The sequence below is a fragment of the Pinus tabuliformis genome, chromosome 1_2, assembly GCF_031772625.1.
Source record: "Pinus tabuliformis cultivar Carrire ecotype Pingquan chromosome 1_2, CPIR1, whole genome shotgun sequence".
Taxonomy (NCBI): Eukaryota; Viridiplantae; Streptophyta; class Pinopsida; order Pinales; family Pinaceae; genus Pinus; species Pinus tabuliformis.
The window spans coordinates 761777746-761849834 of NC_142298.1; the positions used below are offsets into that span (position 1 = coordinate 761777746).

Genomic DNA, 72089 nt, shown 5'->3' on the forward strand with positions numbered 1-72089 from the left:
CCTTTGGAAGATCTCTTTGATTTCAACGATATTCCAAATAAACCTCAGATGGAACCTCCAAAAGCAAACATTGAAGACTACAACGTAGGAACTAAACAGAATCCAAAAATGATAAAACTTTCCAAATCTCTGCCCCTTGATCAAAAGCTGAAGTATGTTGAACTGATCAAAGAATTCCAAGATGTTTTTGCCTGGAGCTATGAAGACCTGAAATCTTATGACACCTCTGTGATTCAGCATACAATACCCCTCAAGGAAAATCAAAAACCATTCAAACAAAATCTCAGAAGAATCAACCCTGTGTTGCTTCTTTTAATTGAAAAAGAAATCAGATGAATGCATGATGCAGGGATAATAGCTCCAATCAGATTTTCAGAATGGGTATCTAATTTAGTGCCTACCAGGAAGAAAATAGGAGAAATCAGATTATGTGTCGACTTAAGAAATTTAAACAAGGTTTCTTTGAAGGACAACTACCCTTTACCTAAGATGGATCATATTTTACAAAGGGTAGTAGGTGCTTCTAGAATTTCACTTTTGGATGGGTTTTCGGGTTTCAATCAGATTCTAGTTCATCCTAATGACCAAGAAAAGACTGCATTCACAACACCATGGGGTACATTCAAATATGTCAAAATGCCATTTAGACTTAAGAATGCAGGGGCAACCTTTGAGCGAGCAGTGGACATAGCTTTTTCGAAAGAAATTCACGATTTTCTGGTTGTATATTTAGATGACCTCACTATGTTTTTCAAAACAGATCAGCAACACTTAGATCATTTGAGACAAGTGTTTTTAAAATGCAGAAAATATGGTATTTCACTGAATCCTAAAAAATCTTTGTTTGGTCTAGAAGAAGACAAACTCTTAGGCCATATCATCTTCAAAGATGGCATCAGAATTGACCTTGCTAGAATAGAAGCTATTTTTCAAATACCCCACCCCAGAAATGTCAAAGAACTTCAAGCTTTCCTAGGGAAGATTAACTTTTTTAGAAGATTCGTATCCAATTTGACTGAATTAATCAGATCACTGAACAACATGTTAAAAAAGGATTCAAAGGTCAAATGGACAATAGAAGCCAAACAAGCATTTGAAGAAATCAAAATGGCTTTGACCAAAACACCAGTCCTCACAAGTCCAAAGTTCGACAGAGACTTTATAATTTTCTCATTTGCATCAGAACACACCATAGCAGCTGTTTTACTTCAAAAGAATGATCAAGGATGTGAAAAACCCATAGCCTTTTTTACTAAAGCACTTAGAGATGCACCTATGAATTACAAAATCATGGAAAAACATGCCTTTGCATTTGTGAAAGCCATTCAAGACTTCAGAGTTTATATACTGTACTCACATGTAATAGCTTATGTACCAAATGCTGTTGTCAAAGATATCCTGACTCGGGATGGAATTGAAGGCAAACGAAGTAAATGGATAGCTAAGATATTGGAGTACGATATTGAAATAAAACGTACAAAGCTAATAAAAGGACAGGGATTAGCCAAACTCATGACTGAAACAAACTTTCAAGCCCTAAACATTAATGAATTGGATAACGAACAGGAGATTGCGACTCCACAAATTAGCCAGGCCTTCTTAGAATCACCTTGGCATGCTGATATAATTCATGTATTATTAAACCTACAGGCTCCTACAGGGTTATCCAGAACAAAGAAAAGGTTTTTAAAAATGAAAGCTTCAAAATTCTGTATTTTAGATAATGCTCTTTTTTGGAAAAATCACGAATGTATTTTATTGAATTGTCTATTAAAAGAAGAAGCTGACAAAGTTCTCACAGAATTTCATGCAAGGGACTGCGGAGGACACCTTTACTGGAAATCAACTGCAGAAAAAATTCTAAGGGTTGGATTTTACTGGCCAACATTGTTCGTTGATGTAAAGAAGTTTGTCACTACTTGCCACAAATGCCAAATTTTTGAAGGCAAAAGAACACTGTTACCCTTTCTCTTGAGACCAATTTCCACTGAAATACCATTTCAACAATGGGGTTTGGACTTCATTGGAGAAATCCATCCTCCCTCTTATGGCCAAGATAAATGGATACTTACTGCCACAGACTATTTCACCAAGTGGATAGAAGCCATTCCTGCTAGACAAGCCAATGATACAGTGATTATAGGATTCTTATAGACCAACATCTTGTCTAGATTTGGCTGTCCTAAAAAGATCATAACCGACAATGCTGCTGCCTTCAAGTCCAAGAAATTGATAAATTTTTGCAGTAAATACCATATCACTTTAGGCCATTCCACAGCCTATTACCCTCAAGGTAATGGTCTAGTTGAGTCCTCCAATAAAATCCTGATCAATATTATTAAGAAACTGTTGGAGGAGAACAAGAAAAAGTGGCACAAGAAACTCACAAATGCACTATGGACAGAAAGACTTATTACAAAAATATCAAATGGAGCTAGCCCTTATGAGCTAGTTTATGGCATGGAGGTTGTATTTCCTTCATCTTTAGGAGTTCTTGTAATAAAATTGCTACAAGAAGCTCAAGTGGAACCCAATGCTATTCAAAGAAGAATAAATCAGACCATCCATTTGCAGCAAACTAGAGAAGAAGTGCACCAAAGATCCCAAGTGTTACAAGAAAAGCTCAAGAAAATATTTGATAAAAGGACCAAAGCAGAAGACTTCTACAGTGGAGACAAAGTTCTAAGGTGGGATTCCAGGAGAGAAGACAAAGGAAAACATGGGAAGTTTTACTTCCTGTGGAAATGACCATATATCATCCAGACATTGCAAAGGAACAATACTTACTTTCTGAAGAGCCTGGATGGTACAGAAACAGAAGAAGGAACAGTGAATGGTCGAATGTTGAAACACTACTTTGATTCAGTTTTTTGATATATTCTGACCCTAACATGTACATAAGGAAATTCAGGATCAACAACTTGAAAGAAGTAATTAGCTTGTTTATTGCAGCAATGATAATGAGGAGGAAAGTGCAGAAAATTTTGAAATCAGTGAAGGAACTCTACCATTTTTGTTTTGCCTCATTTTAGTTTATCAGAGATTGCAGAAGAAGATTTGGAAGCAGGAAACATAAGATCAAGTAATCCAAGTGAAAGCTATCCAAAACAGATGTATAGTTGTTTGAATCAGCTCTAGAATAGTGTATATATTTTACAGCATCCTTTTGTACAGTTTCTACATTCAGCAAAGGAAGATTTCATAGCACAGTAAAAGGTATTCATAAGGCTATCTGACCTGTTGTTCTTGACTTTCCACTAGGGAAAGCCATCCCCAAGTGGAGCCAGTGTTATACTCTTATAGCAATAGGTGTCATATTTTATGATTGACTTGTTGAGCTCTGTAATATGTTCATACATTTCCTTGCTGTAAAGGTTTCCATATTATCAAAAAATAAAATAAAAATAAAAAAATGTAAAGAGGGTATACCCTAAAAGAAAAATCAAAGGGTGAAAAAAATAAATGGTCAAAAGAAAAAATGAAAAGAAATGAACCCCAAATAAAAAAAGACTAGGAAAATGTGCAAGTCCAAATGCCACTACTATTTCATTTTCTATAAATAAAGCATTGTGTGCAGCTTGTTAACTTCATGCCACAATTGGTGAATGGCCAAATAACTTAATCTTGGCCAGTTCATGTTTGAATTTCATGTTTTAGAGATAGAGAATAAAAATCTATCCAAACTGTTTAATCTTGGCAGATAAGTAGATAGGTAGAGAAGCAAAGGAGCTCAACTGTTTAATCTGAGCCCTTGGAAGTAATAAGTGCAGACTTAGGTAGACTTACAATGAAAAGAAAAGAAGATTGCAAAGGGTTTGCTAGTCTAAGTGCACCCAAAGCAAGGAAGAAAAAATGTTAGGCAAAGTAGGCTGGGTAAGTAGATCGTTGTTGCAGAATAAGACTTGTGATAAGTTTTGTCTCTCAAAGTGTTAATATTACCTCTATCACAGGTACCATGGTAGTTTTATATTTTGATGCAGCTCAAGCGAGGCAGATTTCATAACTAACTTCCTTCATCCTTTTCCCCAGTCATTCACTAACTTCCCCAATAGTATCAAAATCTGCTTAATATCACCAAACAACTCCTTCCATCAATCTCATTTTATAAAAGGCCTAAGTAAAACCCCTTTTACTTAGGAAATTTGTACAAATATCACATAAATCCCTTTGTTTACCCTAAGCCTAAGTCTAGCACTTAGCGCTTTCATTTACATTTCAAGCTTCATATTAAGGATTACTATATAACTCCCTTTACATTTGTTACCCTCCCGTAATATGTATATAAAATAAAACCCCACATCACTACATATCCCGCCCCGGTTAACTATAACCGTATGTCACTGTACAAATGGGGATTAATGGTTTATTTGGAACCGATTAATAACACACTGTGCACAAAACCATGGGATAATTAACCACCCGGGTTAATTATAATCACCCCGCAAACCAATGAAAACTCGCCTGATACATTTAAAAAAATTTAATTAATTGTGTCGGTCCCACACATTAAACCCCCGCCATCTCCGTTGAGCATCCGCCGTCAGATCTCCATCACCACATCCGACAGCTGATAACCATTTCGCAACCCATCTTTCCGTCGAACATTACCTCTGGGGGAACCGGCGGTATTTCCCCTGTACCATGGACACATGTCGATCGCTCGCTATGTTCTCTGCCCCTCCACCCCAAACCGCCCAAGCCCAAAAGCGATGTGGGCAAAACCATTTACTGCCCTCCCCCTGATGATGTCATCTGCTGATGTCAGTTATCCTTTGCTAAAGTCACCGCCACGTCACCTGCCACGTCATTCGTCTTTCGATTCAAAGTTTTCCTGCTAAAAGTTTATTTTGTCAAACAAAGGGTAAAAAAGTCATTTTTTGCTATATTTTGCTGCAAACAGGGCTCGAGACACAAAATCGACCGATGTTCACAGTTTATTCCAGACCGGTCCTCGACCAAAAAAACTCCATCAGTGAATTCCACAGCCTACTATTCAGACTACATGGAGCATTCTTCCTCTCTAAACACGGTTGATCCAACAAACATAGGGACTTCCAAGCTCACAGAAGAAAGAAACAGAGATATACAGGGATATTTGTTAACCTAGCTAGTGGAAGCCTGCAGAAACATGGATTGCCAAAGAAAGGCGGTGAGAAGACACATCAGCAGTTCTATTTTTCCAGATAGCGGTGAGCGGGGTCAGTTCAGCATTAAAGAAGATGTAAACAAGTCAAAAAGTATCAAATCAGCGATAAAGAGTATCATTGCAGAATTAAAAGCGAAGCAGATCAGAATTAAAGAGCCAGCCTCTAGCACAACATAAGTTAGCCGCTTCTATGTTGCTTGTAAATTACGTTAGGTTAAAAACTAGATATTATTTCACAGCCTTTATGAGATATTTGCTATACATATTTTGTTGTATAAATACCCCCTTCATCAGAGTTTTGAAGAGGTTAGGTGTGTGTGGACTTCTTAGACTCTGTTGTAAATACTGAACTTTGGAATAAAAAAGTTGTTGGAAACAAACTGTTGTCTAGCCTACTGGATGAAGAATTTATGCAGAGGACTTGTCACAGAATTCTTGAATCAAACTCCGGATCAATAAGTCCCCTATATCGTATGTTTTACAGTTTTCTAAGTTTTTATATCATCTGTGTTTCATGATCTGAATGATAAAGAGAAAGATTAAATCAGAATTTGCTTAATTGCACTCTGTTTTCAGTCTTTATTATTCTCTGTGTTTTCTTCAGAATTAGTATAAACAGTGAATTCTTAATTGCTCATGTTTCCTGATTCTCTCATATTGATTATTTGATAAAGAATTCTTAATTGATCTTTGTCAGTAAGCATCCACTTTCCCTCTTTCAATATGTTGAAGGATTCTTAACTGCCTTTCACCCATTTGAGCCCATTCCATCTATTTTCAACTCTTTAATTTGTTCCCTGTTTGACTACCTTGCTCTGTGATGCCATTTTATGTTAGAAACCAAATCCAGAAATCCATCTTCTTTGACTCTATCATGCCCAATGGACTGAACTCTTCAAGTTTACCTCTCTATTCTATTGAATTTCACCACCCAAATTCAAAACAAAACCCTTGAACTTCATAACTAGCCTAATATCTTCTAAAAAACAAAGCTAAATCATAAAAAGAGAGCCCTCTAGATGCAGATTGACTAGAATCTGTATCTAAAAGATTGGTTTGTGGTTACCTCGGCCGTATTCCCTTTCTTATAACTTTTGGGAACAACATGAGTGATAACACCCCCCACTGAAAGAATTTTGGACCCCAAAATGACCACTTTCAATTGACCAGCAAGTGAGGGTACAATTCCCTCACCTTTCCAATCTCGATCCATTTGGATTTTGAAGGAATTGTACCTTCGAGCCCCACTCAAAGATAATCAATACTTCCCCTTTTTGTTGTCCTTGTTCCCCTGTCAAGTATAGTGTCTTGTTGAAGCACATCAAGGAATTCTGGAGAAAAGCCTTCAATAGATGGAATTTGATTATTCTCTCCTTGATCTTCAATAAAAGGAGGCTCATACAACCTTAAATTCTCAACTTTAACAACAGAATAAATTTTCATATATGAAGGCAAATCCAACCTGAAAGCATTATTACCATTCTTTTCCAAAATTCTAAATGGACCATATCTAATTGGTTTGAGCTTTTTGCCTTCTCCTTGGAGCCTCTCTTTGTTAATGTGAAGCCAAAAATCTCCAACTTGGAACCTGTGATCTTGGCGTTGCTTGTCATGCCTTGCTTTGTATTTGCCTTGGATTTTCTCAAGCTATTCTTGAACCTTTTGGTGCACTAATTGTATTTGTTCAATGAACTTTCTTTCTTTGTCTATGTCGCTATGACCTTCAATAGCAACATCTTTTCCAAAAATAAAATCCAAAGGAGATTTAGGCAGGTATCCCATGCATGCCTCAAATGGTGAAGTTTGAGTGGAAGGGTGCTTTTATTGGTTGTAAGCATGTTGAATATAGTGAAAATGTTAATCCCACAACTTAGGATGCTTGATGCAATATCCACGAAGAAGATGTATCATTGTTCCGTTCACTACCTCTGTTTGACCATCTGTTTGTGGATGAAAGGTTGTACTCTTTTTCAATTTGGTGTCCATGAATCCCCACAAGTTTGACCAAAATATCCACATAAAGCGAGAATCTCGGTCACTAACAATGGATTTAGGCAATCCAAAATGTAACCAAACATTATGAAAGAATAACTGAACAATTTGTTCAGCTGTAACTTTCTTTTTAAATGGCATCAAAATACACATATCGCTGAACCTATCCACAACTACATACAAATAATCATGACCTATTTTTGACAATGGAAGACCTCCTAAAAAACCCATAGAAACGCTCTCCCACGGTCGTGAAGGAATCGGAAGTGGTGTGTACAATCCTAACTTACTATTACTAGGCTTACTGATTGCACATAATGAACATTCTTTAATAAAACGAGATACACTTTCAAGCATACGAGGCCAATAACAATACCTCTGTAGATGTGCCATCGTCTTACTTACACCGAAATGACCAGCAATAAGAGAAGTTTGTGCCTCTCTTATGATGTTAACTCTTTCTCCCTGCGGAATACAAAGCTTACCAAAATGGTACAACAAGTTGTCATGAAAATGATAATCCAATTCCTCTATTTGGTTACCTTGACTCAAGCTTGCATAAACATCTTGAAAGTCATTATCTAATGCATATTGCTCAATAGAACTTTCATGTAAAACAAAATTATGCTTGAGTAAAATAGTTGCACTAACAATCGGCCTAGAAAGCATATCAACAACTTTATTGTAGATACCTTTCTTGTACCTGATTACCAAGTGGAATTGTTGAAGAAAACCCATCCATCAGAAGTGCCTTGATTGTTGCAACTTTGATTGTGATTGCAGGAATTGAAATGGTTGATGATCAATGTGAATGATTGTTTCCTTACCCATCAGGTAGTGTTTCTATTTGTTCAAACTTTGCACCAATGCATACAACTCCTTGTCATATGTAGGATAGTTAATCATTGCAACATTAAAAGTTTCCGAATGAAAACATATATGCTTACCATGCTGCATGAGGACTACACCCATAGCATACTCACTACCATAATTCCGAATCTCAAATGACTGTCTTAAGTCTGGAAGTGCGAGTACGGGAGTTGTATTGATATTTTCCTTCAACGCATCAAAGGCCTTTTGTTGTTTTCCTCCCCACTGGAAAACCTTTTTCACGCTGGTCAACACATGCAAAGGAGCTGCTATAAGAAAAAAAATAGCAATGAATTTCCTCCAATATTGGGCTACTCCCAAAAAATTTCTTACCTATGTAACTGTCTTGGGCCTTGTCTAATTCACAATGACATCAACCTTGGAGAGATCTATTTTCAACTCACCTCCTTCAACAATATGACCCAAGTAAACTAAAGAAGTATTTCCAAACTCACACTTTGACATCTTAAGATACAATAGTTCTTTTTTAAAGACGTCAAGTACTTTTCTTACGTGCATGACATGTTCAACATGGGATTTACTAAAAATTAAGATGTCATCTAAGTAGACTATGACAAATTCATCAAGCAATGGCCTCAACACATCAATCATCACATACATGAATGTAGCAGGAGCATTACATAAACCAAATGGCATAACTAGCCATTCAAACAAACCTTGTTTTATGTTGAACGTTGTTTTCCAAAAATCTCCTTCAGCTATTCTAATTTGATGGTAGCCACTTCTTAAGTCCAACTTAGTAAAATACTTTGCATCTTTCATTTGATCCATTAGATCATCATCTATTCGAAGCAGTGGGCAACGGTTCTTTACCATAATTTTGTTCAATGCACGGAAGTCCACACACATGCGCCATGTTCCATCTTTCTTTGGCACCAAAACTGTTGAGAATGCAACAAGATGATGGAGCTTAGTGAAAAGGAGTCGCCTTCACTAAGTGGGCTCGCAGGCTATTTTTGGTGCAAAGTCTATTTTTAGACATATGGATCATGGTCTATGAGTTGCAGGATGTTGTTTATGGATGATTGGTCATGTTGGGAAAAATAGATGGACTTCTATTTTTGGTTCATAGCAGAGTGATCAAAGTCTATTTTTAGACTGCCAAGCTAAAAATAGAAACATTCAAATATTATTAGCCCTTAGTAATGTTTGGACTCTAAACATTATCTTATTCTCTTGGAGCACTTCAGTTCGAGCTACGGATGTGGCACATGCAGCTGACAAAAGGAATCACGTGGTTTCTTATGTGTTATTTGAGCTATTGCATGGAGGACTTCAGTTAGAACTCATGCATATGAGTTCTTTGGAGTTGGATGTGGAGTTGATGGAGTTGTGTTCAGTTTGACTTAGTTGAACTAGTTGTATTTAGTCTAACTAAAGAATACACTAGTGATGAGTTGTGTGAATTGATTGTTAATTAATTCACTAATTATTAACTCATAAAGCAACTAAAGAATACCTCAGTTAACTCAGTGCATGGACAGTTCAACGGAGACAGGTGTTAGAGGTAAGTGAAAGGGTGAGTTGTGACTATCAGTTGTGCATGAGATTTGCACATGCATGGATTGAGTAATGCCAATGAGGATTGCGCAGTGTGGGCCAATACCAACAAATTATAGCCTGTGCTCACGTGATTTTCACTTGGTATTGTGCAGTAGAGGCATGCAAAGCAGCGGAGGAGATTTGAACCTGTGACTTGTTCGAATCTGAGCTAGTTTTGTGTGTAACATGTGGAGATAGTACTGAGTACTTGTGAGGAGTATTGTACTATGTATTGTTACATGTTCTCAATCATTAATATACAGATAGTGTGGGGTTTTCAGCTGTAAGCTTTCCCCGGGTTACATACTGTGTTAATGTGTGCATGCGATTGATGTTTCATTGATTTTAATGCTGCTAAATTGATGATCAACGTAGAGGAGATTATGTATTGTGCATGTATTCTGCAATAGTGTATAATCAGGATAATCTCTGTGAATAAGTGTTCTATTATTTAAAATTTCTACATGGTATTAGAGCTGGTTGATTTGTAGAAAAAGTTCTACAGGATATCAAAGAGGGATTGATCATCAGATCTATTATTCAGAAAGTGTTTACATTTTATTTCTTCAGGGAAAGTTTGTAATCGGGCCAGGTAGCTTCTGGATTCATCCTTCTTTTGGAAGGTGAGATATCCGGTAAAAGCCCATACAGTCAATCTCTGTACGAGAAATACTTTGTTCTCACGAATCTTAGATCAGAGGTGGTTGAGTTGTTGAGCTGGTGGAATTCGAATTTGCAGCAGTGTTTTCTTGGTGTCAACGTTGCAATGTATTTTAACGGATTGTGATTAGAGTATGCTCTTGAAGGCAGCTCGAACTACATTGCATGGAAGGACAGGATGGAGGCGGTGTTAGATGATAATGGGTTGAAGGATTTCATAGAGGCTGAAGTCCCAAAACCTACTGATGCTGCTGAAGCTGTGGTTTGGCAAAAGAAGACAGCAAAGTGTCGAAGGATTCTGTTGGAGGGCGTGAAGGATCACATTGTGTCCAGCCTGCATGGAAAGGATTCTCCATACTTGATGTGGAAAGCATTGACGGATCTATTCCAAAGCAAGAGCGATCAGAGGAAACTGGCGCTCAAGGATAAACTCAGAAACATTAAGTGTGAGAATGGAGACAGTATGCCCAGGTATCTCACGAAGTTCACCCAGTGCCGGGATGAGCTGAGAAGTGTGGGGGTGACTGTCGATGATGAGGACTTGGTGAGCTTGGCTCTCCAAGAGTTGGCATTCCTATCAGGACTTTGTCAATGGTTGGGAGAAATTGCCAGGATGGGAGAGACTTTGGTCAGATCTTGTGCAGGAGGAGATCAGGCGGAATACCAGGGACGAATCTTCATCAAAGGCATCTGATGAAGAAGATTGCGCTTTTGCTGCCAAAGCAAAGAAGGGGAAGGAGAAGGGTTCTCTTTCCGAATCCATTTCTTCCAATGATGGGAAGAAGGTTGACAAGTCGAAGGTGAGATGCTTTCGTTGTCATGAGTTGGGCCATTATGCTACTAATTGCCCAAAGAAGAAATCCAAGAAGGGATTCGAGGAAGGATCTGAAGGTGAGGCACTTGCTTCACAGTTCGATTTGGATTTCACACTCTTCGCATGCATGGTTTCATCCATGGTGGGAAGTGGTTAGTTTCTTGACAGTGGAGCTTCTTTCCACATGACCAGTGACAAAAGTTTGTTCAGTACCTTGGAGGAGAAAGATCTCTAAATACTCACAGCGATGGGTAATGATGAGAAGTATAGTTTCTCAGGTGTAGGCACGGTTATTTTTCAGAGGGAGCATGGAGCTCGCCTTACCTTGACCGATGTCAAGTATGTACCAGGACTAAAGAGAAACTTGGTGTCGATCGCGATGCTGGAAGACAGAGGCTATGATGTAGTCTTCAGTAAGGGAAAGGTTTTCCTTAAACACATCATCACTAGACAGGTGAAGCAGACTGGTTCACGGGTCAAGAACCTGTATGCTCTTGAGGTTCAAGATGCATGCAAAGCCTTGAGCAGTGAGGCAACTGATGGAGACTTGGTGGTTGAGAGGGAGCGTATATTACCTCTCAACATGCAGAGCCAGAAGAAGTCTCAGACAATTGTGGAGGAGCCACGATTGGTGCAGCAGCTTGAGGAGGTTGTGGAGCAGCCACAACAAGGGAAGCTGAGAGGAGATCGAGTAGAGACATCTACTCATGCAGAGACCTCCAGTAGAGGGAAACTTCAAGCCAGGTGGGCAGAGGGATCGCATGCAGCCATACCTCTAGGTAGGAGGTGGGGTGATGTGGATTGATCGTCCCAAGGAGGAGGGGCAGTATCCTTGAGGTACCTAACCTCTTGGATGAGACCTTGCTACGGGAGCCCTGATGTGGAGTAGAAGGAACTGACTGATTGGGTAGAGACAGATGCGGATGGAGCGGCAGAGACAGCGACAGTGTAGGGAATCCCAGGACAGCGCATAGCTAGCAGGCTGCAGCAATGTGAGAGGCACAAGTGTTTTGCACAATGCTAGGTGGCACAGAGAGGTGTGCAATGGTGCGAGATGCATGGAGATGTTTCAGTAGCGCAGATGTCAAATAGGGAGCATTTGTCAGCAGTAGGTAGAGCTTCAGCATCAAAGTATGTTCCTAGCCCCATAGAATGGTCAGTTGGGAGTGATTTTGTTCCAAGTGTTATTGGAGCAAGTGGACTGGGCAAATGTGTTGCATGCAAAACATTCCAGAGTTGCAGGATATGGGTTGCTGATAATCCATATCTTGTTGAGAATGCAACAAGATGATGGAGCTTAGTGGAAAGGAGTCACTTTCACTAAGTGGGCCCGCAGGCTATTTTTGGTGCAAAGTCTATTTTTAAACATATGGATCATGGTCTATAGTTTCAGGATTTTGTTTATGGATGATTGGTCATGTTGGGAAAAATAGATGGACTTCTATTTTTGGTTCACAGCGGAGTGATCAGAGTCTATTTTTAGACTGCCAAGCTAAAAATAGAAACAGTAAAATATTATTAGCCCTTAGTAATATTTGGACTCTAAACATTATCTTATTATCTTGGAACACTTCAGTTCGAGCTACGGATGTGGCACATGCAGCTGAAAAAAGGAATCATGTTGTTTCTTATGTGTTAGTTGAGTTATTGCATGGAGGACTTCAGTTAGAACTCATGCATGTGAGTTCTTTGGAGTTGGATGTGGAGTTGATGGAGTTGTGTTCAGTTTGACTTAGTTGAAATAGTTGCATTTAGTCTAACTAAAGAATATACTAGTGATGAGTTGTGTGAATTGATTGTTAATTAATTCACTAATTATTAACTCATAAAGCAATTAAATAATACCTTAGTTAACTCAGTGCATGGACAATTCAACAGAGATAGGTGTTAGAGGTAAGTGAAAGGGTGAGTTCTGACTATCAGTTGTGCATGAGATTTGCACATGCATGGATTGAGTAATGCCAATGAGGATTGCACAGTGTGGGCCAATACCAACAAATTATAGCTTGTGCTCACGTGATTTTCACTTGGTATTGTGCAGTAGAGGCAGGAAAAGTAGCGAAGGAGATTTGAACCTGTGACTTGTTCGGATCTGAGCTAGTTTTGTGTGTAACAGGTGGAGATAGTACTGAGTACTTGTGAGGAGTATTGTACTATGTATTGTTACATGTTCTCAATCATTAATACACAGATAGTGTGGGGTTTTCAGCTGTAAACTTTCCTCGGGTTACATACTGTGTTAATGTGTGCATGCGATTGATGTTTCATTGATTTTAATGCTGCTAAATTGATGATCAACGTAGAGAAGATTATGTATTGTGCATGTATTCCGCAATAGTGTATAATCAAGATAATCTTTGTGAATAAGTGTTTTATTATTCAAAATTTTTACAAAGACAATAGGTGAACCACAAGGCAAGGAAGATGGTTTGATGATCCCTTTATTCAACAACTCTTGGATTTGTGTCTTAATTTCTGCACTTTCCATCACTGACATCCTGTACATGCCAATGTTAGGAAGAGGACAATCTTGCTGCAACTGTATCTCGTGTTGGATTCCTCTCTTGGGAGGTAATCCCTTTGGTTCCTGAAACATTTCATCATATTGGTTAACTACATCAACCAATTCAGATTTCAAATTCGAATCACAACCTTTAAAAGCTTCATTATCAACATCATTTTTGGGTTTGATCATGAGAAGCACAAAATTCTTGCTCGAATTCACAGTCTTTTCATCTAGCCTGCATTGAGAAGTGAAAGGTTTGTTTTCTTACTGTGAGCTCTCACAATATATTCTACTCCATTTTTGAATAAATGATATTTATTTTCATGTCGATGGAAGATATATTTTCTATCATAAAGATATGGGTTGCCCAAAACCATGCCACAAATATCTAACGACACAACGTCAAGCTCCACTTCATCTATGAAATTTGCAGTAATAGTGAATCTCAGTTTACACTTTCTAGTAACCTGCAATTGCACATTGTCACATACCCATCCAAGTGGATATGGTTTATGATGTGGAACAGTTTCTAGATTTAAACTCTTGACAATGTTTTCAGAGATAAGATTGGCTTGAGAGCCGCTATCAAACAACGTATCAATCTTGTTATGTTTTGAGATCACCCTTATGTGAAACAATTATATTCTCCTCTTTTCATTTGGAGTTTCATTTTGTGAGTCTGAAGAACTAGTGTTGGCAATGGATTCTTTTCCTTTTAACCCCATGGCTGTAATTTTAGTTTCATCACCCGAATCGGATCCCAAATCCTGTTGAGTGGTTGCAGTTGTCTTCTGTTTTCCCTTGTTGTTGTTTCTTTTTGGTTTCATTTCAGGATGAAGCTTCCAACAATGAGCTTCACCATGACCCTCTCTAGAACAATTTTTTCATGTGATTTTCTCTCCTTTTTTGATAAATGCACTTTTCTTTGCCTTCCATTTGAAAGCCTTTTCTTTTACCTTACCCTTAAATGGATTTTTACTACCTTCTTCTGGGGTGTTTTTCCCTCTTGCCTCGAGATGAGTGGCTTGCACAAATACACCATCTAAATTATTGGGATTAAACGTTAAGCTAGTATGCATAATGTAACTGTGTAAACCCCCTATGTACTTTAGAAAAGTGTCTTGTGACTGCAAATCTACACCAAACATCAGAGACCTTTTTTTGAATTCTTGGGTGTAATCTTGCACATTTTGACCTTTAAGTTGTCTAAATTTCTTCCTATTCATGATGGATTTCTACATATAAGCTAGAGGGTAAAATTGTATTTTAATTGCAGCAATGAAATCATTCCAAGAAATAGATATATTTTCGTGTTTTTTAATCTCCTCTTGGGTCTTTGATTCCCACCATACTAGTGTTGCACCCTCCATTCTCAAGGAAGCTAACTGAATCTTTATGTCATCATCTTGAAGGTTTTGAATCCTACAATAGAAATCCAACTAACGAATCAAATTATCAAGCTTCTCTGCATTCACTTCACCATTATACATGGGCAACTCGAATTTAACATCAAGTTTTAAAAAAGGTGATTTACCAGTTCCTTTTGAAGAATGATGATGAATATGAGTAAGGGTTGTATTAGTGGAAGAGTGTGAAGATGCTTGTGAAGAAAAAGATGAAGAAGATAGCGGAGAGGGTGGAGTTTTGTCTCCATTCCCATTACCTCCTTTTCTATTACCTCCTCTTGAAGAGCCTTCTCCGTTGGGAGGTTTGAAACTTCCTACTTGCAACTTGCTATTCCTCTCTTCATAAAGGACCTTCACCATTTATGTCATATCAAAGAAAGACTTTTTTAAGGTCTTCTCATCTTCTGTGATGTTTGTAGGTTCTCCTTCATGAGACATGATCTCTGGAGTCTCAACTAAACTTGAGGCTGAACTGGTATTGGAGATTGTGACAACCTTGCTCTTCTTCCCCTTGACCCAACTTCAGGGCTTCCAACCAGCTTTCCTTCACCTCTATTGAGTTTTAACCTTATAAGCATGACATAAACTTGCAAACAATTAAATCTTTTTTTCAAAAAGCAAAACCTAGTGCTCTGATACCAAATTGATCTAATTTAGAATATTAGTTTGTAGTACTAATATCTTCCTCAGATTATAAACAAAATGCTTTCATTGTGCTTAAGGATTCATCAATTTTTGCAAGTGAAATGAAGAGTTTTTATGTTAATTTTATGAGCAATTTAAAATAAACAAGAAACTAAACAGCAGCATATCCATGTATAGAACATCATCAAAAACACATTACAGCAAGCACATGATAAAGGAGTTCACGCTCCTGGGCTACGTCTCCTTGGTCCAGTTCCAATGGCTTGGGCCTCTCTATTAAGCTCAAAAGTGTAAAAAATTTTGTTTACAATGCTCAAATGCTTTTAAAACCTGTTTCAATGAGTTCATAATACTCAAAAATGGCTATCTAGCCTCTTTTTGCAACCAATTTGGTGAAAAATTGCCTTAGTTATGACTTCTGTCAATCTTTCCACAATTTCCTCCTCCAAATCTGTCTAATTGCCAGTTAAATTCACTATTTGGAGCTAATTATGGTAGTTCCACATAAATTGGCAGTCCTGCCAACTTCCCCGCCTATCTCGTGGTCAAGGCTGAGTGGTCAAACGGTGGTTAGCTTTGGCAGTTAAGGCCACAGTTCCCGTAGCTCCATTGCAAATTGCAATCGACGAAAAAACCAATGGGCTTTATAGTCTGTGAATGCCACGGGAGATTGTGTGATTGCGATCTGGCGGACCCGACGAAATAATTAACTAGAATTCATAATGTATCGCATCTGTGAACCTATCCCAAATCGCAATCAACGACGAATCAGCGAGTAACATAATGTGGGAGTTCTGACCTATTGCGATATGTGATTGCAATATCGCATTGCAACCTTAACCTGCCGGGGCCGATTCTGTAACACCTCACCTTTGCCGATTTGCGATTGCAATCCATTGCATTGCACCTCCGAGGTCGATCCTTTAACACCTTTCGGCCTGTCTTTTGCGAAGTGCGATTGTGATTTATCGCATCATAACCCTGGCTGTTATGGGGCCGATTTTTAACATGATCTGACTGCGACATGCGATTTGCAACATGCAGGGGCCAATGGAGGCTTACCACTTGGCTTCCCTCCTCATTCGCTGAAAGACCTTGCCACATCATCTAACACTGCCATGTAAGCACGTCAAATATGAACTTTTGACTTGCTCTAACTTCTGCATATGAGCTCAAATTTGAGTGTTGTTCGCATGTTGGAATCAGAATGACGAGCTCTTCGATCTGAAGCTAAGTTTAACAAAATTCTTACATTTTGATTTTTTGAGAATAATTTTGAGCACCTGATCATCTAACAAGTGGAGTCATGGAAGTATGCAATTATGAATGGAAGAGTCTAAATCACTCAATGTTTCTCTTTATCCTTTCACCTACTCAAATGGAAATTCATGTATCAATGGACGATCAATTACCCTCAACTTAGTCAACTAGGCCAATAGTCCAAGAGAAGGCAACAAACATTTCAATTCCTTACATTTATGAAGTTGCAATTCCTTCAAGTTCTTTAAGTCACCTAGCGAAGTCGACAAACATTTCAATTCCTTAGATACATAGAGCTGCAATTTCTTCAAGTTCTTTAAGTTATGTATGGCAACGTGTCCAACAAAGGGCCTACATCCAAAACTTCCAAATCACTTAACTCTCCAATTACACTTGGAAATTATTTTAAATTTGTATCTCTCATATATAACATTTTAAGCGACCTCTGATGCACCACCTGCAGAGGGAACACTACAATTTTCCTAGAGTTAGAGAGATTTATGTACTCAAGTGTGCTTATATTTCCTAGTGTTTCACTTGACATGGTTAAATTAGTGCAAGACTCCAAATCAGGATGTTGGAGTTCAATTAATTTACAAAAGGAATATGACAACCTTTCCAAAGTAGGACACGAGGACAACTTGATTTGTAGGAAGTTGGTTAAGTTACAAAAGGTTCTGGTGGCCTCTTTAAAATTGGGAAATTAGATAGCTAAACTTGTTGGGGTTTGGTAAAATTACCAAAGGAATATAGTAGGTTCTCGAAAGCTTGGCACATAATCAAGTTGAATCTATTGTAGGTTGCTTAACTTGCTAAAGGAATCTGCCAATCCTTCAAAGCTTGGTAGTCAAACAACTCAATTTGTTGGAGATTGTTTAATTTACCAAAAGAATCTAGCAACATATCAAATTTATTGCACTTTTTCAAGATTATGTGTTGGAGATTGGTTAAGTTACCAAAGCACTCAAGAAATGCCTTCATTTTTTAGCATCTTCTTAAGTCCAATGCTCTTAATGACTACAAAAGACAAGATTCTTATGGTAATTTTGTCACATTTACCTTGTCCTCCTTGAATGAATATTCAGTAGAAAAACCAATCATGATATCTTGTAAGTGCTTCAGCTTCCCTATAGACTTTAGAATGCTCGAGGGGGGAGCATGAATCTCCAACTCCCACAACTTTGAAGGTTCCTTCAAAATGTTCACATGTTTTAACTGCAAGAAAATTACAAATGGATTATAGTTCTTATCAAAAGAAATTATTGAGAATAGATTGGAGACCTGTGCTACAATATCAATATGTCAATAGCTGAAATACATGAACTTTAATCCAACAAATCATAATTTACCTGTGATTCCTTTTCCCATAATGTTTTTAATTTGCTCCCTTGCACTTGTAGAACCTTAGATTCTTCATTGAAATCAAGAAACTCAGGGAAGAGTATGTAATTCAATTTCCATTGGGTCACGATTTTGATAAATAGATTCACCTATATGTAGTTCCCATTGCCATGGTTGATATAGGTTAAATAAAGAGTATTCATTCACTTAGAGAAAACCATGGAGAGAAGTCTATTGTACTCAACTCCTAGAGAGTCAGTTTTCTAAAAGGAGAATATTCACGATGTTTGCATTATGTGTGGCACTAGCCTACTTAAGTTTTATGTGTTTAGAAGAAATAGTCATTAATGAACTACTATTGGCTTGATTTTTTCTTCATGTTTATAGTGGACCTTGTGAACCTCCCTTAGAACAAAGTTATCCATGTCTACATTGGATAAATATTTCACACATAATGGTTCAATAAAAACATTGGAAATGTGTCATAAATTTGTGTATCATTCAAACCCCAAATAGAAATAATTTTTCTCAACTTGATGTATGATATGAATGGCCAAAAAGGATTTGATTCAGCCACACGAGGGGACTAGCGTGATCTTGTGTTTCCTTTTGCAAAAGCCCTTGCATAGGTCAACCAAAGGCTCAATACTCTTGCTCCCAAGTGTCGAAGTTACCCCTATCTCTTCGCTAAACTCATTCATAGATGACCATTTCCATAAATTCCATAACAATTCTACTAGTAAGCAACACTAAGTGAGTTGAAGAGTTGACATTATCATGTATTTCATGAGGGGATTCAATCCTCTATATTCATTAAGCAGGAATGAGGCTTGCAATTTTGTATATGGGAGCTAGGAAGCGCACAACCCATCATCCTTCCCATATCACCTCCAACTGTTGAATATGAATTTTTGCATCTTGAAATGAGGGACAATTAATAGTCAACTAACTAATTAGTCAAAGGATTAGGTTATAGCCTTGGGTCCCAATTTTTATTAAGTCACCAAGGCCCAGGGAGGATGACACTTTTGGCCAATGCTTTGCTTCATTATTCAATTCTCTTTTGTTGTGGTAAAATATGACTCAATCAAATTCGGGAAGAGAGCACCTGATTTAAAAAATGAGGGAATTCAATTTGTTCCCCCCAAGGTTAACTTGATTGGTCATTGCTTTGATTACCAATATAAAATCCCCTAGAACTATCATTGATTCGATACCTCCTTCCTTTGCAATGGAGAGGCCTTGACACAATGAATAAGCCTCGATAAGATTATTAGAGACATTTGCAAGCCGCAAGCATAATAAACTATTGTATTACCTTCGGGATCATGGAGTTTCCCTTGTGCACTTACGACCTTTGAATCAATATGAAAAATTAATGATAAAACCAAATTCATTTATTTTAAAATTTTATAAAACACTTATTCTTTATTTTTTTAAAATTATAAAAATAATATAGTATAACTTAATTTTCCCTAACAATTAAGAACATGTGCTTTCATATAAAAGTTCACACGTTTAAATTCAAAAAGAAATAGAATATGTACACTTATATATACTATAGACTTTAGTAGTCAAATATAAATATATATAGCGAGGTAGTAGACTTATTTTATAATTTATCATTAATTTACCTGGGATCGAGCCTCGAATGCCGACAACAGAGAGTCTTGTTGCCTTGGCACTGGCATGGAATTCTCCAGCACCAATTCTTCTTCTTCCTTTTACACAGACGTCGGCAGGGTAACGGACCATGCCGTTTACCAAGAGGGAACAATTAGACTTTGATGTGGATTGGCAACCAGGAAGCTGCCGTAAGTAGTGATGCAACTCTTAAGCCACGTCCTCGCATCAAAATTTCCCACTGGGCAATGCCCATCCATTGAATTCGGCATTTACTGTCCATTGTCCACTTGTTGGACATATGAGCTTGTGTAGCTCCCAAATCCGCATGGTGCAACTGCTTTACGAAGAAGAAATTTCCCGGCGAACTTCTGCAAGACACATGGCTCGTTGTGAGTGGCCTTTAACAAAGGACAAGGGTCGGCGGGGATCCGTCGCCTTAAAGAACGCCTTCGGACACTGGGTTTTCCTTCCTGTGTTGTGTGCCGAGTCAAAAAAGTTACTTTTCACTGGAATTTTGTATTTTTTTTTTCCAAAAATAAATTTTTGAAGAGTGTTTTAATTGTTTTTAATGGTTAAACATTATCAAAAATTTATGAGCATTTAAAATCTTGAAATTTGATAGTTGTAATTCAGATTTCCCAAATTTATAAAACTATTATTTTCTAGACAAATTTCCCAAATTTTCTATCAGATTTTAGCAAAAATAAAACCATTATTTTCTAGACAAATTTATGGAATTGATAAACTACTATTTTCCTTAATTGTCTACCATTTATAAGGCATAAACCTCAAGAATGGCATCTAAACCACAAACTCTTTTCCTTATTTGTCTACCATTTGCAAGGCATAACCCACAGACTCTTTTCGTTATTTGTCTACCATTTGTAAGGCACAAACCTCAAGAATGGCATCTAAACCACAAACCTCAGCATTCGACAGCTACAAAATATAACTTGTCTGTGGTCTGAATGCCCAGAGAATAGAGCTAGAGCTCACCCAAGCCCATCCAACAACTACACTTCTTAATCATCGTAACTATCACATTTAGTCCAGGGGGTTCCGTTAGGTTTTGGAGAAGATAGTTGTGGTCGTTGTGTGATGCTTTTATGAAAATAGCAATAGGGAATCGGTCAGCATGGGATTCAATTAGCTTACCTTTGTTTAGCACGTGTGCCTTACGATTTCCATCATGTTGTTACTTAATTCTTTTGTACGTTTAGTCTAAATTTTGTGATTATGCTGAATGTTCCTATTTTGACATGGAGAAGAGTAAAACGGCCGAATTTTCCTTATTCAAATAGTATGTTAGATGCTTCTACATGGCAATTGATCACAACAGGACTTGAATCTTCCCAGAAAGTAGAAATCGTTTTCTTGAGATTGATTTTGGACTTGATCATGAGGAAGGCTAGAGTGCAGAGGAATTCGATGGTGATTTGTTTCCAGAGTGGGAGGGAAAAAGATTGCTTCTTACTAGTGATCTACTCATCACTTCGAAAATTGGTGTTTGGAACCCTGGGAGAATTAATATTTACTAATAATTCTAGATAGATTAGGCGTTGTAAATTTAAGCCTCGGGCCAGAGTTGCAAGGGGATTTTATGGTGGAATCGGGATAAAGAGAAGAAAAAACATAAGTGATGAACGCAAGTTTCTCATCCCTGATTTCGTGATTTTCTATTTTCAATTTTGTTTAAACAATTGCTCAGCTCACAATATCTTGAATTTGTTTTGCCTAACCCACTTCTCCAGCTATGGGGGATACGAATGGTAGAATTGAAATTCACCTGAATGCAATTGTGGTTATCAAGGAAAAAATAAAAAATTATTGAAAGGTACTTGAACCTTGGTAGGTCATGTAGGCCACCTAAACAACTGGAAATGTGTTGGAGAACATTGCTGTTGAACTTGAACATATGCTACAACAAACGTCCCCTTGATACTGCCAGCGTTGATTGTGAATCTCATAATGTTTCATAGCGGTTTGAAGATAATGCATGGGCTTATCAACATTTTTTCTTTAAGTAACAATTTGATAAGGCCTCTGCTTCACGATACTGATTAGTTATTGCAGCTGCAGCATTTGGATTTGCAGAATTGATGCTCAGTAATGAACACACTATCGAATTCTAGTTTTACACTACGTCGTGGTTAGCGGGGAAGGATTTTCACCTTAAACATGCAATTCTCAAAAATGAATGGTTCATCTGATAAGCAGGCACACTTACTATCATAAGGAACATACTCTTTCTAAAGAGTACTTTAACTCAGAATAGGTTGAGTTCAAGCCTTAAGGAACGATGGTTCTTTGAGTAATATAAGGATCTGAATGCAGTCAAATGAAGATACCTCTTTGATACATAATTTGGAGATGAAATTACTTTTTCTCTTAATACATTTGTTTTATAATATGTATCATTAACCTGGCTTTAGACTGAACAACCAATGTACTTAGTTTGTGGAATATACCTGGCAGAATTGCATTATAGTTTATATGGTGCATTCAAATTTTCTCCTGGGTTTCCAAATTTTCTTCCAGACTATGTGTCAGGATATTAAAGACACTTCAATCCTCGGGGATTATATGTTGACTAATACGCTAATTAGTATTCAGAAAAAGCTCCTAAAAGTGCTTTGCATTAATAAAACCTACAGGCATTTCCCCCAAGAAAACGGTTAGAATGCAACTGAACTAAGCTTGTAATCCTTGCAAGGATATCCACCATCGCTCAGTAGCAAGATATCCCTGGCTGTATTAATAATGTATCCCTTTAGTATCCGTTCAAGCATCAGGACATTCATTTTCCCACACGTAAGCAATGCAAGAAAGGCCCAAGGATGTGGTCCAGGGAGGATTGGTCCCTACAGGTCGTGTAGTCCAATACCAGGGAGGACTATATATGCTCTGAGAACTACTACACACGTTACAAACTTAAGAAGAAACTTCGCCAAAAAAGAAATTTGGAGTTTCATTATAATATAGTTCACAAGAAAAAAACCATGTGTACAGCATACTGTGACTGGCATTGATCTTAATAGTTGATATTCTGGGTGGTCAGGGATCACCGGACCTCAAACGCCTTGTTCTTGGAGAACTTGTCTTGGCAAGTTTTTGCTCTGAATCTGGTAGCTCCAATGTCAACAACGCAGATCTGCAATCTCCTCATCTTCAAATTTGGGAAAGTTTGGGACAGCAGAGCCGGCACGCAACTCCTTTTTCAACAACCTCAAATCTTCGAACAAATTCTTTTCTGTACAATCGCATTCACTAGGATCATCAGAACTTGGTATTCGAAGATTTGGGCACCGTGCCAAACCCCGTATGCCTTTCAGCCTGGAACAACCTGATACCCGCAACTCCTCCAAAGATATCAACGTTTGAAGACCTGGTAACTCCTCTACTTGATGACACTGTTGGATGTCCATGCGTCGAAGCTTAACAAGACCACACAGCCCTGTTATTTTCTTTAATGCAGTGCAACCATTCAAGTTGAGTGAAATTAATGTTATGGGCAGTACTCCAATCTCCTCCAATTGCAAACAACAGCTGATGTTGAGATGGTGAAGGTTTGGGCAAACACCTTGAGAAAAGGATAATTTCTTTATTTTCGTCCCCGGCAGGTTTAGGTGTTTGCGTCGAAGCAAGCCCTTGTCAATGGAATATGCCTCTTTTCTTCCTTCAACATCTTCAACACTGAGAAACGGCATCTCGAGCAGCGGGCAGTTTTTTACACTCACCCGTTACACGCCTCCAGCTCTAAACCACTTATATCTGCAACGCATGATAAAGCTTCTCTCCACTTTTGAATGGTGCTGGACTCGTATCTGGGTTTCTTCCTTTGAGTTTGAGCATCATACGATCTCTTCCTTTTGAGATTGCTCAGGCCTTTAGCATACACCCCGTCTTGCCGCCTAGTACGCCAGGGCAAAAGTCTTAGGACTTCAGCAAACCAGCCTTCTTCGCTATGCGTCCACCGAAGTGCAACGGGTTTCACATGGTAGAACACTGGGATGATGGGAGCACCCGACTCCATCATCCCGAGGAGTTCGTTAAGACACCATTCTGATTGTGCGTATGTGGGGGAAAATATCGCTACATGGACAGAGGCGGTTGCTATAGCTCCTTCAATTTGAGAAGTCAACTTTTCCCCGTCCCGCAATTCCTGTTGGTCAAGAAAGACTCGGAATCCACAGGAAAGAAGTCGACGGTAAAGATGACTCGCGAAGGTTTTTTTAGCATCCGGCCCCCTGTGATTGATGAAGATATCGTAACGGTAATCGCCGTTGGGAGTTGCAGCGATAGAGGTGGAAGCCAAAGTCTGATGAGCCATTAATTTTGTGACGATGAAGATGAAGGAGATGCAAATTGACCCCTGTGATTGATGAAGATATCGTAACGGTAATCGCCGTTGGGAGTTGCAGCGGTAGAGGTGGAAGTCAAAGTCTGATGAGCCATTAATTTTGTGACGATGAAGATGAAGGAGATGCAAATTGACCCGTGATTGATGAAGATATCGTAACGGTAATCGCCGTTGGGAGTTGCAGCGGTAGAGGTGGAAGCCAAAGTCTGATGAGCCATTAATTTTGTGACGATGAAGATGAAGGAGATGCAAATTGACGGAGATGTGCAACGTATCTTTGTTTCTCCTTTTTGATCTAACAAATGCCGCAATGCTTGCCACCTCCCAAATCTCCAGAGTATCTCTCTGCCTCTGCAAATGCTGTTACAGTTGCCTTTATCCCAATTCGATGGGTCGGTGCGGGTGAGGTTAAGTCGATTGCAGATTCCTCAAATAGGGAATCCCACGGACATGGCGCGGTAATTGACCGTGCCCATGTCAGTCGGATTTCCAAATATTCGAAGAATGTGCAATCGCCATAACGATGGTTGGTCGGTGGGTCCCCTGCACGCGGATTCTGTGTATTTCACATTTGTCGAGTTTTGACGAAGTGGGCCGCCGAGCGCGAAACTTGAAACCCTATTTTCACATTAGTTTGCATTAACCCTATTTTCACATCAGTTTGCATTTCATATTTGTCGGCTTCGACGAAGGGCAAGCGCTATTTCATGGACTATAGCATTATTAATGCTCCCTTACATCACTGTCATTCCCTGGGCATAGACGGTAGTACAATCACGCTGACACACCTGAATATTTCTGGACAAGCGCTTTCCGGTAAATCATACCATGGATAACCGCCATGTACAATACATAAAACCATACCATGCTATGCTATGCATCTGGACGGGGCATCTGAGATGTGACGCGCTGAGCAAGCATGTTACTCCATGTTAACCGAACAATTCAAATTCAAATTCGAAATTTGAACTGGTGAATCCGCCCCGCCAAATTCGAAGTTTGAACTGGTGAACCCGCCCCGCCCAAATTCAAAATTTGAACATCGATAATTGCTATATCTCGCATTTCAAGTCGTCTGGCATCATGGTTCAGGGCGGGCACGAGACATATATCCGGAATTCCTTCCTGGGGCAGCGCATTACCGCCGGTGGAAGCCCGGACGAGAAGAAATTCAGCGGCGTGGGCATAAGCCTCATGGGAAACCACAACGCTGTAACGGACGTTGTCATCTTTTCGGCTGCTGTGGGGATTACAGTGACAGGTCAAGCCAATATCCTCACAGAAGTTCACTGTTATAACAAGGCCACAGGCTTCGGAGGAGTTGGAATCAAACTAATGCTCGGTGGATTGACTCAGATCTGAGGAACATCGGTTCTTATTTGGATTATAGAGCTCATTCTTCATGCACTCCATGGCAACAAATTTGGGAAAGCTGAGAGAATCGTTGCTCTCACAGAACAAAAAGGTACCTACAATGCCTCTGTTTACAGTCAGGCTCCCCCATATGATTACCTCTACTGTGGTTCCTCGCTGTACGGTGACCTGAATCCTCAGAGAATGAGAGAGTGGATGGCTTATCATGCCAAATTCTTTGGCCCTAGATCGCACTTTGTTTCTCACGATGCTGGTGGAGTCCATTCCCAAGTTAGAAAGGTGTTGGAGCCATGGATTCGAGCAGGTCATGTGACGTTGCAGGATGTAACAGAGCAGGAACAATATGACGGGTATTACCATAATCAGTTCCTCATTGTGAACGATTGTTTGCACAGGTACAAATTCATGGCGAATTGGACTTTTTTCTTCGATGTAGATGAATATCTCTATATTCCTCGGCGGAAAACACTGCAATATGTGTTGAATGAGCTCTCTGGCTATACCCAATTCACCATTGAGCAATATTCCATGTCTAACAAGCTCTGCTTGCAGAATAAACTGCACAGCATCTCGGCTAACAGTACTTATTCCAGGTAATAGTCATTATGGTTTCTATTAATCCGAAGAAAAAATTCGAATATGTTTTTGGGGTTTGAAATTCAATGTGATAATTCTGTTGCGCAGGGAATGGGGATTTGAAAAGTTATTATTCAGGGATGTGAAGAGAGGCATAAGGAGAGATCGCAAGTATGCAGTGCAGGCAAGAAATGTGTACGCAACTGGCGTTCACATGTCTGAGAATGGAACTACTTGCTTGGGTTCGGTCACTTGGATGAGAAGTACTTGCTTTGCTTGTAAGGAGGTCGGGGGTCACGGGTTATATCCCACCCAAGAGTATAAGGAGGTAGGAGGTCAAGGGAACTCCCTTTAGCGGGAGAAGCTTCCTTCATCTATTTCATGCCAGCCTTGGGTTAGGTGAGAAGGGGTAATGTTACAGTGAAATCTACTTGCTTGCTACTTGCTTGAGGTGAGAGTACAGCTATTAAGCAGCGCAGCATGCTAGCGTGAAGGTTGACAAGCCCGGATACTCGCTTTGGAGGGATTACTTACAGGGCTTACCGGAACAAGTAGCCAGGGAAAACACAGCACAAGACAGAGGGTTTGATGAGATTCTATCATTATCATGACACCATCACCAGTAGAGGAGAGCCGTGCAGGGAATTTTTGAAATCATCGATGAGAAAGAACGTGAGTTGGGTGGGAGGCATTCCGTATGTATATGATGGCACCATGAAAGCTGTTGCTCAATCCATTAAAAAATTCGAGAGAGACATGATGGGATCCCAGCTCGCATCCATTCAGCAGTGAGCGATTATGTTGGGAAAATTCTGCAAATTGATAAAAGCAAGTACCATTTATGAAAGACCAAATCATTGCAAGAGCTTTGATTTGATCAGGCCGAAATCCAGAGCTCATCAGACTTAGTGTTTAGTGATCGTACCATTCTTTCTAACTCTTGAGCCTGCATCTATCTCTTGTAAATTTCCATGCTTGTTTACCGCGGGGGCGGGATTCTGCCCTGCCCTGCCCGGCCCCGCCATGGTGGATGCATGTAGGTTTATGGTACTGTATTCTTTTGTAAAGTATGAAATTTCAATTTGAGTGGACTTTGCTGCTCCCCGCCATCATTTGTTCACAGATCACTCTCACCTCACCTCACTTTGTACTGTCTTTCACACCACGAGATCCTCGCTTTCAATACCATGCGTTTGGTGGATGACTGGAATGGGTTCATTTCCTTTTCTGTTCTACTATCAATAATAGTATTGCCAGAAATTTGACATTATATGTTACAAAAGTGGATTTCATTTCATTTTCTGTTCTACTATTAGTAGTATTGCCAGAATTGTTTTATAAATTGTTATGACATTATAGGTTACAAAAGGTGAATTTAAATTTAAACGGAAAAACTAATTTCCTTCGTACTTATTTGTATAATATTCTTTAACATATATGAAAACTCTCTCTTTTATATATATATAGTATTTTATAAAAATTAAAAAATATATAATTATCCACTAGTCACCGTAACACATTTTTTCACCTAATCGTCTACAACTCTGAAATTCAATTGCGTCATACAGCACGGGCATGTCTATGCATAAAATAGATTAATCATTCAGCCATGGTTAAAAACTGTTATCTTACAATCCTACCTCCATCCATTGGTTTAAAACGTCAACCCTTTGGATTTCAGTAAATAAAATTCACCTTTGGGACACCACCGAGGATATTAAACTTAGATTTGAGATACTATTGTATTGAATTTTACATTTACAATTTTATTGGTCAATGGTTTAAACGTTACAGTTTTATTTAAGTCTAATCTGTGTTATCATCATTTAACACATTTTAATTTATGATTCGAGAGGGTTTTAAAAATGGTTTGTTTGGTAAGGAAATAATTTAACAATTTAAAATCTAGAGGTATTTTATAAGAATAAAAAGTTATCTTTTTAAATAATGTTGATGAGTCACTCAGCATTTGTCAATAACAATGATTTTTAAATAATGTTGTTGAGTCATTTTACATTTGCCAATAACAATAAGTGCATAACAACCAATAACAGTTGTCTCAGTATTGGTTTGACAACTGAATTATGATAGGTTTACCTACTTTTCAAAAAAAAAAAAAATATAAGCATACACCAGTACATTTGAGGATAACAACCTGTGATCGTTGTCCCACTGCTGCTTTCACAACTGAGTTATTATAAGTTTTCCTACTATTAAAAAGATAATTAAAAAAAAATCAATTTATGAATAAGTGTACTTGGAAGAAGGTTTTAAAATATTTAATGCATTTGAGGATAACAACCTGTGATGTGATCGTTGTCCCACTGCTGCTTTCACAACTGAGTTATTATAGGTTTTCCTACTATTAAAAAGATAATTAAAAAAAATCAATTTATGAATAAGTGTACTTGGAAGAAGGTTTTAAAATATTTAATGAGAACCGCTCATTAATAACCATTTTAGATCCATCTTAACTCCTAAACTACCAAGAATCTAGAGGGATCGAATTTCTTTGCACCTTAAGTAAATCTATGGGGTTCAAAGGTTTACTACCTCTCCTCCTTTCTGTAACTGGAACCTTGGATCTCTCATTTTCCACAGATTTCACATTATTTCCATCACCAATTGAGCTGCTCCCAAGACAAATAGATATATAACTTAGAAAAAAAAATATTAAATATATAATTTTTATATGCTTATTAATTAAATTTAAATCTAAAATTATGAAATATAATAATTATGAATTTGAATCATTATTTTAATTTATATGACCAAATAAAATTTAATAAATAACCATATATAATTAACATTTCAAAAAAATTAAACTAAAACTATTTAAAAAAACCCTTATATTAATATGTAATTCTTTTAATGGGAAAAAATCAATAATCACATGAAATTAAATAATTATAAATTTAAGCTTTCTTATTAAAATTTAACACAGTTATAAATTAATTATTTATAATACTACATTCATATTTATTTTCAATTTCAAAAAAATATTTTAATAATTAAATCTCCATTTATAGATTCATGAAGTAGAGTCACAATTATTTTTTTTATTTGGACAACTTCTTAAATTTGATACCAAGATTATTTTGTAGTGTTTTTTATATTTGATAAATTATAGTCTACTATTAAAGATGATTACTAATCGTGTTAAGAGGTGTTTTCGAGTTTTATATGACAGATATTTGCAACAAAATTTTATTTAGACAATTCTTAAATTTGATAATAAAATTATCTTGTAGTACTTTTTGTATTTGGTAAATTTTATTATTATATTATTAGAGTTGATTACTAATGGCTTTGAGAGGTTTTAAATTTGATAATAAAATTGTCTTGCAGTGCTTTTTATATTTGATAAATTATATTATATTATTAAAATTGATTATTATTTATGTTGAGAAGTGTTTTCAAGTTTTATATGAAATAGATATTTGTAATGTTATGTGATTTAAATATTAAGATTAGGTAAAATAAAAATTAAAAAGTAATTTTTGGGTTTAGGTTTTGAGAAGTCATGATTTTTTTTTTAGTATTTGTTATGATGAAACAAAAGTTTGAAGAAATTTATTATGAAATACAAGCATATTACTTTAGATCCATCTTAACTTTTAAATTGATACGTCAATACTTAATAAATTTAAATTTAAAATCAATTAAACTGGTTTTAAAGCTATAATAAAAACAACGATATTACCCATCGATAAATGTGGGTGATATCAAAGATTCCATCAAAAATTGTTTTTTTGGTACATTGTCATAAAAAGGCATTAATAAACGATTAAATTGTACATCGGTAGAGTCAATAAATTAACTTGGTTCAGTGAAGCTGATTTAGCCCCTTACGGTATTTTTCATCCTGGGCACGCACTTCCCTTTCATCCAATGCATTGCGAGGGAGGAACATACATAAGAGGTCTGCTAGTCTGCTCTTTCGAAAAGTTAGTCTGCTCCTCCGTCGATTTATATGATCCAATCCAGCTTATTTTTATCCCCTTCCCCCAGTATTGGTTTGGTCTAACTTGGGGAGATACGGCTAATGAATCACTATAAATAAAGTACCTAATACGCCTATCCCAACACGCCTATTGCAATAAGTTGTGGTTAGCTCAACAATTGCCCTCTCACTCATTACTGAAAGTTGACGAAATGTGATTAAACGAATCTTTGGTTTAAGCACCTTTCCCCATTCATTATTGAGAAGGGCTGGTTAATTAACTGATTTAAAGTGAACTGCTTCTTTCTAAAAGTTCCTCTCCTCATGGTGAGACCCCAATGGGTCTTGAACTGATGGACAAATAAAGCTAGGAGGTGTATTTGACTAGCAATTGTCTCAAAATGTGCAAACATAGGTCGATAGGTTTTTTAAATTGGAAAAATGATATGAGGAACGCATTTGCATAATATGTATTGGAAAATTTAAATTTTATATAGATATTGTAAAAGATAATATTTTAGTTTTATGGATCCTGGAGTTCGAAAGCATACCAGTGAAGTTCTTAGACTATCTTGTTCTTGAAGGGCAACACGGACACCAGATTCGACCTCTAGAAACTCAGATCAATGTCATAGCTCAAACCTGAGAAAATAACAAGGATACTTTTAAATTCAAGTGAGTTAGAAACTACCTCCTCAATTTTGGGAAGAAAAGAGTTATAAATTAAATGTAGTCTTCAACAAATGTGAAACTTATAATATTTAAAAAACAAATAAAAAATAAAGAAACTTATGCAAATAGTTACATGCATCCATTGCAAAGTACATCCATCACACAAAAAAAAATCCATCATACACCACTAAATAACAAAAAACCAAATTTATAAAAAATATTAATAATATTCAAATTATAAAGTGAATTGACTTTAGAAAATTGCTAGATTCAACTCTCTTGCTCGTGAATTTGGCGTGTTCATATAATGATAACGGAACAATAAATGTAAGTCAAAATGTGACAAATTTATAAAATAAAATAAATTTTATTTTACCAAAATCACAACGGTCAAATTCAATATTCAAGCTTCCATACATGAGAATTGTAGATTTTTCCTTGGCCAACACACAAATTATGAAGGGCAGATTGTCTACAACTAAATTTCCTATATCGGCTTGCAGCTGGAAAGTTCCAAGAAAACTAAAAATCTTCTGAACCACAAGACTAAATTCATTGCATGCTCAAGTATATCATGCTCCATGAATAATAACTAGGCATACCATATACAAATCTACAACTCTTTTCTAGTGTCCTGAATAAGTATGAAAGGATTTACAGTTACCTGTGCTAGTTCTAACATTGTAAATTCCCCAGGATTCCCAAGATTGAAAGGACCAACATGCCTCCATAAGTCACATAAGGCATTCAACCTTCGGGGTTTCCAAGGAAGTGTTTGTAGTTAATTTTTATTTGAGAAGTGAAAGAAAACAGTACCATATTACTTCCAACAACACGGAGCGATAAACAATGGACCAATATTTCTGCTGCAATTGTCAACTTACCAGATCATAAACGAACTAGAATCTCTGTGTATGTTTCCCATCTCCATAGAATGTCAAAGGCTCCTTGCACAAAGGCTATACATAATAATAAGGAATTTATCAAAATTATCTTAGACAAGAAAAAGGAATAAATCCCAAATTAACTCACTATAGAAAGAAAAGATTAAGCACAAAGGAACTAGAAAATAATTAAGGCACATAATCAAAAGGTTATACAAAGGCCCTAAGTGAATAGAAAAGCATAATTCAAAAAGATAAATGATTATAATCATTTGGGGAAATCATCAAAGCAGTGGAAAAAAATTTGTCTTAAGCAAAAGCACCATTAAGTGCAATAATACAATATTACAAACATAAGAAATCCAAATACTTCCCAAAGTTCCATAATACCTGCCAAAGTTCCTTAAATACATGCTTCTTCTTACTGAACCATATAAGATGTTTTTTAATTACCCTGTGAATGACTTATTACTTCATATAATTTTCGGGTAAATATAATTTTCAAAGATTTCTATTAGAATAATTAGGTTTCTATTCGGTATTTTGTGGTACCTATCAAACTACTAAAGGATTGCTAACCTTTATTGGACTATGTCTTGCAATAAAAAATCTCTAGGCCTTTTGAAAAACACACCAAATAGTACGACACTTTTGAATAGGAACCAAGCTAAAAAGAAAAATCAAAGTACCAATAAACAGATAATGTAGCTCTAGATTTTTCTTCAAGGAGAATCATCGTATGGTCTACAACTACACAACCTATGTAACACCAACATTCAATGCAGAATACAACTACAAAGTTATGAGATCATAGCCTTGAGAGTCTGGGAAGAAAATCAATAACTTACCTGAGCAACAAAATTACTTACAATCTGACCATCATCAAGGCACATTCGCAAACTGTATGTATTGAAAATTTGAGAAATATGAACTTGAAAGCACGATATCAAATAAGTATCTTGGCAAGTGTGATGTGAAATAAGGTTTAATATATTTAGATTTAATACAGATATTAAGACAAACTCAGATTCACAATACACCTCAACATTTGCTCCCCTGTGATAATCCATTGTTAGAGTTTCGGTTGTTTTCTTACCCTCATCATAGCAACTGCGGACTCTTGAATATCACCATGAAAACGATAATTCTTTTAGTTTTCAATACAAGGAAAACATCGAACAATAATTGAAAATAAAACATGGTGACTGCCTTCATCCAAGGTAAGTCCGATAAGAAACTAATCGATGGGATTAACATTGCTCCAATATGCTTCAGTTTGAGGATGTTCAAGAGGATCTCCATAAAACTCACTTGTACTTGTAAGCAAAAAGCCTGCCCCAACATGCTTGGAAAGTCCGAGCATGTTCAAGGTTCCCAAAACATTAGTTTTGTAAAGCTCGAGTTAAGGATTCAGAGCAAAACATAACAATTTTATAATAAAAAAATACTGAATAGAAACCTCCATTGTGAAAAATAGCAAGATCTACAGAAATTTACTTAAAAAGCATAGATTCATTTCATATTTCGATGAGTAAAGGATATGATAGTATTCACATGATTATGTTTGTAATGCACAGGGGAAGCATCACAAGCCAAATGGTAGATTTTATCAACCTCCAACAATAAGGATTCCAGAACATCATGCCTTATCAGTTCAAACCTTAGATTGCCAAAATGATGCAAAATGTTCTCCTTTCTTCATGTAAAGAAATCGTCAACAATAATAACATTGTCACCTCTTTTCATGAGCCTGTCAACTAGGTGACTTCCAACAAAGCCAACTCCTCCCATCACGACAACTCCCAGGGACTTTATTTTCAAACCTAGGGGCAATTATTTATTTTTTAGATGGAAATTAGATTGAACACGAAGTAGCAATAGTCGATGTGATTGCTTGGTATCGTAGATATTGAGTTTAGAAATGCCTATGGTTTTTGTAGTCGAGGTTGTATCTTGTGTCCATGCCCAAAAAGCTGCAGTATCTATGGTATAACATGATTCCACCCCATTCTTGGTTGCTTATTGTGCCTGTGTCGTATTCCGACCTGTCGTTTATGATATTAGTAAACATTCCATATCCCGCGACTTTGTCGGCGACAGTATCGACGTATCAAAAAATGTCATCTTTTTCTTTGTCATGAAGTCATGCACCATAAAACTCATGTTTAGTGCCATAAACTCCATGAAGAATTCAAACGGACTCTCCTGGAACTCTAGTGTAAAAATGGTGTGCACAGATGTCTCTGGGTGGCATAAAAATCTATGTACAGATGTCAGATAGACATGAGAAGTGTAGACTAAGACAAGAGGTGCACTGATTCAAAAGAGAGGCCTATCAACCTAAAGATAAGCAGTGAAATTACTTCATTCCCTCTCCTTGACTTATGGATGTATTTTTTCCATTTGGTATGTCGAGGAATTGAACCCTGAATGGTATCTTTGTTTGTTCATGCCATTTTTTGAGAAAGAGAAATGGCTTAGCCAGCCAGATGAAGGAATGGATTTCAAAGCTGATGCCAGAGAACTTGATCCTTTCTCGACTTATGGATGTTGCGCATTATCGATCGAAAAAAACCCTTTCGATTTGATGAGAGGTCGAGTGATTTGATGATGTTTCAATTGTTGAAAATGGCAACAAGAAATGCTAAAAATAGAAGTGCTAAAAATAACACTGCTATAAATCGCAGTTCGGGTACTAGTGTTGGACATAGCAACAAGGAATGAAAAACGGAAGTGTTAAAAATAGCATTTCAGGATGGATTCCAATTTTAGTTAGTCCCTCAACTAAAATTGAGAAGTAAAATTCGAATTTGATCTTAGCAGCTATTTGTAAAATAATTAATTAATTCACCATGAGTTAATTAGTTGAGGAAAATCAAACATGAAGTCTATGTGGGGACATGCAACAGTTGTCCATTAATTGAGGAATTTATCCATCAATTAAAGAGATAAGGATGAGTTGTAATTAGTTGGCTCAGTGAACTGAGTCAAGTCCAATTAGATTAATTCAAACAGTTTGTTGAATTAATTGTGAGTTTAGTTAGTTAATGCATGCATGCATGTAACTGCTGCACTTCAGATAACTGAATATTCTCTCATAAATAACTCATGCATGTCAGTTCAGACAGAGTCCCAGTTGAGATTAGATGGAGGGACAATGTACTATCAGTTGGAGGATTTTTTCTATAAAGGAAACTCATCCATGCAGAAGGAATTATCTCCTTCAGGTTTGGGCAGTTACTTCTTCAGGTTTTGTGAGTGTGATGAGGCTAATTCACACATGTGGCATCATTGGAGCCCAAGAAAAACTGTGCAGGGAAATAGGAGGCTTGGAGGGCTTGAGGAGGACATATACTGTGTCTTTTCAGTCTGTGAGTTGTATTGTTTGATTGCAGAGAGAGCAGGATAGCTTGAGAGCTTTGTATAGGCTGAAGCAAGCACCTCGTGCTTGTTACACCAGGATCAACAGCTATTTCACCGGGTTGGGCTTCACAAAGAGTGAAGCAGATGCGAACCTTTACCACATCATGGTAGAAGGTAAGCCATTGATCATTGTTCTTTATGTTGATGATCTGATATTGACAGGTGATGATTAGTTGATCAAGTCTTTCAAGGAGGACCTTCTTCCGTATATGCCCAGTTTCCGTATATGCGCACATCTTCCGTATATGCCCAGTTTCCGTATATGCACACATCTTCCGTATATGCCCAGTTTCCGTATATGCACAAATCTTCCGTATATGCCCAGTTTCCGTATATGCACACATCTTCCGTATATGCCCACATCTTCCGTATATGCCCAGTTTCCGTATATGCACACATCTTCCGTATATGCCCAGTTGTCGTATATGCACACATCTTCCGTATATGCCCAGTTTCCGTATATGCGCACATCTTCCGTATATGCCCAGTTTCCGTATATGCACACACCTTCCGTATATGCCCAGTTTCCGTATATGCACACATCTTCCGTATATGCCTAGTTTCCGTATATGCGCACATCTTCCGTATATGCCCAGTTTCCATATATGCGCACATCTTCCGTATATGCGCACATCTTCCGTATATGCCCAGTTTCCGTATATGCGCACATCTTCCGTATATGCCCAGTTTCCGTATATGCACACATCTTCCGTATATGCCCAGTTTCCGTATATGCGCACATCTTCCGTATATGCCCACATCTTCCGTATATGCCCAGTTTCCGTATATGTGCACATCTTCCGTATATGCCCAGTTTCCGTATATGCGCACATCTTCCGTATATGCCCAGTTTCCGTATATGCTCACATCTTCCGTATATGCCCAGTTTCCGTATATGCACACATCTTCCGTATATGCCCAGTTTCCGTATATGCGCACATCTTCCGTATATGCCCAGTTTCCGTATACGCCCAGTTTCTGTATATGCACACATCTTCCGTATACGCCCAGTTTCCGTATATGCACACATCTTCCGTATATGCGCACATCTTCCGTATATGCCCAGTTTCCGTATATGCGCACATCTTCCGTATATGCCCAGTTTCCGTATATGCACACATCTTCCGTATATGCCCAGTTTCCGTATATGCCCACATCTTCCGTATATGCCCAGTTTCCGTATATGCACACATCTTCCGTATATGCCCAGTTTCCGTATATGCACACATCTTCTGTATATGCCCAGTTTCCGTATATGCGCACATCTTCCGTATATGCCCAGTTTCCGTATATGCGCACATCTTCCGTATATGCCTAGTTTCCGTATATGCCCACATCTTCCGTATATGCCCAGTTTCCGTATATGCACACATCTTCCGTATATGCCCAGTTTCCGTATATGCGCACATCTTCCGTATATGCCCAGTTTTCGTATATGCCAAGTTTCCGTATATGCACACATCTTCCGTATATGCCCAGTTTCCGTATATGCACACATCTTCCAGTTTCCGTATATGCGCACATCTTCTGTATATGCCCAGTTTCCGTATATGCACACATCTTCCGTATATGCCCAGTTTCCGTATATGCGCACATCTTCCGTATATGCCCAGTTTCCGTATATGCACACATCTTCCGTATATGCCCAGTTTCTGTATATGCGCACATCTTCCGTATATGCCCAGTTTCCGTATATGCGCACATCTTCTGTATATGCCCAGTTTCCGTATATGCACACATCTTCCGTATATGCCCAGTTTCCGTATATGCGCACATCTTCCGTATATGCCCAGTTTCCGTATATGCACACATCTTCCATATATGCCATCTTCCGTATATGCCCAGTTTCCGTATATGCGCACATCTTCTGTATATGCCCAGTTTCCGTATATGCACACATCTTCCGTATATGCCCAGTTTCCGTATATGCGCACATCTTCCGTATATGCCCAGTTTCCGTATATGCACACATCTTCCGTATATGCCATCTTCCGTATATGCCCAGTTTCCGTATATGCGCACATCTTCTGTATATGCCCAGTTTCCGTATATGCACACATCTTCCATATATGCCCAGTTTCCGTATATGCGCACATCTTCCGTATATGCCCAGTTTCCTTATATGCACACACCTTCCGTATATGCCCAGTTTCTGTATATGCGCACATCTTCCGTATATGCCCAGTTTCCGTATATGCGCACACCTTCCGTATATGCCCAGTTTCCGTATATGCGCACATCTTCCGTATATGCCCAGTTTCCGTATATGCACACATCTTCCGTATATGCCCAGTTTCCGTATATGCGCACATCTTCCGTATATGCCCAGTTTCTGTATATGCCCAGTTTCCGTATATGCACACATATTCCGTATATGCCCAGTTTCCGTATATGCGCACACATCTTCCGTATATGCCCAGTTTCCGTATATGCACACATCTTCCGTATATGCCCAGTTTCCGTATATGCCCAGTTTCCGTATATGCGCACATCTTCTGTATATGCCCAGTTTCCGTATATGCGCACATCTTCCGTATATGCCCAGTTTCCGTATATGCGCACATCTTCCGTATATGCCCAGTTTTCGTATATGCGCACATCTTCCGTATATGCACACATCTTCCGTATATGCCCAGGTTCCGTATATGCACCATGTTCCTTTCACCGTAAATCCGATGTATGATACTAATTACCAATTAGAATGATATCATAATAGTCAATTGATTCATATGCAACAAACACCATTAGCCTCTATCATGCAAAGCATAACTTATACTAGTTAATGATACCAATTCTCAATGCATAATCTCATACTCAAATATTGACTTGAGTATACTCCCCTTGTGGTCATGCTCCCTCTTTGTGTTAGGAATAAGACCTCTTTGTGTTAGGTCCCTTTTGTTGGCACCTTTCCTGTTATCCACCATAAGACCGAGTCATGGCGAGCATTGGCTTAGGCCCTAGGCACTAAGCCCTTTTAAGTCCTATAGGAGGCCTTTTTCCTTTGTTAATGGCTCCACATCATTGGTCACGTTTTTAGGCGAATGACCACCCATCAACCCAAAGGACGGAGCTCCCTATTTGATAGCCCCTTTGTTTATTATGTGTTTCACTCCTTCCTTTCTACGCGAAACAATCCAAGGAGCTAGTGCTTAGATGCTCCTAGAGCCTCTGCGACTCTTTTCTCTATGCCCAAGATATTATTTCTATGTGAAACAAGTCGAGGGTAGTGTCCAGGTGCTAAGCTCGAAACTCCCTTATCCACGCACTTCCCTCTTGTGCATGTTAACAAACTCATCGGGGTTTGCCTTCCGAGTTGACATGTCCCATGGGGACCGCCCGAAACGCTCCCCATTGGCCATCATTGTTGCCTCTTGGTGCTGACGTATCCCAATGCCCTTTCTCTTGACACTTTCATTTTCATGACCTCCATACCTCCCTTGGGGTCGATCTGTGGGTCGATGTGTCCAATGGAGACCGCTTGGTGATATGTGATTGGTTTTCTCCCTCCGTATATGTCAATTGTCGTGTTTGGTTATTCTACCAACTTTGGCTATGCGCTAAAGGATCCTCCATTCTTGGAAAAACTCAGTCTTGGAAAAAATCATGTAAACAGTACTCTAAATTAAATGTACCATAAACTAAAGTTTTGAAGAGAAATGATAAAGCGCTGAACATAGTGATTTTATAATCACAGCCCTCAACGCAAATTCTAAATAAAAAAATAGTCGTTTCATAATTTTTATAATTTAATGTTTTGGAAAGAAATGATAAGGAATTGACAACATTGATTTTAGAATCTTAATGCAATTTTTGAATAAACAAATAGCCATTTCATAATTTAAATTATAAAGCGCTGAACATAGTGATTTTATAATCACAACCCTCAACGCAATTTTTGAATAAACAAATAGTAGTTTCATAATTTTTATAATTTAATGTTTTGGAAATTTTATAATCACAACCCTCAACGCAATTTTTGAATAAACAATAGTCGTCTCATAATTTTTATAATCTAATGTTTTGGAAAAAAATGATTAGGAGCTGAGTACAGTGATTTTACCAACCCTTGGTGATCTTTTTGAATATGGTAATGGGGGTTTCATAAACTAGTTTCAACCGTCTATAATCAGGAACATGATGTCATTTATATCCCTACGACTATAAGGCAATGATCAGAAATCAACTGCAAATTATCCGGACGATCACTTCGTTCCGGCGCAGACAACAGCCCAGTCTTCTACTCCTCAAGGAGTTGGTCTATGCTGGCAAGTTATAACACGGAAACCAGAATGCTGGTTATTCAAGAAAAATATATTGCGATTGCGCCATTGGGTATTAAGCATGGTAGTGCAGAAGATAAATCTATGGTTTACAAAAGTCAAGTATTTATGTTATGTGTCTTCTCTGGCAATAATTTTAATGGGGTGCCTTCCTCTATTTTCTTGCGGTTATGACAAGAAAATCCCCGTTGGTGGGCAATGGGATTTTTTCACTCCACACGGCTTACAGTTTTCATCGAATGAAGTAGCTATACCTCGTGGTGGGCCGCTGCCACCTTATATGATGAAAACTGTAAGCTGTGTAGAGTCAGAAGCTCCCATTGCCCACCGGCTGGATTTTTCTGCCATAAGCGCATGAGATCGGAGGAATACAGAAATATTGGGCACTTGCAAGTGGTCAACTTAATGCGTCGCCCCAGCATGCCTAAATACCAATGGGACAATCCCAATATCGAGGCAAAGGCAACGTTGGCTTCTCCACCACAAACAACCAGTGGGCTGTCAAGAGCAAGAACACCGCGCACAGAATGAGGACCATGATGAGCTGATCCATCAGACCCTCCAGCGCCGATTAGTAGGTCATGTACCAAGACAACGTAAGAAGCAACGCCACAATCACCAGAATGAAGAGCAAGTGAAACGAAAGCTGTCGCTGGTACCGCTTATCTCTCTTCTATGGGGTAAGAAATAGGAGTTCCCCGACACTTAGTCTTCCTCTTTCCAACACTTTGCTCCCTAGCACTTCGTCCTTCTTCTGGCAACTGATAGTAGTCCTTGTTATGTTTCTTCTATAAGAGATATTCCTCTTTTCTCCTTGGTAGATTCCTTTACATATGAAGAGTACTTTATCCTTCCTCCAACCGAGCTCTTTCTTGAGATATAGTTGCAGGTTTGATATGACAATAGTGTATCACTATTTCTTCACGCGTGTGAGGGGATTCCTTCAAGACTCTTATGTGGAGGTCCTATTTTATTCTTCACTTGAGTGAGCTTCCTTTTCGCTTGAGTGAGAGGCCTTATAGGCCTACTTTACTAGCCCAACCAATGAGATATGTATGACTGTGGTGGAGGGCTTCTATGGCAACAGAGATACCTTCTTTATCTTCGCATGTGTGACTGCATATTTCCCTAGAAACAATCCTCTTAGGCTCGGTTGTGCACCCTTCTTCTTCGTTGCACTTGGAGAACCTTTCTTTGTCCTTCCTTCACCCTTTTCTTGACTTCCTACCTTCATTGATTTCAAAGATGAAAGCTTGATGTTATGATGGAGTGGACAACCTCTATATATAGAGGATTGTCCCTCCTTTAGGCCGACTTGAAGGCCGACTTGAAGAATGTAGGCCGACTTGACTTATTTGCTTTGGTAGGCTTTTTTTGATGGTGCCACATGCTTGGAGGAGACTTGACTTTGCTTGAAGGTGTCTTCTTTGACGTAAGTGTACCTGTAGTAACATGCCCTTAAGGTCCTCAACATAATTATTTTGACTCTTTGACCGTCTGAATTTGTGTCATTAGAATCCACGATTTTGGGCGATTTTAGCAGAATTCGAATGCCCAAATTTTGGCGAGCTAAAACTGTGGGATAATCATTAAAAAATAATCGGAAGAATTAAATTAAAGAAATTGTTCAGGAAATACAAAGAAGGGAAAGTCGTCCAAAAATATAATTTAAATGAATATATTTTACATAATTTATCACATCAGTGAAATTCAATTTGCTGGCTGGTTAAGTTCATCCTCACAGCAATCAGAACCTAACCAACGTCTCATAGCAGTGGAGACCGTCAAATTCGGGGGCAAACTTTACTGTCGTCCGTTCCTCCTTTGCTTTTCTATTTAATTCACCGCCCTGCCGACTGTAACTCTGATCCTGTGAACCCAAAAACCACCATAATTAGAAACCCTAACCCCAAGAAACAGTAACCCCTCCCCTCTTTGCAGAACCCAAAATGATGAAGAAGCAATTTTTCATATACTTACATGATGGCCATCCGTATCTGATGTTGATGGAAGGCGATGAGATTCGAACCTGCAGAAAGCCCCAATTGCGGCAACCGCAGCTGCTATTGTGAACACAGGCGTATTCACTGCCATTTTTTTGACTTCTTTATCTGCTGATTTGCCACAAATTTGTATGAATCGCCGAAACAGAGATTGATACTCCCTTCAGTTGACACCGAATTCTGAGTACAGTGTGAAAATTGCAGAGATTCGGACAAAAATTCCCGATTTCAAAAGCATTCAGACGATATTGACTGATAAAGCAGGGAGGAAGTGGAGGGCAGTAAATAGGAGAGAAAGGCGCGAGTCAGTATTTAGGCGGGTTTCCAAATTCAAAATGAGTGATGTATGGATGGTATGCGGGCGATGGTATGACATGGGACGGCGGGTTTCCAAATTCAAAATGAGTGATGTATGGATGGTATGCGGGTGGATGAATGCGAATGAGAATACATACGGAATCGGAATTTGTTCGCCGGAGAAATGATGCACACTGCTGACCGCTAAAGCCGATGTCAGAACCCGCTTCCCAACACTGTACTTAAGGTCTCTTAAGAGTGCATTTATAATGCTATAGTCCATGAAATAGCATATACGGAAGATGTGCGCATGTCTTCCGTATATGCCCAATTTCCGTATATGCGCACATCTTCCGTATACGCACAGTTTCCGTATATGCGCAGTTTCTGTATATGGAAATTGTACATGTCTTCGTTTATGTATCTGCGCATATACGGAAACTGTGCATATACGGAAGATGTGCGTATACTACGGATGCTACGGTGAAGGCTTTGTGGGACAAGTTAGGGACTTTTTACCAATCTAAGTCTGGTGAATAAACTATTCCTATGGAAAAAGCTGTATGAGAAGGGAAAATTTCTTTTGATAGAACATAAATATACAAGAGGTTAAATATGAGTTGAAGAGTTGCAAGGAAGAAAATAAAAGGCTCAATATAAGATAAGAAGAGCAAGAAAGACTAAACACAATGCTTCTATAGAGCTTAGAATACATACAGTGGGTGTTGCAACTTGCATCAACCTCTAGAGATAAAGAAGAGTGCCATACTAACAAGACTAGAAATAAACCTTATAAGGTTGGAGAAAAAATAAAGCCATTGATAAACTTGAACTACGGAGAGGAAAAGTTGAGAAGAGACTACCCAAACAAGCAACAAAGAAAAGCTCATGCAAAATGCAGGCACCTGACTTAGCAACCTGTAATGCAAAAAGAGATGAGAGAGCATCCCCTCAAGCGATCTGTAATTATGAAAAGTATCTTCTTGAATTATTTAGAGGGATGTTGGAGTTTTGAGGTTGCCACAAACCTCGGGAAGGACTCTAACACAAAACTTGTGCATGTGTTGGTGATGGACAACTTGAACACCAAAACTCAAGGGATTGGGTTTATTAAGAACTAATGGATTATCTATAGAGGGGATGTTTTGCATGCTTTGGTTGTTATCATTGGTTTCATATTTTCTTCTTGTTTTTGTTTGTTGACTTTGTGTTAGAGTCTTATATTGTTGTTGTGGCCTTTTCATTGTTTTCATTATTTCTCTTGCCTTCCTCATTTGGCCTTTATTTGATTGTTGGGTGTGAGAAAAGGGAAGTATAGGAGCTCATGGAGAAGAGCTAAATAAAACCCAAAAAGAAGTGCAAGACCTTGGTTAAACCATGTGTATAAGATAAATGGCAGTAGAGGGAAAATTAAGATAACATTAAAACTAGGTTAACCTGGCTGAGTCCACATGAAAGAAATAGATAGTGACAAGGACAAATATGAAAATAACATAAGAAGGAAGTTTTCGTAACCTTAATATTGTTTGGCATATATATGTTCTACATTTGATGAATATGTTAATAATGAAACAAATGTATATGATGTCATTTCATTTGACAAGTTATTTGTTGAGAATCAGCACATTGGTGGGATGACTAATTAATGTTATTAAAAATCTGATGACTATGTCAATGGTATGTTTGGGATAACATGATAAGGTTATCCAATAAAAATCCCTTTCATATAAGAGATCCATTGAGCAAGTGTCCAAGAATGAAATCATGCTATTAACTATCGTTATACTCATGTGTTTATGACATTTTTGTGTTCATGCTTATACTATGCTTATGACAAGGAATTGTTGAACATTGTACCAATGAGTATATTAAATTAGAGAAATTTTAAGGTCTAAAATGAGCCTCAAAACAAAAAATGTACAACCAAAATAAATTTTATAAGAACCAATAGAATTCAAGATGATGATGTCAACCATGAGGGATGATTCACATTTTTTGAGTAAAAAATATAAATAAAATAAAATAAAAAACTACTTTTTCAACTCGTATTTTCAACTTATCTTTCTTCGGTTTTACACAAATTTCGAGTAGGAGCACTCGTTGGATGTAAAGTTTAATTTTTCATCAAAGGAGTATCCATGTTGCATAATTTTGATGGATCTAACTACATGAAAAAACGTGATTGCAATCACATTTTTCATGTATTTCTCATTTTTCATGTAGCAGAGTCCATCGAAAGTATGCAACATGGGTAATCCTTGGATGAAGAATTAAATTCTACATCCAACGAGTTCTCCTGCTCGAAATTCAAGTAAAACCGTAGGTAGATAAGTCGAAAATACGAGATGAAAAAATAATTTTTCCTTTTTTCCCTCTAAAATTTGATGATGTAATTTAATCTTATTTTATTTTTCAAATATTATTTTATAATATTGCTTAGGAGGCCCATTTTAGAACTAAAAATTTCTATAATGCTTCTAACTGGATTTCTTGGTGAAATCATGAAGTACATACACCAGTAAATGTTAACTTGGGCTAAGAAACCACTCAGTGCTTACAATTTGCCTATTATGACCTCTAAGTGCAAGCTTGTGAGTTAAATACCCGGTCGAACAATAATCCCTGGCCTTGGTGGCAGGTGATATGAAAACTATGATGATAATGAAGACGTGATGATATTGGAGGTGTGATGATAATGTGGTGGTAAATAATATTATTGTTGACAGATGACTACCTTAATGGTAGATTGCCCATGCTCAATAGGAGGTGAGCGAGAGGGGGAGGCATATTGGGACTTGTACGAAAAGGTTCCATGGAGCAGTATATCCACTACTCAGTACTTTCCTTGATGGTGAAACTACTTAGTGAGCTAGAATCGAGGATGGAGTTGTACAAAAACGCTGCATGGAGTAGTATATCGACCACTGAGTGGACTAGATTTAAACAAAGAGCTGGTTGAAAATTGTGTGGGGCTATGAAACACTGAGTATTTGATTTGACTATGAAAACAATCAGTGCTCGTGAGTTAGAGGAAGCAAAGAGTAACTATAGAAATAAGTATCAATTACCAATTTGAAGAATTTCTTTATTGAAGTTGGGGTTTGAATTGATTTAAATTTTTATGGTTAGCCTCACAAAGAATCTATTGATGAAAGTGTGGTTTAATTTGCTTTAAATTCTTTTATGATTAATCTCATAAGACTCATGTACTTTTGATGTAGGTGAACTATTGAATTTCCTAGCATAAGTATATGAGGGTGGACTACAAGCAAACAATATCATCATGATAATATCAGAGTGCACAACACTAGCATAATGGATGTGAAATCCTCAAGAACTAGGCCATTGTAATGATATTGGAAACCTATGATATGCATCGATCGCCATGAGATATGCCATGACTAATATGTAGTGTTAATAAAGCAAGGCAGAGGGATGACTTTGTTGTAAAGACTCTTCCTGTGCGAGGAAGCCTTATGAATGGATGGATTGCTCAAAGGATTGGGGAAGTAGAGAAGGAGATGCCTAAACTTGGAAGGTGTGTGATTGCATGGAAGTGGAAACCGAAGCAAATTGGTTTCAAAAAGTCATGTGCATACTCAGTGGGATCAAGCATACTTGGATGTGAACCATGAAGCAATGAGCTAAATTTGTTCTTTGAAGGAGCTCTGAGCATAATGAATGACATCGTTGGACATGACGATTCAAGACATGGGAAATGTTGCTTAGATAAAGCACTGAAAATATAGATCTCTACTTTGTTGATGACCTCTGTTTTTAATAACACTAAGGACAATGTTCCTTTAAGGATGTGGGTTTGTAACATCCCCTTGTTCTACCCCTACTTCTTGCAATGATGTTTGTGATTGTAATGCCAGTGTGGATGAACCACGACTGGCTACACCTCTGATTAAACATATAATAATTATTATTAATTAATTAACACAATTGAAGGTTGGACAACATGATGGATCCTTGGCATAAGGGGAAACTTGTTTTCTCAACTACATTACCTAAATCCAATTTAATGTCTTGAAGCCTACTTTCCCGCTTGTCTTCCTTGAAAAGCAAAGACCCATACTAGCTGAATAAATGCCAAGATTTCTTGTACACTCGAGGATTTTGATAAGTGTTATGCGATGTGATCGAGCTTGAACTGAAGCAATAAGAGCTCATTAACAAGCATTACAGAGTGAAGGAGTGGAACAACACCATCACCGGAAGAGGGAGGATGTGGTGTAGTAGACCGAACCACCTCCTGATAGGTGAAGGGATATTTTTAGATTGCACGAGGTATAAAGGGGTAGGCAATTCCCATTCCTCGGCTCTCGCTCAGATTGAAAAAGTGGGGCACTGAGGAGCCAAGTCAGTTTCTAATAGCGAGGGAGATAAAAAGAAGGTAGTGGAACGATGCACTAGATGCTTGGAGTTTGGGACTGGTTTGCCTTGGCTAGGTCATATTTCCCTGTTTTCCAATACTTTTCCATTGAATTGATAGCCTACTCTATGTGACCTTGGATGATAATCTATGTAGTTATATATGTAACCTTTGAGTTCAATTTAAGAATATGTGGCCTATGAGGATATACTTGTAATTTTTATTTATTTATTTTTTATGTATATGATGTTGTAGAAGGCCTAGTGTGTGGGATTATGTTCGTGTGAAAGGTGGTTCTTGTTGTATGGCCAAAGGCTAGTGTATTGGATTGTGTTTGTGTCAATGTTGATGAACTTGTTGTTGAAAGACTTTATGTATTTGAATATTTGGAATTCAAGGAACACCTTGTGAATGGGAGGTAGTGATTAAATTGTGTACTCCCTAGTCAATTAAATTAAAAAAGGAAAACAAAAAGAAAAATGTTATGAATGCAGATGTCAATTATTGATATTGAAATCCTTTAATTGAATCCACTAACAATTTGTCATGTTTAAGCTGAGGGGCAAGCTATCCTAGCATTACATGTGCTATAGCAGATTTATGAATAAGCATTGTCTTATGGAACAATTTATGAACGAATGAGATAAACAATGAAGTTGTTAAATCTGCTAACTTTTTAGCCTGGGTAATAATCTCGAGGATTTAGACAGTAATGTTTTGGTCTTTGGTAGTAATCTTAAAGGATTTAGACCTGGTTTATTATAGCATTTTCCCTTGCAATGATTAATCTAAAGTCTAATCCAATTTTCCATTGCAATGATTCATGTAAGGTCTAATCCAATTGTTGTTAAAGATTGAATCAGTAGACTGTTTTCGCAATGTTGAATTTGGAGGTTTGAACTTAAAGTTTTCCGTTGCGCCGAATTTTTTTCTAAGATGTTATATCTAAAGCATAATTGATCTAGTATATGTTTGGGCACAGTTTTATTCCCTACCGAATTGGCATTCTCCTTCACCCATACCCACTTCCATCGCACTAAAATTTACTCAACAGGGACTATCACTGCCAGCAGTGCTTTATATAGGCACTTGTTAAATAAAGTAGCTATCCATGAGGACCTGTTTAAAATTAGTGACCAGAAAGAAAGGAATTTTCAATGTAATTTAATCTGGACATAATATGTATATAAAAACTGAAAACCTCATAGAAATCCCAAGTGCCACTGGCATAAAAACCACTCTTTTTCCCTCTTGCTGAAGATGCAGTTAAATAGACCAAGGATTTAATGGAAATAGCAATCTCTAAACATCTATTGAAACAGAATCGAGATGCCCTTGTAAGCGAGTCAGTGGAAAGATTGGAAATGGAAATGGGAATTGGACCCGCATAAAAGTAATTTTAGATGTTATCACATGCGCACTCCTATTAATATGCCTCACAAACGCCCACCCCGCCATCTCTTATTAAAAGAGGTATATTTTTTATATGATATGCAGCCGTGTATTTATTTACAGATCTGCCTTTGGTCTTATGAGGCAGCACTCGATGAAGATGGAGGAGAAGCAGCAAATGCTTTCATCCATAAAGATCATCAAAATCTGTCGTTAACAGCATTCCATCATCCATCAAAATCTGTTGGTACCGGCATTCCACGCTGCAGAATGCTTTGTCACCTCTGCAATAATCAGCAAACACAGAATGAGGCTAGCTCCGAAGAAAAGGAAATTATAATCAATTCAATCTGATTCTCAAAGATTTATAGCAATGGAATGATAATTATAACAGACCTGTACATGTAGATGTCCTTCCCTTGATTCAATTGCCGTTTGCAGAGATAGCATGCTCTGAGAAAATGGCCAACATGAAACACTGGAACATTTGAAGAGCTCCGAGGCGGCGATGCGACAAACCATAGTCCATGTTCATGCTGTTTCCGAACAGGGTATTGCACAATTTCAGGCTCCATACCGCAATGGTTATACATGTTATTTGTGCTCGACTTTGAACCATGGGAGATAACAGAAGTGTTACCCTTTGAATAATCCATTCCAGTTTGATGGGTGTCTTTTGTAAATCCATGAGGAGAACCAATCGGTATTGTCTCGCTGTGCTGCTTGGGAGAACTCGACGGGAAATCGAAGCCGTTTTCATGCAAATCAGTGATCCCAATTCCAGAAAATGTCTCGATGTCCAGTGGAGAAGTTGGGCTTTTTGTCCCCTCTGAATCTGAGGACCCCTTTGCATTGAAACCTATGAAGATTCCAGAGGCATTGCAGAACCTGTGCTTGTCTTCGGGGCAATCACTGGTGCGGGATGAATCGGCTGGGTAATCAGGCGTCACGTAACACATCTTTTCTCTCCTGTTGAAGGGTAATGAGGACTGACCCTTCAACAACCACCGCAATCGCCATTAGCACCAGACTCGTCCGGAAGCTCATGCTAAGCAAAGAAAGCGCGGGTTCTGAGATTCAAAATTCCAATCTGGAGCGCCATTATACAATTCAAAATTTGGTGGCAATGTATGGGGAATGGATAGCATATGATACACCACATGCCATGATACATATGCCGCTCGTTTCGATGGGCATCAATACAAACAACGATGGCATCATGCATATCTCCATCACTATGCAATCGGAATCTGTTAGCCGGAGAACGGAGGAGATGTCAGAACCCGGTTCCCAACACTGTACTTAAGAGTCTCTTAAGAGTGCATTTATAATGCTATAGTCCATGAAATAGCACTTGCCTCGACGAAGTGGGTCGCTGGGCATAAAACTTCAAACTCTATAAAGGTGTTGTGTACCGAACAGTCAATTAAATATATAAATGGAACAAAAATTTTATAGCTTATAAGGTGTTGTGTACGGAGCCGTCAATTAAATACATAGATGGAACAAAAATTTATGCACTCCGATGTTAAATTTGTTAAAGTCATTTGGTCCATAAAGGTGTGGTGTACCGAGCGGTCAATTAAATATATAAATGGAACAAATTTTTTATAGCGTATTGTGCTTTGAAGGCATGGAAATAAAATTTATACTCTGATGTTAAATTTGTTAAAATCATTTTGTTTATTTATAAATAAGTTTTTTTTTTAAATTTAGTTTTTATAAAGTGTGTAGATAAGATAAGATAATTATATTTATGTTTAATTAATGATCACAAAGTAGGTCAAAGGGGACTTTTGAGTACATTGATGTATATACAAACTGGGAGAACCAAACGGTCTCTTATAAAAGATACAATGCATGAAGTAAGTCAAATCAAAGATACAATGCATGAAGTAAATCAACATTTGGCTCTAGTGGAGAAGATCCAGGACCTAATATGTCACGCCCCCAATTCTTTTTTCCTTAAATTGGTCGGGTGCGGCACCGCCTAAGTAACCAACTTTTTCCATTGTTAGATTTACTTTACGAACTACGCCTTCAACAATTCATAATAAACATGAATTTACATTATTAATGTGCGGAATCCATTAATAATACATAGAACAGCAATATAACATCAACAATATGCGAGAGAATGTCTTCTTTTATTATATATGAGAAAATGTTACAATGGCCGGGAGCAAAGCTCCACCAGCGTTCATAAACGAGGTTGGGCACCCGCCCGTGCAAGAGTGCACGGCGGTCACACAACAACACTCACCCAAATAATATACAACACACACAAATCTTATGCCAAACAGGGGGGCGCACTCGTGCACACCCGTGCCCTTCACAACCGAGACTGTGTACAATAACCCGGCGGGCGGGCACCTCACTACGCCCTCCACCCGCGCCTCAACCGCGCCTACACGATGTGCCCGTGTCGCCTTGCCCGACTCGGCGGGCGCATCTCCAACACACCTACACGCTGCGGTTAAGTGCGACTTCGCACTTCCTCATAGAGCGATGAGTGAATACGATGAGTCCATGCTTCAAATGAGTGCTCAAACGATATGTTTATACGCTCCAACGATGAGGCGACCTCACCCACGGCCGACCCACCAAAGCACCCAGCTGACGTGCTCAAACGATGTGTAAACGCCCTCTCTACAAGTCGGCCTACCCGTCGCTTGCCACGCCCAACTCGCCATATAAACAATGGCTCGCCAATACGCCCTCATAAACATGTCGCGCCTTTGGTTGCCATCGCACTTTTTAGACTTAGTCGATTTTCGCAGAGGTAGGCACGCGCGCTTGGTCGCCCGATGACCGCAGGTCGTCACATCCTCCCCCACTGGAAATCATTGTCGCCCTCGACAATCCCGACTGCCTCAGTATCTTCCATTCATACTTTGCAATCTTCTTCTTCCATCTCCAAAGTGAGTCCTCCGATTCCCAGCTTTCCTCCTCCGGTGCATTCTTCCATCTGACAAGATACTCCCGTTTCATGTGGCAACCAATCCCTGTAGTTCTATAGCTCAAAATCTTATCCAACTCCAGTCCTGGCTTGTCCACAATCCCGGCTGGTCCTCTCAGCGGTTCAGCTCTCTCTGGATGATCAACATCAAGTATGCATCTCTTCAACTGACTTACGTGAAAAATTGGATGCTTCATGTGCATATGGTGCGGAAGATCCAGCTCATAAGCAACTTCCCCCACTCTCTTCTTCACTCGGAATGGTCCCTCATACTTCCATGTCAGTTTGCTCGCAGTCCCCTTGGCTGGCTGAAACTGCTCCCCGGTAATCCTGAGAAACACCATATCTCCCACACTGAAGTGCGCATCCCGTCTTCCTCAATCAGCATATTTCTTCATTCTCCTTGCAGCTTCATGCAAGCGCAACCATGCCAACTCCAAGGTCTCATCCCAAGCCTTCATGAACTTCTTCACATGAGGACTCCTCAAAAAACCTCCTGTCACTACGGTATGTGGTGCAACCGGCATCTGTCCATTCACCAACTCAAATGGACTATACCTCGTCGCAGAACTCTTTTGAATATTGTAGCTAAACTGAGCAATATCCAAGAGTTCAGGCCAATTCTTCTGATCAGCCGTCACATAATGTCTCAAGTAGTCCTCCAGCAATGCGTTGATCCTCTCGGTCTTCCCATCTGTCTGCGGATGGTAACTCGAACTCATCAACAACTCTGTCCTGAATAGCTTGAACAATGTGGTCCAAATTTACCTGTAAAACGCGGATCTCTATCTGACACGATGCTTAATGGCATCCCCCAATACTTCACTATGTTCTTAAAGAACAACTCCGCAGTCCGCTCGGCTCCACAAGGCATATTTTTCGGAACAAAGACAGCATACTTGGAAAAACAATCAACCACGACCATTATCCCATTATACCCTTGAACCTGTGGCAACTGAGTGATGAAGTCCATCGAGACACTCATCCATGTCCTCTCTGGAATCGGTAAAGGCTACAATAGTCCTCCTTGTCTCTGAGTATCTGATTTGTCCTACTAACAAATGATGCACGTATGTACATACTCCTCTACATCCTCTCGCATCTTCTCCCAAAAGAATCCTCTCTCCAATAATGCCAAAGAACAACGCATCCCTGGGTGGCCAGCCCATGGCGAGTCGTGGCACTCCTTCAAAAGGTGCCTCCTGAGTCCAGATGACTTTGGAACATAGAGTCGATTTCCAAAGAACAAGAACCCGTCTCGTAGAAATAACTTTCGTGTCTTCCCCTCCTTTATCTGCTTCACTATATTCTGCGCCAAAGTATCGGTTTCAACACTTTCCTTGATCTTATTCTGCATCTCTTCTGACATCTGAACTTGACTCCTAGTCCTAGCTTCCCGGTCTTCTCCTTCCAATGCCGCAAGTTGTCCCTTCCTGCTAAGGGCATCTGCTACAGCATTGTGCCTTCCCGGTCTATACTCGATAGTCATGTCGAATTCTGCCAAGGAGCTTGCTTTGTAGAAAGCTTCGGTTGTGATGCAAAATAACTTGCTGCAACGTTGTCAGTCTTGACAACAAACGGCTTCCCAATCAGGTAATGCCTCCACACATGAAGACAGTGAATGATTGCAGTCATCTCCTTCTCATGGACCGGATACCTTCGTTCTCTATCCTGCAACTTCCGAATCTCGTACGCCACCGGATGCCCATCCTGCATAAGAACCCCTCCTATGGCAAAATCCGAAGCATCAGTGTGTACTTCAAACAGTCTCTCAAAGTCAGGCAACTTCAGTATCAGTGCTGTAACCATCCTCTTCTTCAAATCATCAAATGCATCTTGACATTTGCTCATCCAACTCCACCTCTTGTCTTTCTTCAATAAGTCTGTCAGTGCCGATGTCACCTTGGAGTACCCCTCTACAAACTTCCATTGGTAGTTGGTCTTGCCCAAGAACACCCTCATCTCATGGACATTCTTCGGTTCAACCCAGTCCTCGATCGCCTTCACTCTGCTCGGCTCCATCCGTATGTAGCCTTGACCAACAATATGCCCAAGGAACGGAATCTCGGTTTGAGCGAACACACACTTAGACTTCTTCAAGAACAATTGAATTGCCCTCGGTGCCTCGAACACCATCGCCAAGTGCTTCTTATGATCCTCCATGTTGTCACTGAACACCAATATATCGTCCAAGTATACTACTACGAACGAATCCAAGTATGGTCATAGGACATCATTCATCAAAGTGCAAAACGTAGCAGGAGCGTTACACAACCCGAATGGCATAACAAGGAACTCAAAGCTACCATACCTTGTTACTATCGCAGTCTTATTTTCGTCTCCTTCAGCTATCCGCACCTGATAATACCCATGCCTCAAGTCCAGCTTGGAAAAAACTCGGGCTTTCGCAAGCTTGTCAAAGCAATCAGCAGCCAATGGCAAAGGATACCTGTTCCTTACCGTTTGCTTCTTCAATGCACGGTAATCACAGCACATCCGTAGCTCATTCGAATCCTTCTTCCGCTGGAACAATACCGGAGCTCCATAAGGGGACCTTGAAGGTCTAATGAAACCTGCATCAGTTAACTCTTTTTAACTGTCGTTTCAATTCCTCAAACTCAGGCCCTGACAATCGATAAGGTGCTTTAGCCGCGGGTTGCTTTCCTGGCTCAAGCTCAATGCTATGGTCCACTGCACGCCTTGGTGGAAGTTTCTTTGGTAGCTCATCAGGCATCAAATCTGTATATTTGGTCAGCACCTCAGAAATCTCGGCTGGAACAGGCGTCCCCACTCCATCACCTTTGACATCCTTGAACATCACCGCATATGTCTCCATATCTGATTCCTTCATAGCCTTCTCCAAACTCAGTGCCAAAACATGCTGCACCCTGACTTCCCCTCTTTGCCTATGAGTGGGCAAAGTCCAAGTTTGTGACTGTCCAACCAGCACCACCTCATCACAGAAGGGGACAACAATTGCCTTGTTGCCCTTCAAGAAATCCTGTCCGAGTATCATATCAAAGTCATTCATCTCCGTCACTGTGAAGTTCAACTGACCTTTCCAGTCTTTTATCTGCACAGGTACTTCATGTACCAAACCCGCCACTTTAGCTCTAGAGTTCACTGCCTTGACTTCCACATTCGATGGGAAGATCATCAGTCCAACCTCTTTTGCCAACCGTGTCGTCATGAAGTTATGAGTGGCCCCCGTGTCCACCAGAGCTTGAATGGTCTTGCCATGAACCATCAAGTCCACGAAACCCAGACTGTTCATCCACGATTTCTCCATAACTTTTCCCTGCATACATGTCTGTTCTCTGCGTTCATCATCAAGCAACGGCTTCACTCCCTGTGAACCTGCTCTGATACCAACTGTCACGCCCCCAATTCTTTTTTCCTTAAATTGGCCGGGTGCGGCACCGCCTAAGTAACCAACTTTTTCCATTGTTAGATTTACTTTACGAACTACGCCTTCAACAATTCATAATAAACATGAATTTACATTATTAATGTGCGGAATCCATTAATAATACATAGAACAACAATATAACATCAACAATATGCGAGAGAATGTCTTATTTTATTATATATGAGAAAATGTTACAATGGCCGGGAGCAAAGCTCCACCGGCGTTCATAAACGAGGTTGGGCGCCCGCCCGTGCAAGAGCGCACGACGGTCACACCACAACACTCACCCAAATAATATACAACACACACAAATCTTATGCCAAACGGGCGGGCGCGCCCGTGCACACCCGCGCCCTTCACAACCGAGACCGTGTACAATAACTCGGCGGGCGGGCGCCTCACTACGCCCTCCACCCGCGCCTCAACCGCGCCTACACGACGTGCCCGTGTCGCCTTGCCCGACTCGGCGGGCGCATCTCCAACACACCTACACGCTGCGGTTAAGTGCGACTTCGCACTTCCTCATAGAGCGATGAGTGAATGCGATGAGTCCATGCTTCAAATGAGCGCTCAAACGATATGTTTATACGCTCCAACGATGAGGCGACCTCACCCACGACCGACCCACCAAAGCGCCCAGCCGACGTGCTCAAACGATGTGTAAACGCCCTCTCTACAAGTCGGCCTACCCGTCGCTTGCCACGCCCAACTCGCCATATAAACGATGGCTCGCCAATACGCCCTCATAAACATGTCGCGCCTTTGGTTGCCATCGCATTTTTTTAGACTTAGTCGATTTTTCGCGGAGGTAGGCATGCGAGCCTGGTCGCCCGATGACCGCAGGTCGTCACATAATAGGTCTGAGGATCAGACCCATCCCTCCTAACATTTGAGGCTGAATGAATAACACTAAAGAAACTCAATAATGTTTGTTGGCCTGATGAAGCGTTGATGGCAAGTGCAGACTGTCCACTAAATCATGTCTTGGGGGTTGACACGTTGCTGAATGCCGGAGGACCTAGTTTGTCTCCTAGGAATGGATCTGAGACGGAACTATTGATGAGATCTCGTGTAGCAAGGTGAGGTCCCATGGATCCTCACTGATCTAAAGTCTGGATATGTACGGGTATCAATCGATCTCTTAGTGCCCCTGTCTAAAGGTAGTACCCTGAAAAATGTCGTGATCCTCTGTGTGGGGTCTGGTCTGATGGGAGGCTGAAGAATATGTGCTTAGAACCTAAGAGCCTCCTACATATATAGGGCCAAACATCTTTAATTGGGGTACCTAAAAAAGTCGGCGAGGGTCCGAGAATCTTTGAACAAGCAATGAAACCTTCCTCTGATCTCATAGTAGATAGGGCATCCAAGGATGAAGTGCACCTCGGTCTCCACTTCCTGTAAATGACATACCTGGTAGAGTCTGTCTAATCTATCCCTCCGGTGGTCTGTCTCTGAACTGGCCTAGAGGAATGCGAAGAGCATGCATCCAGTGGTGAAATGTACACTGGGGTCGAACAATGAGCCCGTCTCTCAACTCCAGGAAGTGCTCAGCATAAAGGCCATCCTTGGATGCAACCCTCTTGGAGGATTGACCCAGGGGACCTAGATGAACTGCCTGTAGATGTCCTCCTTGATGATCTTGTTTAGCTCCTGTTTAGTAGGTAAAAGGTGACCGGGAGCATCTAAGGAATATCGGAAAGGAGGGAGACAATCCAACTGAATTCCCACTGACTCTAAGAGGTTTGAAACTCCTGTAAACCAACATCTAGCTCGGCCTGAGGTGGTAGAACGGGCAATAGTCTCAGAAGAGTAATATGCCAAATAAGGGTAACGGTCCCTACTCTTTATCAAGTCTGCCAAGCCCTAGACACGATGCAAGAATGAAACCAATCTGAAGACCGTCTCAAGTTGAAAGGGCTGAGCTCCAAACTCTGCTAGGATGATGTGCTGCAACACTGTCAGTTTGCACCTAATGATGTGGCGGAGAAGAAGAATATGGACTCTCTCAGCTGAAGCCCAGTCTGACTCAAGTAAAGACGGTCCCCAAATCTCTGAGCCATATAGAACAATGGGGCAAATCAAGGTGTCCATGAGGCTCATCTTGGATGAGATGTCCTGGAAGTGATGTCGAAAGCACTGTCTCTCGAAAAGGGCTAAGGATCTATATCCTTTGTTGATCCGAGGCTGAAGCGTTGGTCACAAACTGAAGCGGGGACCTGAAAATTGCACCTCCAAGTAAGTATACGTGCTAGTGATCTCAATCTCCTCCCCTCGATATTTTTCAATTTTTTATGAGATTCGACTCCACATAAAAGATCATAATATTTTTTAGGGTATTATTTTCAAACAGGGGCATCAAGGGATTGATTGATATTATGCATACAAACTCTAGAACAGTCAGGATCCGTGAGACCTCACCCTGAGATCTCTTATGGGCAGCACTGTTCCTAGGAGACAGAGTAGGTCCTCCAGACCTCGACACCTGGCAGTGGACAATCTGCACTTTTCGCCGGCTCTTCATCGGGCCAAGAGACTTTGTTGAGTTTCATGAGTGTTAATCATTCAAGGCAAGATGTTGATTTACTTCATGCATTGTATCTTTTTTAGGAGACCATTTGGTTCTCCCAAACAAGATGTTGATTGACTTCATGCATTGTATCTTTTTTTAGGAGACCATTTGATTCTCCCACTTTGTATAGACATCAATAATCAAACTTACTTTGTGGTGATTAGTTAAACATAATATAATTATCTTATCTTTAAATATCTCACAAACCGATAATAAACTATAGTCTAAAAAGTAAACCCTACGATAAAATTGTTGTGAATCTTTGCTAGAATAAAAAAAGACTTCGGTCAAAGCAAATTACTCAAAATGGGACTTCCGTCAAAGCAAATTACTCAAATTCTTCCTGCGTGTTCTTATTAGCCAAAAATAAAGCCCTACTCTTTGCACAAATTGTACTAGAAAACAAATCTACTAGTGTCACATAAGCGGTGACCGTATAAACACATTGAAATAGTACTTTATTTGAAAATAGACTCTTCTTCCGTTTTCCCTAAAATCCTATGGCTTCTTTATGGTTAAAAATGTTTAAAGATTTTCAAAATACTCGTGAATTTATCAAATAGTTGAGAGTTAAGTAGTTTTTATATACCAGGTTTTTTTTTAGATTTTTAGTTAAAATTTGGTTAAAAAATTTGTGGTGAAATTTTAATTTGTGCTATTTAAATTTATTTTTTCACAACTTAACACTCTAAAAAACCTTAAAACTATTTTAAATGTGAAAAATTCACAAATCAAATTTATGATTCAAATAAATCTCTATAAAAAAATTACATCAAAAATAAACCAAAAACTTTTTAAAAAATGTCACATATAGACAACTCCAAATAGTTCTATTCATAGGGCACAAAAACTGAAAAATAAATTTGTGTAAATTAATTTAAAATCACTTTACCACTCAAGGATATCTAAAATTGTTCAAAATGGCATCAAACAAACAACCCGGACAAAAGTGTGTTGGGTAGAATCCAAATCCATTTACTCCACGATTTTGAACTCTTGTTGTAAAGACATTTCTAAATAAAGTATTTACCCAAATACAAACAAACAAAAAACAAATTTCAAATTTACCACTATGAAATCAATACGACTTGCTTAAATACGGTTTGATATAACATTATTAAGATCTGCTTTATGGTATCTGGTAGGTAAATCTCGAGGTATTTGGACACTTGGCACCTCGTGTGATGTGCGATAGATGTGTGATAGTTCCTAGTGAATTCAAGGGTCCGCAACAACAAGGGTTTGTTCTGGTAACCAACTTCCATGCTCTGCGGTCGAAGTCATTTGGGTTTTCCGCTTTCAGGTTTGGTTGTTCTGTAACAAGATGAATTTTTCTCCATGGTGATAAGAGTTTTTGTTTACCAAAACCTCGCTCTTCTGTAGGCTGCTACACGCACCATCCCTTGGGTAAGTTATGCATTATCTTTCTCAAGATTAACGTCTCCTTCCTCGATGTTTTTCCAAAAGTGCAAGTATGAGTACCCAAATTGTTTATTGGACTGTGCCGGTGGTTCTTGCTAACGTCGGCTCCTCATCCTTGGATGGAGACGACTTTGGAAGTAGATGTTCTTTCCCGGGTATTGATTGTGATTACTATCAGAACATCGGGTTTTGTCTTTTCGCCAGAGGGAAAAAAACTGTGAATCTGACCCCAGATCTTGTTTAACTATGCAGATGAGTATTACAGCTCTAGGGCCACTATTACAGCTCTAGGGCCACATCACAGGTATTCTAAGGTTAATCATTCTGGTTTCTTTTAACATTCAGAAATAATAATCAATGAAGTTCCTCCTAACCTGGTTTCCTATTCTGGTTGCAGGTACATGTTCTCCCAAAACCTTCTCTCTTGACAATTTGGGCCTCTGGAGCATTGTTTTCTTATTTTCTTTTCTTTTCTGCCATTTAGGTCGGTTATTGCTAAACCCTCAAGGGATTTTACCAATAGACAAGCCACTCCGGTTGCTTATCGACTTAGCATGTGGCTAGTTGTAGCATTGCCACATATTTCTAGTTATTTTGTTTGATAGCTTCCTCAACTGGGAGCCAAATGGGTGACCCAATTTCTTTTTGATATGAAACATTAAACAACGTATTGTTGGTGTAATTATTGAAGTTCTTTTGTAAATAGAATGCTACAACTATATATTTATATCAGTTCTTAAATGGCTATTTTCCGACATTCCTTATGGGAATAGGTCGCAGCTAGCATTGATGATTGCTCTTTTAATTCCTGGGACCGGTTTGATCTGCCCAGGTTCTAAAGTTGTCCTACATTCATAATTTCTGTACATTTTCATGGAGACATTCATAATTTCTGTACATTTTCATGGAGACAGTCCTTGCGTGAAGGACAAGGGTTTGAGTTCGGAAAATAAATGACTTAATGTATAACATTTGTTGTGTTGGCTTGGTTAACAATTATTACCATTCCCCGGTTTCAAATGTTCTATTTGAAATGTTATATGAAATCTTCGATTATCTTTTCTTCAGTATTAATGTAAAATGGCATTTTATCTTTACCAGGTTTGTGTATGAGTATTTTATTCAATTCCATATTCTGGGTGCAGAAGCAAGCTTCTTTCTGTTTGATTATCTATGCATGTAAAGTCTGTCGGTTTCACAATAGTGTTTAGGCAATGATTAGGGAAAGAGGTTAGGATTGCTCTTAACTCTACAGTCCCGGACTCGCCGATTCTTTGCTTTTTCCGTTTATACAGATACTTGTTCTGTGTGGCTAATGTGGGACTTTCTTAGTTTTAGTCACATCTTCTATTTGTTGTCTAAATTTTAACAAGTGCCCACACAGTGTAGTAATCCCATGCTATAGGGCCTTTATTAGTCTTTAAGAGTACTTTTTTCTCTGCAGGGTCAGTGTGAAGTACACCTCTGCATCTGCGGATCATTATGCATGGGGACTCCCGTCTTTTCTGTTTGTCTGTTTGTCGGCAAAAAAATAACGCGACCAAATTATTTCAGGTGACTGCTCCATGACCATACAATACCCACGAGAACGCGGCTCATGGCCATAGTATACATGATACTGCCCATAAATACCAGGGTATACAATACAATATACGCATTAATGACAGGCTAATTTGAAATTTGATTTTGAATTTATTTACCCGCTCATTCGATGTTCGAATTTGAATTTATCTACCCGCTCAACCGATGTTCTTAGCAGCTACTGCAAGGAGAACATGTTGTTTATAATCTACACAGAAAGTTTCTTCGACATATGCGTGTCTTTTTAAAGCACTCGGCACTCTGGTTTCTCATTTTTACGATAATAGCAGTTATGAATTCTAACGCTGTTCATGAGAAGGTGTTGAAGCTTCTGTGTGGACTCATTCTTAACCATTTTTAATTATATAAAATATAAAAGTGTGGAAGCTCATGTTGAAGCTTCTGTGTGGACTCATTCTTAACCATTTTTAATTATATAAAATATAAAAGTGTGGAAGCTCAATTGTAATAGAAGACGTTCTCTATGTTTATTGTTCCGAAGTCTTTTTTATATATATATATTTGTATTTATATTATTGTTATTTGTATTTTTAAGTTATTATTTTAATTTATAATAAAAAATTGCAATAACCTTAGGTGTCTTCTAATTGTTTTAATTCACATCACTAACTTTTTTTATATCTAAATTATATGATTAAACTTTGTTTAAATTAATTTTTTATAAAGTTTGATTAAAAATTTACCTTGTCATTTGTTAATTGACACTTATGAGGATTAACGAGAATGAGAAGACTACAAAACGTTACACATACACTTGTCATGGTAGTGGAAATGTGTATTTTGGAATAAGTTGTGGTGGTAGTGAAAATGTGTATTTTGGAATAAGATGATTATCAGTTTCAAAACATTGATAACCCGTGTCCAATTCCAAATAACAGAGGTCAGTTTCATTACCATGTCCATCAATTTCACCCCTTCATTATGTTTTATCTACTAGAACTTAGCTCAAACCCTAATCAATCAAAATCCAAATTCTTTTTGCTATTAAACAACAAGGTATTTTTTCCATGTGAGAAATTTGAAAATATGAACACTCACTTTTGTAGAGTAAAAAAGATTATATGAAACCCTGAATTAAAATATCATCAACCTATGATGATGAAAACCTTTAATTTTTTCCCTAGATATTGCAAATGTCAATTTGCATAAAGTAAAGATACATATACGATGCGATGTAAAATGTTCTAATAAAAGTAAAATAACTTTAGATGCGATGTAAAATGTTCTAATAAAAGTAAAATAACTTTAGAATTTTTCTGCAATAAAGATGTACATATTGTGAAAAGTAATTTGAATCAATGAAAAATATAAAAACATGAATATAATCAATGAATATGAATATAAACAACTAACATGAATATAATCAATAAATAGATATTGACGAATAAAAAAAATATATCATTAGTAAAATTTATTTTATTCATGAGTAGTATGATACAAGTAGATTAATCCTTTTAATTTGTAAATTAAATACAAAATAGATATTTAAATATAAATTATAGCCCAAAACATAATATTAAAAAAATTGTAAAAAAATCTAACACACTTTAAAAAAAATTAATATCTAATAAAAAAAATTAGATTAGCTTTTACAATTCTATGTTATATATATATATATATATAATAACAAGTTCATTATTTAAATAGTTTTGAGCTTTCTTAGTCATTTTAAGACTAATACTGAGATGTTTTTTTTTTTCACTATTGTTAGTTTTTAAAGCATCTAGAGCCCGTCTAAAAAAATTGTGCAGGTTATTAAGTAGAAATCAATTCCTCAGCTTCATTTTAATTTTATGTTATTAAATATTAAAATAATATATATATTATCCATTTATATATATATAGGTTTTATAATTTTCAATGATTTAGATGCTATATTATTTAGGTTTTTCCCTTATGTGTTTTTTATAAATTTAAGTTTTTATATTTTTATAATATTAGTTTTTTTATAATTTCATTTTATTTATGTTAATCTTAGGTTTTAACAAATATTAAAAAAAAAAAACCTTTAGGTTTTAATACATATTATATAAAACAAAATATTATTAAAATTATGTTTATAATATAATTTATAAATAGTTTATTTTATATTTTTTATATTAATTTATAAATAATTTACCATTAGTATTTCATAATTTCATAATATTAATTATCATAAATAATAATATTTAAAACATTATTAGTAATAATATTATTAATAAAAAATATTAATAATATCTGTAATACAATATTAATTATATTTAAAAATAATCATGTTTTAAATATTTTAATAGAATATTAATTTTAAACATGTTCTAATCATGTTTAATATATGTTTTAATCATATTTAATACAATTTTAATTTATACTCATGTTTAATCGCTTTAATCATGTTTTAATTTTTGGTTAATACATGTTTTAAACATATTTAATACAATACTATTTTTTTTAAATTACTAATATTTAATGTTATTAACATAATAACATTAAAATCATTAATAATATTTAAATTGTAACACTAATATTAATTATATTAGTAGTTATATATATATATATATATATATATATTAAATATTAGAAAAATGCATTTTTATTTGATTAATATTATAAAACTAAGAGATTAATACTATAAATCTAAGCGATTAATATGAAAACCCATAGATTTGATCCTTTATGTTTATAATGTTAATCCTTTAGACATATAATGTTAATCCCAAAAATTTATAATATTAATGCCTTAGATTTATAATATTATTAATAAACTTTTAAAATAGTTTATAAATAATTTATATTTTTATAATAGTTATTATGATAAACAAATAATATCTTTTGAAAAAAACATAAATAAGGCCATCCTTCTGCAAATGCAACCAGACTTTGTCGCCCACCTGAAACTTGTATGGAACCTGATGTTGATCATGTCGCTGCTTGTACATGGTATTTGATTTCTCCAGAATGTCATGGACCTGCTAGCGGATATGTTGGATGTGCTCAATGAAGTTGTTTGCTTTATCGGCTTCCGACTGGACATGAGCCAAATCTACCTAAGTAGCTGCAAATGGTATGGCCGCATCAATGGGACATAGTGGCTGGAATTCGAAGCCCACCTAAAAAGGTTGTGGCCAGTCGAATTATGGAGAGCCCGGTTATAGCTGTGCTGGACATAGGGGAGGCTCTCATCCCATGTGCGTGGATGCTTTGAGTTGTACATGCACATAATGTGTATGATCATCATGTTGAAGACCTTTGTCTGGTCACCAGTTTGGGGATGGAAAGTTGTGGACTTAGTGAGCTTGGTGTCCACCATCGACCAGGGACTGGACCAAAATGTACTAAGGAACCTATTGTCCCGATCTGAGATGATAGACTATGGGATCCAAAGTGTACCCATACTCGTTCAAAGAAGAGTTTAGTAGTGGCTTCTGTTGTGATATTCTTCTTACAGGTCGCCATAGTGGTCATCTTCGAGAATCTGTCGACGACCACAAAAACACAATCATTGCCATGCTTAGTAGAAGGAAGGACCAACATGTAATCTATGGAGATGGATTCCCAAGGTCGACTTATAGTAGGCAGCAAAGTATAGAGGCCTTGCTTCTTGATGGTCGGTTTGGAAATGGAGGAGGCAGTGCAAGATCTGATGTACTTCCTGACATCCTATCGAAGATTCGGCCAATAGAAATACTTTTGGAATACTGCTACCGTTTTCTCAACCCCGAAATGCCCAACGGCCTGACTATAGTGCGCTTCCCAAATCATCTTGGCTCGCTCGCTTGAAGGAACATAAAGGTGTCCCAGGTGGCATAACAGGGCATCTTGGAGGTGAAAATATGGAACTTGTTGACCCTTCAAGAGCATCTGGTATGTGTGGCCGAATTTTGTGTCGCTTTTGTAGAGAAGTGGCCAATCAGAAGTCTCGTGCCCACAAGAGTCGAGCACGTTGGTTAATGCCATGATCGGTGGTCGATTGAGCCAGTCTGCAATATTATTGGTGTTGCCCTTCTTATAATTGATATTCAAATGGAACTGTTGCAGGTATGGGGACCACTTCAAATGACGATCATTCTGCAACTTCCCTTGCGTCTGTATGAACTGCAGGGGTCGCTGGTCTGTGTGGATGATCTTTTCCTTCCCCAAAATGTAATGCTTCCATTGTCGGCAGGCTTGCACAATGGAATACACCTCTTTCTCATAAGTGGGATACTTCTGGACTATGTCTGAAAGTGTCTCACTGTGATATGCCACTGGATGCCCTCGTTGAGTAACGACTACCCCAATAGCATAGTCAAAGGCATCTGTCGCGATCTAAAATGGTTGTTGCAAGTTTGGTAAAGTGAGCACTGGTGCAGAGAAGAGGCGATGTTTCAAGTCTGTGAATGCCTTCTGTTGAGATTCAGACCAAAAGAATTTTGCTTTCGCTCCTCCCTTGGTGACTTGACTCAAGGGCCAAGTGATATGAGAGAATCCCAACATGAACCTGCGGTAGAAATTGGCAAGACACAGAAAGTTGTGGAGCTATGTCAGAGTGGTTGGGGCTGGCCAATCACAAATGACTTGGCTCTTCGCTAGATCCACATGCACCCCTCGTTCATAAATAATGTATCCCAGATACTGAACCTGGGTCATGCCAAAAGTACATTTCTCCAAATTGGCACACAACTTGTGTTGCCGCAGTGTTTAGAGAACCTGTCGAATGTGGTGTAAGTGCTCTTCCCAACTCCGGCTGAAGATCAGGATGTCATCCAAGTATACCACTATAAATGAGTTGGTGAATGATCGCAAGATGTCATCCATCAGCCTCATGAAGGTTGCAGGAGCATTCGTCAACCTAAAAGGCATAACCAACCATTCGAAAAGGCCCTCGTTGGCTTTGAAGGCATTTTTCCACACATCGGAGGGTTCGATTAGTACCTAGTGATATCCAGACTTCAAGTCAATCTTGTTGAAATATTTTTCCCCCTTGAGTTGGTCCAGAAGGTCATCAATCCATGGGATCGGGTACCTATTTCGTACAAATATCTTGTTCAGCGCTCGATAGCCAATACATAGTCTCCAAGTCCCATCCTTCTTTTGTACCAAAACGATTGGGCTCCCACAGGGTGATGAACTCGGTCGGATGTGACCCTTTTGCAGTAGCTCCTGAATTTGCCTCGTGATTTCATCATTCTCCATAACGGATCATCGATAGATTGGTCCATTGGGCAACGACGCACCTGGGGTCGTATCGATGGAGTGCTTGACGTGACAGTGCAGAGGCATCCTTATAGGGGAGGTGAAGATGTCCTCGTACTCTTCCATGACCTTGTCCATCTGTTGTTGTCGTGCGAAGGGGCATTTTCTGGAGGTCATGGCCATTGTCTTCTGCTTTCCCTAAGGACGTATCATTAGGAAAACAAATTTCTCGGTTTTGGAAATGAGCTTACTGCATTGTTTTACAGTAACCAAAGAGATGGTGGTAGGTGGTGCTACCTCCGGTATCCTGTACAACTTATTTCCCAAAGTAACAATAACATCGCAAGGCCTTGACTCATACATAGCATGTCACTTCCACAAGTATGGTTGGTCTAATAATACATCACAAACATCAAGGGGAGCAATGTCACATAATACCTCATCCGTGAAGGGTTTGATGTTGTATGGAAGGCGACACTGCTAGATCACGCAAAGATCCCGTCCTTAGTGAAGCCACCCGATGGTGTATGGTTGTGGGAGTACTGTGGTCTGTAAGCCCAGTTGCCTCAAGACCTCTACCGAAATGAGGTTCTTTTGGCTCCCGTTGTCGACAATGAACTATAACGAGGAAACCTTTACCCACATCTGGGAATGGAAGAGGCGTTCCTCCTCCTCTGGATCTTCGGGTTCCTCCTTTTGGATCTTCATGGTGGCAACGACGGTGTTGGGCTCTACATCGATAATCTGCTTCCCTTTCTCATTCCCCTTGTCATGTTCTAACTCAGAGTTGGAACATGCAACCGATTCTGAAGCCTTCAGCTCGGCCACCAGTGACTGCTTGGCCCGACACTCGCTTGTGTTGTGATTGGAGCTCTTATGGAACTTGCACAATTTTCCTGTGTCCTTCTTCAGCTTCATAGTGTTGTTCTTTGCTTGTGGCTTTGGAGGGTTGTCCTAGGCCACCCCACCTTGGCTTTGTCCTTTGTTCTGCGGTTTGGGGGCACCTTTCTCTTGCTTCGGATTCGCAGATCCAAAGTCTCGCTTCTTCTATTTAAACTTCTGCTCGATATTGACGGCATATCGGTACGTTGTGCCGAGCGAGGAGATGTCTAGGAACTCCATATCATTCTGGATGTACCTATGTAGGAAGTCGTGGTACTTGAGTACCAAATGTTTCTCAGAATCCTTGATACCAAACTTCATGCGAAGGGTATGAAAAACATTGGTAAAATCTGGCACATCTTGGTCCCTTCCCTGCCGCAGCGTTATCCACTTTTTGTATATATCCTCATAGCTCCCGACAGAGTAGTACTCCTCCTTGATGGCATCCCAAAACGAATTCCAAGTGGGTGCGGCTGAAAAAAGTGAGGTCTTACTTTCATCCACTTCTCACTGTAGGTTTCCCACCAGTCCTTGACGTGGGGGGCGACTTTGAGAAGAAAAAAAGTAATCTTTTTTCGGCTGGAAAAATCATGAACAGAAAAATATTCTTCTAGCAGATTTAACCATTTATCTATGATGTCTGCATCTATTTGACCCTCAAATATGGGAATTCCAAAATTTACTTGTACCTTAAAAGGAGTGGAGCTTCCACAGTGGCTGCTGGATGTGGATACGCCATCGGTGGGCAACTGTTGAAGGATCTGGGCAAAGTTATCCATCATCACATTCCTTTGTTTCTCGAGGGCCTCCTTAAGCAATATTTTGATAGGATCTTCTGCCCCCTTGTCTTTCTTTTATTCCCCCATGGGCGGCCATTGGGGTTTGCGAGGTTGATCTTGCAAAGGTTCAACCAGATCGAGCCCTAACTCCTTATATCTCGACCTCGCTGGGGACATGGAAAGAAAAAAACAGAGAAAGTGTAGACCGTTATGATACCATTGATCCAAATTTAAACAGGAATGCAAAAATTACAAATATAACCATAAATACAAAGATGCAGTAGAAATAACACTTCATTTCATTAATATCAAATACTGAAATATGCTTACAAACCAAATGGAAATAAGACAAGCTCGAGTGATGGTAGCTTATCTTTTAGAAGAGATGTGGCGACTACATGCCTCTGAACTGTGTGAAAATGAGGCTCAAAGGCCTATTTATTATTGAGAAACAATGGAAAACCTTAAACAACCAAAAACCTAACCATAGCAAATGAAGCACCAAACTATGGGCCCCGACTAGGTAAATTGGTACATCAACTTCCCGGGGTCATACCTTTGGCATACGATCTACGTTTGACGCACATAATACCTCGTTAGAAAGATCTATCATAGGAATACAACTTTTGAATGACCAACAACAACCTATGATCGATGTTGGTCCCAGTTTTCCAAAAAAACATCGTTTAGGGCCTCAAAGCGGCTCTGGAAGTTCAGGACCCGAAAAACTGCCAAAATAGTAAATTGTGCTACAAATAAGGACATTGAAAAACTGAAAGAAATAATGGTGGGGGTCCAAGTGGAATAGGTGGGTGGCCACCAATATTGATCCAAAATGGATCTAGTTTTTCCTCCATATCAAAGTCTTTAAATGCAGATGAAAGTGGGATCAAGTGGAAGTTCTCATCAATACGATTCCAATGGTGCGTAAATCCGAGTCCAAATGGAGAAGTTAGAGCCAGTCAAAGTTTATGGAGAATTAGGGCAAAAAAGTCAAAAGTTAAAGGTCAACCAGGTCAACGGTCAACGGTTAACCAAGTCAATGCCTACGTCAGTAGGGGCACGTGTCAACGTGAGAATGAGCCAACAGGGACACGTGTCAACCCAGGAATGAGCCATGGGTCCTGGATGATGTCAGCAGAGGAGGTGACGTGGCAAATTGTGATTGGTTCATATGGGCCAATCCAGTGCTGATGCGTGGTAGCCCAGATTTTGCCCAATTTGGCCTCATTTCCAAAATTTAGGGGATCAGGGAGGATCGAACCCCTGACCTCCTAGAGTGGCAATGACTTCACCGGAATTAGCTCACCGGTTGGGTTATCACAGGCCTTGGTAACGGAAGCGACGAGTTTACATTTATTGTGTATCGGATAAGGGTGTTGGAAAAAGGTCGGACAGTCGGGGTCAACCCCACGACCATCGGACCTTTGATTTAATGTTATCGCATATATCCCACATTCACCGAAAATATCAACCACATATGGTATATTAATACCATATAAACCATGTATAACCAACGGAACAACGGAGTAATATATCGCATATCCAATGTATAACGTATCCAATGGCGGAATGGTCGGGCGGGGGTTTCGAACCCTCGACCTTCCAAAATTATATATATGCAACAGTTTAACACACCTCTGCTAACCATCATGTCAACAATTCGGGCTTGAAACAAAGTCGAACTAATTTTTTAATAAACAGTGCAGGTGTTGAACCCGCCATACCACTAGTGCGCAGTCTGAGGTGGTTTTGCACAGGCCAAGGTGGTTTTTGCCAAACAGAGGGTGGTTTTGCAGGGACAAAGGTGGTTTTGGACCATCCCAGGGGGTTTGGAGGTCACAGTGGCCAAATATGGTCGATTTTATACTCGTTTGACTCGAAATTTCAAGTTGAATGCAGTGGCGAGGTCCATTTTCTCATTTGAGACTTTGTTTTCGAGCTCATACCCGTAACGACATTTTGAAGACAAAATAAAGAGGTTAGCACTGGAAGCTAAGGGACCAGGAGACGTAGCCAGAAAGTCTGGTGAACTCCTTTATTAAATTTGGCTGTGTTGATGTGTTTGAATGTGTTTTAAAATTGTTTACGTGTTTATGTTATTTGCAATATTTTCGATCCGTTGCACTAAGTAACATAAGCAAATTCACACATAGTATATGTAGGTTTTAACCCCATATAGAAATTACCTGCATACGAATTCTAAAACATAGAAAATAAACAATGCGAGAGCATAACACATAAAAGACATATACACAGAGATTTTTCCCCTGGATCCCAAAACCGGGACTACCAGCTTGATTCTTCATTATGTTCCTTTCAATGTTACAATACATATTTATAAATGTCGAAGCATCCAATACCATGGACCAAAAACCATCGCGTCCAAAACCATGGACCAAAAATCATGCACAAAACCATAGGTAGGTCCGCCCAACCTAATATAGGGTCAAAAAAAAAATCCTGGGGCGCTGCCCCAGACCCTGTAGAGGGGGGCTCCGCCCACCCTCTAACCCCCCGGTTCACTACGTGGGCTAGTCGTGGAAAGAATAACACAACCCAATAGTCTATAATACCTTTTTAATTAACGGATCAAGTGGTGTAAGAGCAACAAGGTTTTTAAGGTTTGACAAATTTGTGTGAAGATTCGAATGCTTACCAGGTTGAGGTTTGGACGAAGTGAAGGTGAACTTGTTGAGGCAAATCCAGAGATTGGAAGGGTATTTTCACAAAGAAGGATGGCAGAAGAAACTCCACTTGGATCAGAATCTCAATTCTTGGATAGTTTCATGACGATACGTGCAATGGTGGAAGAGATGTATCGCGAGTTTAAGAAGAATAAAGATGAAGGCACTTCATCACCTAAAGATCAAGAAGATAAGGGAAAGGGAGGAATGCTTCCTCCACCATCTCCTCCATCATCACCATCATCGTCATCATCATCCTCTTCTTCTCATAAATCTAGTCCTTCTAAGAAGAAAAAGAAGAAATCCTCTTTGATCAAATTAGATGTAAAATTTGATTTGCCAATTTATGATGGAGAACTTAACGCTGAAAAGCTTGATAATTGGATAAGACAAATTGAAGTGTATTGCAAGGTGCAAAAAGTTGTTTCAGAAAAGAAGAAGATCCAACTTGCTAGTCTTCAACTTGGAGGAACCGCACTTGTATGGTGGGAAGGCAAGACACAAGAAGATCTCCAAAAGCATGGTAAAATCATTTCAACTTGGAATGAATTTGTTTCTGCTATTAAAAATCAATTTTATCCTTTGGCTTATATGCAACAAGCAATGATGAGTTGGCAAACACTACGTCAATTAAAAGGTCAAAGTGTTCAAAGTTATACTCAGGAATTCCGTAAGAAAGCTTTAACATTAGGCATATCATTGGAATCACCAGAGACATTGTTGAAATACATAGGTGGTCTTTATAGTTATTTGAGGCATACCATACTTATGTTTAATCCAACTAGCTTAAATGATGTATCGATTCAAGCAACTCATCTAAAAGCTAGAGATAAAAATGTAACCCAAGATGTTGGGAAATCATCCAAACCTATTGAAAGCAAGAATAAAGGCAAGAAGAAACTTAAATGGAAGGAGAAGAAAACAAACACTGTGAATAAAGATAAACCTTCATGCACTCATTGTAAGAAGGAAGGACACGATGAGGCACACTGCTGGTCATTGCATCCAGAATTGAAGCCTAAGAAGTTTGGGAGTAAGGAGTGGAAGAATGTTGCTGCTTGATGAGCGTCAGTATTGCAGGAAGGATGCTACAACTCCTGGGCTACCAGCTTTACTTATCAAACCAGGGTTCGTACAAACTTGGAGGTGACAGTGCCATATGCATAAGTAAAAGTGAAGGTCCTGCCTGTTGTCACTGTTCATCTGGCGAGAGATCCCAAGGGTTCCATGCCAGACTTCTATAGAGTGAGAAGAAGCTTGATTCTTTGATGGAATAAGAGCAAATTTATTCTAAGGGAGCTACTCTATTGCAGTAATGAGGAAAACAACATGTAATTCTAAATCACACCATATCCTAATTAACCATTTAAACATCTATGTTAAGCAGAATTGCTAAATCAACACTAACCTAATGCTGCTATCTAAGTTACAGAAGTAAAGAGCATCAAACCATACTAATGTGTAAGTAAGAAAACCAAACTAAATCTGTTTTCACTTTTTTTGGTTTTCTTTGGTAAAATCAAGCATGCAATTTAATTGTTCTTGTGGATGTGACAGGTGGATGGGAGGTGGTTGAGGATGGCTAGAAGGTTTAGGTTGTGGTTGGATGGTGTGGAAGGGTCCTAGGAGGCTTTTGTGACTTCCTAGAGGTTCCCCATCAATTCGGCCTCAAAACATGTCGGTTCAGGAAAACCTACAAGATGTACTAGAAACCTACAGGATGATCCTATAGGAATTACAGGAAACCTACAGGATACAACCGAGAGCTAATTGTGAGGTGTTGGAGGTGTTGGGAAGCTTGGAAAGGGTGTGTGATGAACGGGATAGGGTGTTAGAAGGTCTAGGAACACTCATGAGTCAATATCCAAGAGAAGAGATGGCTAGATTCACTCAATGTGTTTAGGGAAATTTCAATAAAAAAGGACAAAAAACTAGTGAGGGTGATGGTGGAACAAGAGATGGTTGAGGTGGATGAGGTGGGAGATGGATGTTGGTGATGAAGTCTAGACCTCCTCCTGAAGTACCTGCAGTGCTTAAAACATGTGTGTCTTCCAAGAACTATACAACAAGATACATTTTCATAAACTAGAAAAGCATGAATCAACTGCCCACATGATGCATGAAGAAAGTGCTGAAGGAAATGAGAACATGAGTGAGATCGTATTGTAGAACTAGAGTAATGGAAAAAGATGACAATGAAATGAACCAAGTACTGAATCAAGATAACAAACTCCAAAGCTGATGCAAGAACTAGAAATCTATGCTTTTGGGGTTGCTGAAGGGTCTCTTCCTCGAGTCATGGTCCCAGAGGGAGGAGGTGGGGCCGAGACACCTGTTGATAACCTTACAGTGATTTTTTACACATCCTCTTCTCCTATTCTATCCTCTCCTGGTTACAATTTTGTATCTGTACCCTCTCCTACATCTCCACTTTTGAATTCGACTGTTAACTCTGATGGTTCTAATGGTGACACTGTCCCCTTATCCAGTTCAGATCCTAATCTGGTTCAACATACATCCCCTTTGGTTTCTCCTCTTCCTGGGTCATCCATTCCTCCTGCTCTAAATCTCCAGTTCATATCTTCTTCTCCCGCATCCCCTATTTCCCCGGACTGAGAGTTGGAGGCACTGTCATTCTCTGATTCTGTCATTCTAGAACCATTGTCCTGATTTCCTTTGGCTAATTCATCTTCTTCAACCCCTATGGTTGCTCCATCACAATCCCAGAAGAAGAAATCTGTTAAATTTAAGAAGTTGTCGTCTTGTCTATACTCGAACACACCTTTGAACGGTTCCGTCCCATCATCTTCACACTCTCGGGTCCTTAGAGCGGACGAGCCCGTTTCTCGTTCCCCTTGATGATTATTCTATCCTTCAATATTAAGGGACTGGGGGCTGAGCATAAATCTTGCTCATTGAAAGGCCTCATTCATAGACTCCAACCAGATTTGATTCTTCTGCAAGAAACCATGATTATTTTTAAATATAATTAATATTGTATTAAAGATATTATTAATATTTTTTATTAATAATATTATGACTAATAATGTTTTAAATATTATTATTTATGATAATGAATATTATAAAATTATGAAATACTAATTGTAAATTATTTATAGATTAATATAAAAAAATATAAAATAAATTATATTATAAACATATTTTTAATAATATTTTGTTTTATATAATATGTATTAAAACCTAAAGCGTTTTTT

General features: G+C 38.7%; 3 protein-coding genes, 1 long non-coding RNA gene and 1 pseudogene across 4 annotated transcripts; 2 read left to right on the forward strand and 3 right to left on the reverse strand.

Moving 5' to 3' along the window:
- Nucleotides 1-23562: 23562 nt before the first annotated feature.
- LOC149208039 (putative 2' cyclic ADP-D-ribose synthase BdTIR) lies at nucleotides 23563-24159 on the reverse strand. Its single transcript, XM_089398221.1, has one exon. The coding sequence runs from the start codon at nucleotides 24157-24159 to the stop codon at nucleotides 23563-23565; it is 597 nt and encodes a 198-aa protein (XP_089254347.1).
- A 1346-nt stretch (nucleotides 24160-25505) lies between these two features.
- Nucleotides 25506-26494, forward strand: LOC149208040 (galactan beta-1,4-galactosyltransferase GALS1 pseudogene; annotated as a pseudogene).
- Nucleotides 26495-40849: 14355 nt separating this feature from the next.
- On the reverse strand, nucleotides 40850-41555 carry LOC149208041 (uncharacterized). The gene is made up of 2 exons (XM_089393990.1): nucleotides 41325-41555; nucleotides 40850-41214 (listed from the first exon to the last, which is right to left on the reverse strand). The coding sequence occupies exons 1-2, from the start codon at nucleotides 41436-41438 to the stop codon at nucleotides 41092-41094; spliced, it is 237 nt and encodes a 78-aa protein (XP_089250116.1). The 5' UTR covers nucleotides 41439-41555; the 3' UTR covers nucleotides 40850-41091.
- Nucleotides 41556-47147: 5592 nt separating this feature from the next.
- On the reverse strand, nucleotides 47148-48489 carry LOC149208042 (FCS-Like Zinc finger 10-like). Its single transcript, XM_089393991.1, has 2 exons — nucleotides 47811-48489; nucleotides 47148-47698 (listed from the first exon to the last, which is right to left on the reverse strand). The coding sequence occupies exons 1-2, from the start codon at nucleotides 48371-48373 to the stop codon at nucleotides 47599-47601; spliced, it is 663 nt and encodes a 220-aa protein (XP_089250117.1). The 5' UTR covers nucleotides 48374-48489; the 3' UTR covers nucleotides 47148-47598.
- A 9066-nt stretch (nucleotides 48490-57555) lies between these two features.
- On the forward strand, nucleotides 57556-58401 carry LOC149208043 (uncharacterized). Its single transcript, XR_016252062.1, has 3 exons — nucleotides 57556-57758; nucleotides 58026-58077; nucleotides 58258-58401. It is a non-coding gene; the product is annotated as an uncharacterized LOC149208043 (long non-coding RNA).
- Nucleotides 58402-72089: the final 13688 nt, after the last annotated feature.

Bases quoted from the DNA above. Each gene is read 5' to 3' on its own strand.
- LOC149208039 (XM_089398221.1), bottom strand. From the start codon at position 24,159: ATGGCTCATCAGACTTTGGCTTCCACCTCTATCGCTGCAACTCCCAAC.
- LOC149208041 (XM_089393990.1), bottom strand. From the start codon at position 41,438: ATGGCAGTGAATACGCCTGTGTTCACAATAGCAGCTGCGGTTGCCGCA. The intron at 41,215-41,324 runs GTAAGTATATGA...TTGGGTTCACAG, and splicing joins CAGATACGGATGGCCATCAT to GATCAGAGTTACAGTCGGCA.
- LOC149208042 (XM_089393991.1), bottom strand. From the start codon at position 48,373: ATGTGTTACGTGACGCCTGATTACCCAGCCGATTCATCCCGCACCAGT. The intron at 47,699-47,810 runs GTCTGTTATAAT...TGATTATTGCAG, and splicing joins AAGGACATCTACATGTACAG to AGGTGACAAAGCATTCTGCA.